Below are 67874 nucleotides of genomic sequence, written 5' to 3'. Positions count from 1 at the left end.
TAAAAGGGTAGTCTTCCCCGCCTTCAAAAAGCAATTTTAACAAATTTATGGATCAACTTTGTATGCATACGAGAATAATGAGAGAAAACAAAAATCATTAAGGAAACCAATGTCAAACCAAACTAAACAAGTACTCACATATAATTCTAATTTTTGAAGATTAGGTGAGCTTCTGAGCAAGCAAAGAAGAACCGAAATTTCCATCAAGTTGTTGAAACGTACATGTAAGTTGAGATAACTTAGATTGATACAAGGTGTAGGAAGCTTTACAGGCACAACACCAGCAGCCAAACACTGAAGCAAAACAGAAGAATAGTGTAAGGACCACGGCAGAAAATTAAAAGAGGCAAAAAAATTAAGTCTGCACTACTGCACTAGGTCTTTTCCTGCATATTTTCTAGATTATTTCATTGCATCAGCCATGTTTAAATAGACAAACATAAAGAAGTTACACACAATCATATTAGAACATGAACCGGAATATATAACAGAAAGGCTAGAGTATTATACCTTAATAAAATATCTACCGATCATCAGGCTCCGTAAGTGAGGTAGATGAATGAAAAAGTTGAGCAAACTGTTGGAGAATCCCTGCAATCTACTTTGATTGCTTTCAGAATTCATATCCTTACTTAAATCAACAATTACCTTCTCCAATTGGAAAGTGTTTTCAAAGCTTATACCCTCAAATTCACCGAAGATGTGAAAAAACTTCAGCTTTGGCGCGTGAATATTAACTTGGGTGAAACCATGTAAACTCATCAATCTCAAAACTTCAAGCACGGGGCATCCGGATATCAAGTTTTCAAACGCATCTTGAGTCATTGTAACCTTATCCAGACCAAGAATTTTCAAGTTCCTGAAGCCTTTAATTGTCGACGGAGGATTAAGCCAACATTTATATAATGCTATATATTGTAAACTTTGACAAGAAAATAAACACCAAGGTAATTTATACGGCTGCGCTACCCCTCGAATTACCAGCTCAAGCTCTTTGATAGAGCTTCTGGTTAAATAAAGTATCCACTTATCAAGAGTGGTCACACTAATGGGACCTATATGGGAGAGATGGAAGTGGTTGATTGGCCCGGAATGAAGTAAAAGTATATGATCAATAATTGTTAAGAGCTTCCTCCTGATAACCAAAGAGTCCTCGAAAGCTTCGGAGACACATTCTCTATTAAATACGAGATTTGGTAATGTGGTCCATTTATATCTCCATTTGTTTGATAAAACACTTGTTCTCACAGCATCCCTAATTGGCAAGTGTGTCAGAATCTGGTCTATTACATCATCTGGTAAAGAGCTAATTATATCTTGCTCCACATCAATCACTGTTCCGTCAGTAGACTTTGATCGTTTTGTTTCCTTTAAATAGATATATTTATATTCAAAAAAGAGAACATACAAGAATCCAAAAACAAACTAAGTTAGTGTATATGCATTAAGAGAACCTAGAAACACAACATTTGGGAACCTAAACTAAAGCATGTAATAAGATACAATAGAACATTTCAAACCATATAATGCATGTTATAAATTACACAGAAGATTGTCAGAAATTACCATATCAAGTTTCCGATAGAGTGTTTTCAGGATTGCTACGGGAGGAAAAAAACGTGAGAGAGAGAGAGAGATATTAACCGACGGTAGAAGTGAAAACTAAAGTTGAGAAATAGGGAAACTTAAAACTTATATACATTGTGAAATAAATTTTATAAATTAGAGGTATTGGGATTGGGAGGACACGGGGTTGGGCTTTGCCTTATCTAAATTGGGCCGTAATCCCTATTTATACTAAGGGGGTGTTTGTTTCATGGATTAAAAATTTATTCCCAGAAATGTGGGCTGTGTCTATATCCGCATGCTTATGTCATCGCGGTCTGTGTCTGCATAAAAAAGTCATCAAATATATATTCCGTAAGAAACGATATCCTTAATCTTAGTCATAGCTCCTATAAAAGTGAGTGTTATAATATACTTATTACAACATGTTTAGTTTATCAAGTATATATTAAATGTGGTAATAAAAATTTAATGAATAAACCATGTATTTATTTTGATTCAAGTGAAATATAAAATTAGAGTGTACATGAGTATGAGAAAATATTGAAAAGAGAAAATCCCATTTCCTCTATATATTCTTTGAATTTCACCGATAACACACCCTTACTTAGAGGATCAACGATTAAGGGTGACAAAACGGGCCGCCCGCCCTATGCCCGCCAAAAAACGAGTGGGGCAGGCATGCCCGCCAAATAAAATGGACATAAAAGTCATGCCCGCCCCGCCAAGGTGGCGGGTTGGCGGGCGGCGGGCTTACCTGCCTATTTTTATTTATGTGTTTTGCCACCCTTATTAGCGATCATTCAATCAATGTTAATATGTTTAATGACTGCTATTTTATCTTTAACTTTTTTTCTAACGACTAAATACTTAATTCATATATATGTTTGCTTCGACTTCTATTCTAAAATTTATTTACCACACTTATTCAAAAAATAACTCCTAGGAGAAACAAGGTAGGTAAGAAGTTCGGGTTTGCGCGTTTCAAAGATGCAGATGATGCAAGGTTATTGGCTATCAAAGTTGCTAACATTCGAATCATGAGAAAGAAAATACACGCTAACTTGTCAAGGTTTGAGTGTAATCAAACAGGATTTTTAAGGCGAACAAGGGGTCGAACATTCAAGCAGGAAAGGTATGGGATGGGGAGAAGCTGGAGAGAAGTGGTTATGGTTTTGGGGACAGTAGCATTGTGAAGAATTGGAATAGGTAGTTTGTTGATGTGGTGAACAACATCTTGTCTTCTAAGAAGGAAGATGTTTCATTGTGTGTTTTGAAACATTCAGCAATAGAGGAGGCTAAAATGAGATTTAGGAAGGCATTTGTGGGAAAAGTTGTGATTCTGAGTTCAACAAGTAGTCTGCAAACAAAATTAGAGATGGAAGGATATTTCAATGTGAAGGTGACGCCTACTGGTGGCTCTGTATGCATTTTGGAAGAAACAGAGGAGGGTGTTATCAAGTTTTTGATTGACGAAGGAGAACTATGGTGGAAAAATTGCTTTGTGGAGGTGAAGAAATGAGAGGAAGGAGTTATAGATGTTGGCAGGACTATTTGGCTTAGAGTGTTTGGAGTTCCACCTCATGCTTGGAACCCTGAATTTTTTGTAGCATTTGCGGGTACTCTAGGAAAGTTTATTTGTTTAGACGATATTACAGCAAGTAGGACAAGATTCGATGTATCTAGAATATTGTTAGAAGTTCCTTTTAAGCTCAAATTGTAGAATTATTATTCGGTGGATTTTGACGAAAAGCTCTACAATCTGATTATCAGGGAAGAATGCAGAGGACATGCTTTGGTACCTGGTAATTATCTTACTGAATCCACTGAAACTGGGTCGAAGTCTGATACAACAGGTTATTTTACTGATTATGAAGATATATTGGAGGAGAATTATGTCATGGGGGAAGCGGTTTCACCTTGCAGTATACATGGAGATTTTGATAAGGAAGATACCATTGAGGAAGTTATAGGGGAGAACGACATATTGAAGGGGGAATCGATAGGGATTGGCGGAGGAAAGTCAGGGGCTGAAGTTGCCCGATTGGTAGCTGTTGACCTTGGCCATTCTGGTTCTATGTAGGGAGATTTTTTAGCTAGGAAGGTTTCAATTTCAGGAGGCAGTTCGATTTCTAATTCAACTTCGATAGTACCGAATAGTTTGCAGCTTCTGTCTGTTTTAGAAAGAGTTGATAATGTGGAATTGAGCAAGGAAAAAGGGAAGGAGGTTGACATCGTTCCTGTCCCAGGTAGGGAGTTCGGTTCCGATAATTTCATTCCAGGATCTTTTGACAATGCAATTCATCATGCCAAAAATAAGAAGAAGCATCGGGTTAGGAAGGTGTCATACCCCAAAATTTGCCCTATTGCTATTACGTTTTACTAACTAGGACGTAGTACAAATTCTATAAAATGTGTATATCAAACTTGTGGGCTTGACATCTTGATTGGCATGCCCATTTCAAAAGAGTAACCATTCTCTAAATCGTCCAATTCAAAAGATAGGGGTATACATTAAGTAAAAGTGTGTATTTAATTGGGCTTATTTTTCATAAAATATGAGGCCCAATTTCTGAATTCAAAATTATTTTTAAACTTGAGTTTTATAAACTTCCTTGATTTATCTACAATATTTTGGATTCTGTAATTATTTATTTTTATCAAAAGTATAATAGTTTACTCTTAAACTATTTATATTTTAATAAATAGAAAATATTTGTCTATGCTTCATATACTTTCAATTGACTTTTTATTACAAATAAATAACATAGCACAATTGGTAAGGAAGCAAGACTTGCAAATAAGAAGTCGCGGGCTCATATCCCATGAGTGAGGGTTCAGATCCTATTTGGGGACCTTTTTTCCTACGGCCGAAAAACCCTTTCCATTTTTTAAACTCAAATCCCTCAACTCAAACTCAAACCTTTTGGTCGATGATAACCTATGAGGCCTCCCTTTCTTAAAACATTTTTAAATTTTTTTGGCCAATGATGATACCTGAGGCCTCCCCTCCATTTTTTAAAAACTTTTTTTTAACTTTTAAAAAACCTATTTTGGCCAATGATATACATTGATGCCCTTTTACCTTCTATTTTTACTATTCACGGTTTTTGGCCTTGGTCATTGTTGTCTCGATCTGACAATGACCCCATCAAAACCTTTGGGTTTTACCCTTTTGGCCAATGATAAACCTTTGATATGAGGCCACCCTTTTATTAAAAAGGGTATTTTTATTTTTAATACCTTTTACAAACTTTTTGGTTTTCTCTTTTTGGCCAATGATTTAACATAAGGCCTCCATTTTATTTTTAATACTTTTTACAAACTTTTTGATTTCCTCTTTTTGGCCAATGATTTAACATGAGGTCTCCATTTTATAAAAATATTGTTTTGGCCAATGATGATACTCTGAGGTCATTTTTTTTTATTCTTGCTATATTTTGTTTAGTCATGGTCATTGTTGTCTCGATCTAACAATGGCCTTATCAAAACCTTTGGGGTTTTACCTTTTTGGCAAAAGGCTTTATTTAATTTATTAATTAACAATTGTCAAACCTTTTTCTATAAAACCTAAACCTAAAGATTAAATGGGTCCCCTTGATTACGACAAAGGGTGCCTAACAGCTTCCCTTTGCCTAATTAACCTACTTACCCATATCTCTTTATATTTTTGTAAGAGTTTCTCACTTGCCCAAACAAAGTGGGTTGCGACTCTCGTTTGAACGTAAATTTTTTAAGCAGGTTGCTACAGAAGGTAACGTTCAAAAAACTTACGGAGATAGGAGGGTCATTGCACAAAAAAGTTATTTTGTCGATAAACAAAAACAAATCTAGAGATTCAAAGGTTGACGAATCAAGGTTAACTAAGAGACGAAGTGTTTTCGATTGTGGGGGTTCGAATGGGGCTGATATTCTTTCCATCAAATCTGCTCCGGTCTTTTCTCTAGGAGGAAGTGAAGATATTTCTTCCACTAATTATAGTGAATTTATGGACATCACAAGGAACAATTGTAGGCTTTGGGGAAATTTAGATTGTGAAGCAGGATATAAAATTTGGAAAGCCATGGAAGCATTGAGGGTGGTGAATAATGGAGACAAAGAAGTGTTAGTCAAGAAGTTAGAAGCTATGGAGAATGATGCCATGTCTACAAAATTTAGTAGGAAGGAGAACAAAAAATAGGCTTTATGTTTATAGGCTCTTTGAATATAAGAGGGGGTGGTAATGCTTTGCAAAGGAAAATGATTAGTACTTTAATAGCTAAGGGCAAGGAGAATATCTTCATGATTCAAGAAAGATATTGGATATTCCTTTTCCAATTCGGTGGGAAGGTCGGGAGGTCTTTTAACTTTTTGGAAATAGGAGAACTTGGAGGTGTTGTCTAGTTTCAAAGGGGAAGAATATCTTGGTATCAAGTTTGTGAAGTCTAATAAAATCTACTACTTGGTGAATAATTATTCATCTTGTAATCTAATTAAAAAGATAATATTATGGAGGAGGATTTTGGAATTGAAGGAAACTCATAAGGATGGGGAATGGATTTTGGGGGGCGACTTCAACGCTATTAAGAATCGCAATAAGAGGAAAGGTAGGGTGGTTTCTAATTCTAATTCTATTGAGATGAATGAATTTGCGGATTTTATTGAAGAAAGTATGTTGGTGGATATTCCTTGCAAAATAAAAGAGTTCACATGGTATAGCGGAGATGGTAACTTGATGAGTAAAATTGATAGGTTTCTTATTTCAAATAACGTCATGAATGATTGGGGAGTGGTGGGCCAATTCGTGGGTGATAGAGATATCTCTGATCATTATCCTATTTGGTTAGAAGTTGACAAAAATAATTGGGGTCCAAAACCGTTCAAATTTAACAATGAATGGTTTGCATTTGATTCTTTTTATCTATTTGTGTTAAAGGAGTGGAATGAATTAAGGGTGGTAGGTATAAGAGATTATGTCTTGAAAGAAAAGCTTTTTTGTCTTAAAGGAAGACTAAAATGGTGGAATAAGGAAGTGTTCTGAAGGATTGATCTGAATGTAGAGGAAGAAGTGAGACATATTAATAATGGGGACGATAGGTTGGAAGTGGAAGCGGAAGATCTTCACCCCAGTATTATAAAAAATAGAAAAGAAGCAACTTGTCGTTTTTGGTCAAGGTTGAGAATTAGAGAGAACATGTTAGTGCATAAATATAGAGTGAAATGGCTTAACGAGGGTGATTCTAATAGTGGCTTTTTTCACAAAGTTATGAAGGAGAAAAGAAGACATAACCACATTGGGCCACTCAATTCTTTAGGAGGAGTGTTAGATTCTGTGGGGGGATTAAAGAGGAAGTTGTTCGTCATTTTTCTAGTAAATTTGGAGGAATTGATGGAGGTTCCACTAGTCTTGACGGGATTCTTTTTGATAGAACTAGTGAGGAGGAGAATGAGTGGCTTGAAAGACCATTTCATGAGGAAGAAATTATGGAAGCGATTAGTAGTTGTGGCGGTTCTAAGAGTCGCGGCCGAATAGTTTTTCTTTCCTTTTTATTAAAATATGTTGGCCTAATTTAAGAATTGATTTCATGAGGTATTTCGATTATGTTTTTTCGGGAGGCGAGTTGTCCAAGGTGATAACGTCTTCCTTTTTGGCTTTGATTCTGAAGAGTTAAAATCCTTTAAGTTTGGATGACTATAGGCCAATTTGTTTGGTGGATTGTAAGTATAAAGTGGCGGCTAAAATGTTGACGGGTAGATTAAAACTAGTGTTGAATTTGATTGTTTCTCATTGTCAAAGTGCGTTCGTTCCGGGTAGACAATTGGTTGACGGGGTTCTAGTGGCTAATGAAGTGGTTGATTATGCTTGAAAGGAAGGTGGATCTTGTCTCCTTTTTAAATTGGATTTCGAAAAGTCTTATGATAAAGTCTTTTGGTACTTTCTCCAGTTTTTGTTGGTGAAAATGGGCTTTAGAGAGAAATGGAGGAGGTGGATGGATTTATTTATTTTTAATAGTAATATGTCGATTGTGGTTAATGGTAGTCCAACAAAGGAATTTGTTGTTAAGAGAGGTTTAAGACAAGGTGATCCTTTATCACGCTTTCTTTTTGTTTTAGTGGTGGAGGCTCTTGCGAGGCTTGTTAGAAAATATATTGAGATTGGTGAATTTTAGAACTTTAATATTAAAAGGAGATGTGGTGTGGATATTCTCCAATTTGCGGATGACACTTTGTTGGTTGGAGATGGATCTTGGAAGCATGTTAAGGCTTTAAAGATTGTTTTGCGATCTTTTGAGCTTGTTTCGGGTCTCGATAAAAATTTTCATAAAAGAAAATTGATTGGTATAAATGTTTCCTCTCTTTTTTTTGGAAGATGCATCGTATTATCTTTCTTGTGAGATTGAAGGTAGCAATTTTCTTTTTCTTCGAATTCCAATAGGTTTCAATCCTAGGAAGGAAGCTACTTGGACTCCTTTAATGGAAAAAATGAAAAGGCGTTTGTCGGGATGGAATAATATATTTCTTAATCTTGGAGGAAGGATTACTCTTTTGAAGTCAACTTTGAATTCTCTTACTATTTTTACTATGTCTTTCTACAAGATGCCGGCTAAAAGAGTTTACAAAGATGCAAAGAAATTTTTTATGGGGAGGAGTGGAGGAAAATAGGAACATTCACTGGGTTAGTTGGTAATGATTTTAATTCTCCTTTTTAGGAATCTCGTTGGTGGAATAATTGTATTTTAATGGAGATTTTTCTGGAACATTTTTTGGCTTCTTCTTTGAAAAAGGTTTTGGCGGCGGTTAAGGGTGAGTGGTGCGATGGGATATGTAAGTGGGGTGATGTTGGCATTTAGGTAGTTGGAAGGGAGGCGAATTTTTTATCTTCTTATGCGGATTTGAAGGTTCTTTTAGAAGGTTTTGGGAATTTGCATGGTGCGAAGGACTATGCGGGTTGGTTGATGGATACAAAGAAAGGTTATACGGTTTCTTCCTGTTATTCTTATTATGCTTCAAGGTGTATTCCTTTCGGTCCTCCGAATAGGTGTGAAGAGGCTTTCAATTGGATTTGGAAAGTGGATTGTCTTTTCAAGATAAAAGCGTTCAGTTGGAGGCTTTTTGTGAATAGGTTACCCACAAAGGATTCATTGGTGTATAGAAGTATTACTTTTACCCCCTATAATTTAAATTGTGTTTTTTGTGATTCTCATGTGGAAGAGAGGGATCATATGTTCTTTAAATGCAAAGTGATAAAGATAGTTTGGAAAGAAATTGCTTCGTGGATGGATTTACTGGGTTGGATTGAGGAAGAGTGTATTCCATTTTTTGTGGAATGGCACTCATTGAGCCGTGTTAAAAAGATTAAAAGCGGCAAATTGAGGGTGTTTTGGTTAGCAACGACTTGGATAATTTGGTTGACAAAGAATGACTTTTGTTTTAGGAATGAAGTGTGGAACACTAATAATATGGTTTGGCGCATTAAGTTTTTGGTTTGGAGGTGGTCTTCATATGGCAATATTACTCATTCCAATTGTAGTTTTTACGATTTTTCACAAAGACCCTTTGTCTTTTATGTCGTAATTATAATTGGTTGTAATATTATTTTTTGCCGGCTTTGAACCGTTTGTTGTGTATCAAGGTTGAAAAACCCTTAGTACTCCCTTTAATATATCTTTTGCTTAAAAAAAACAATAATAAAAAAAATTGTTTGAAAACTATTGTTTAACTTTAAATTTGTATTTTTTTACTAACTTATGGTTTTTTTTCTCAAAAATCATTTAAAGTATCTTTTTAATTAGTTATTTTTTTTCATTTATATCCTCATTATTTTAATAAGAAAATTTCTTTACCCACCTCCCTATGGGGGTCACCCCCAGCGAAATTCCCAACTTACCCCTGCTTCGGAGATTCATCTCCGAAGTTTTTTTTTTAAAATTTTTTTTATATTTCGGAAATGCATTTCCGAAATGCATCAAAATTCATTTTTTTAATCAGGTAAGAAATGTGGACACATGTGCCTACGTAAGCCTTCTAAGACGGTTACCTTCTAAGAAATGTGGTAACACTTTCCTACTTAAAAGCCTACGTAACAAAAATTGGGAAGCTCCATAGCCACGCCCTATTTAAAAGAATAAAAAAACCTTTTGAAATTTCGAAGTTCCCTTTTCCTTCTCCCCACCACTCTCAGACGGTTAACTTCTAAACACTTTCCTATTTAAAAGCTTCTCACCCATTTTTCTTTCAAAATATCGCAAATCATTTTCGATCCTAAGTCTTCTTCTTTGCTTTAACGTTTTCTATCTCTTGTTACTGCTTTCATCACAATGTCTCGCCGCGGTGGAGGAAATCATCCCGAAAATCGCCGGAGTCAACCATCTCCTGCACATTCTCAACAATCATCCGTCAATGCTGCAGGATCAGGCCGTGGTGGTGGTGGTCGTGGCTCTCGCGGTGGACGTACCTCCGGTTCTTCTTCCTCTGGACATCCACCTCCTCCGTCATATGCTCCGGCCCCGGTTACCTCTCCTCCGTCTGTTGTTGCAGCTCCGGTTGTTCGTCCATCTGTTTCAGCGCCGTTTGTTCCATCTGTCGCAGCGCCGGTTGCTTCCTTGAGTTCGGCTCTGATCTCCATTGTGAGCCTGACTGCCGAAGTTAAACAGAAGGCTACTCTAGATTCGGTTCCGTCGTCTCAGAAGGAAAATTGGGAAGGAAAATTCAAGTTCATGCTAATCATTTTCAGTTGCGAGTGGCTGATAAGGAACTACACAACTATGATGTAAGTATAGTTTGCTCATAAGTTTTTTGTTGTTGTTTATTATGTTGGTAAGTTACAATGTGGTATGGATTTCTAGAGGATCAGGACTTTCTAACCTGTTGCAGCGTCTCCTCCATTGTCTTCATCCGATTAAATAAAGCGAATCGTTCTTGTTTGTTATTTTTCTTCTGTCCAGACCTTTTTTCGGAAGTGCATTTCCGAATTCCTCCAAGGGGGGTGAATTCGGAGATGAACTTCCAAAAACACCACATTTTCTGAAAAATAACTTTATTTCGGAGATGCATCTCCGAAATCAATATTTTATATTAAAAAAAACACTTTTTCGGAGATACATTTCCGAAAACACTTTTTTTTTTTCAAAAAAAGTAAGTTTTCGGAAGTTCATTTCCGAAAATAGGGGTATTATGGTAAATTCACCAGAGGCGGCCAAGAAGGTTAGGAGGTGGGTGAAGAAATTCTCTTTTAATAAAAATATATTCTTACCCTTCAATGTGTAACACCTTTTATTTTTATTTTTTTAATTTATAACCACCAGTTTAGTCTGATTCGGGGGTCAGTTCTGACATTAAGTGGTTCCAACTCCCTTTCGATCGTAGTTGCGGGAATCAAACTGTAGTCTTCCTTAGAAAATTCAGTGTCAATCACCATTGAACCAACTAACAATTGATTTAAGTGATATATCACCTTTTTTCTTCTTCTTGGTTATACTATGAATAACGATCAATAAAATAGTAAAATGTCTTACTTGCTAATTTTTCTAGCATCTGATCCATAAATAACAAGGGAAAATGGTATTTTCTGATTGCTTGATTGAGTCTTCGATAGACTACACATATTCTACACCTTGTGATCTCGTTCAATACAACTCTAACCACATTCATCATGGCAAGGCATATATAACCTACAATAACTTTAAAAACTAACATATTTAAGGTAAGCAACTACCTAATCAGTTCTGATATCCAATAAAAATTTCTTGTCGTTCATGTTTCAAATAAGTCCAAATCCATCCCTGTGAAGGATGAACAAGTTCTACCGCACATGGTTACATATTTTGGGAGACCTCAATATTTAGGAGGTTCGATTTTTTTAATTAATATTAATACACATAAAAGTGTTATAATAAAAACTCAATAGGTAATATCCCATCTTATTTTAAGTGCTTCATTTCTTGTTGGTAGAGATAGATTAAACTCATATATACTTTATTTTTGGTCAATGGAGGCTCACTTGAACTTAATTCTTACTCAATTAGCTTGATACTTACTATAATTAATCATAATAGTATAAAAACTCAGCATTACAACCATGACATAATCTATTTCAAGCGCACACAATTACAACATTTCAACCATACCATAATTTTCTTCTACTTCATAAAATTCAGCATCATAACTATATCATAATTATACCATGTTTTGCTTCTAGTTCACGATAATTTAACATCACAACAATACAATATTTTACTTTTAGTTCATGAAAATTCTACATCATAACTATACTACTCTCTCCGTTTTAAAATAAATGTGTTTAAGATTTTTACACACAGATTAAAGAATGTAATTATAGCCTCATAAGACATTGCATTTTTATTATATTAACTTTATAAATGTGTTGGAAGTAGTGTATAGAACAAAAATTAAAGGACATAATAGAAAAAATTACAATCATTATTACATTGAAAAGTGAAAATGACATTCATTTTAAAATAAATTTTATTTACTAAAACGATACTTATTTTAAAACGGAAGAAATATATTCTAGTTCCTATTTAGAAAAATTCACATCACACCACAACTATACCATATCCTACTTCTACCTCATAAAATTTAGCATCACAACTATACCATATCCTAGTCATACCTCATGAAATTCAGCATCAAAACCGCATCATAACCTATTATAAATTCACTAAAAAAATCCCCATCAACTCATATTGTAATCCAATTTTTCTTTCTAAAATCATCACAAAAACCACATCATAAATTATTCTAAATTTACTAAAAGTTCAACATAAACCATATCTTAATCCACGTTATGTTCACTAAAACTCAACATAAAACAACATCAAAACCTATTCTAAATTCACTAAAATTTAAAATCAAAACCTTATTAAAATGAATTTAAGTTCACTTTTTTTTAACAAGACAATCTTATTTAATATAGTCATAACTTTTAAAGTTTCCTTGTCACTACTCATTATAAATATTTAGCTACAAATCTTAAAATTGCCATATTCCAACTTATTATTTTATGGTTACTTCAATGTTTATGAAGTTGCACCTACATAAATTTACTAACAAAAATAAAACATTTTTTTAGCTATGAACCCTAACCCCTAAATTTTTAATAATTTCCGCATATCTATCAAATTAAGTCTAAAATTAAAATTTTCATATTAAAAAAAAACTTATATGCAAACTTAAAGGAGAATTTGATAAGATTTGAAGACTCGATAGAAAATCCGAATTTAACATTTTTCCTTCTTTGATACTTCTACTAAAATGCTACAAAATTTTGAGTGCTCTAAAATTTTGATCATCCTCTCTGCGTGTTTTCAATCACCTATTCAATTCATACAAGGGAGAAAGCATCCACCCACATGCACATACACACAACAATGTATTCACTCACATGCACGAGAAGAATAAAATAAAACATATAAGAATAAAATAAAATAGAAAAGATAAAAATATTCAAAGATAAATTTTGATATACCTTACCCGATGTTATTGTTCCAATCTCAGAAAATAACTCCTTCAACTTTTCTTCATTAAGATTGTCATCAAGATTTTTCAAGTACAAATTAGCACCCTTTCATTTCTCTTACCTTTTTATCTTTTCTTGCTCAAATTTGGCTTTTAACTCTACCTTCCTTTTTGGTTTTATCTGAGCCCTCCCCACAAATAAAAACTTTCAATCATTGGTTGATTATGGATTTTAGAAATTCACAAATCCAAACCATCTGGACTTCCTATTCTCATATTTTATGACCACATGTTTCAGAAAGGTTTTTCAGGTAAACATTAGTGAACTTAGGTGATCCATTTCCTGATCTTTCCTGACGCCCAATGAAATATCCTACATAAACTTTTATATCCCCTTGATTGACCAATGGCATCATTGTCAAATTTAACAAACCCATATCCCCTTGATTGACCAATGGCATCATTGTCAAATTGAACAAACCCATATCCTCTTGATTGACCAATGGCATCATTGTCAAATTGAACAAACCCATATTCTCTTGACTGACCAATATCGTCAATAGCTATCTTACAAGAAAGAACATGTCCAAAAGTAGCAAAGGTATCATGCAATGTATTGTTATCTATTAATGTGTCCAAAATCTTAAATAATGAATTTTAAAGTTGCCTTAATAAACTGAATAATTTTTCTTTTATTATAAGGAATACATTTTTTTTAATGTACTTTGATTTTGAATGTGCTCCTCATAAAAATAGCTTAATACTACCTCAAGCTTATAACTACTACAAAGGTTATATCTTAAGACAATGTCAAACTAAACTCACCTCATTAACCCAACCCGATTAAGGTCTTGTACATGTAATTAAGACAAATGAAGTGGCCCGCTAGAAACACTAAAATCCCATAATACTACCCTATTGCAACCCTAGTGGAATTAATCATTAATAAAAAAATAAATAAAACAATGACCAAATTTTCCTTTTTTTTCTTGATAATTTTCATACGTGACTATTTCTTAACATAAAAATACTATAAGGTATACCTTCAAAATTCTGTTAAACTAAGAAAAAAAAGTACATGGCAGAAATACACAATACAATATAATTAGAGAGAAAGAAATACATTGTGGTATCCAACATTACCAACCACTCATCCCGTAAAAAAAACAACATTCATTAAATATATTATTATCCAAAGTCAATAAGCCCAACACAGTAAAGTTAAATCACCGTTTTTTCATTGATTCTTAATTTAAAAAAATTCTTTCAAGCTTATAAAACCAAACCTACTATCCATAAAGAAAAAGACTCCATTTTATAAAACCAAACCTACTGCCCAAGAAAAAAAAAGACTCCATCAATTTGATGCATCATAACATGAATAACAATTTCAATATTAAGGTAAAAGACGGCTCACGTGTCAATTGCAACCGCGTCGAAAAGTATATAACATTCCCATAGTTACATCGCTACCACAATTATATATTAAACATCACTACCAAAATTTAAATGATAAATGATTTGCCAAATATGATTTAGATGATGAATGGTTTGCTAAAGGTATTTAGAAAAGAACACGCATCATCAATGTTCAAATGACTGGAACACGACCAAAATGACAAACGACATTTTGGAAAGGGTTTTAAAAAGAAAGCCCGCAAAAACAATAGTAACCATGATATCATGGTTAGGGATGACAATGGGTAGGGTATGGGTAGGGTACTATATATATAACCCATCCCCATACCCTCGGATGGTAAAAATCCCCGTACCCGAGTCCATAACCGCTTGGGTAACAACTTTAGCCCCCGTACCCAGGCCCTTTGATATTTAAGTACCTATATCCGTACCAGTTACTCACATTTCTAATAAAAATAATTATATCAACTATAAAATATCATATCATTTTAAGTTTTTAAGAACATTTAAATGTTTTCAAAAGACTTATTGTTGAATTATGAAATAAACAAACACTTAAGTTACATATTTAATGGTTTAACATCGATTTATTTTTGAAAATTGATAGACATTTAATTATATATATATATATATATATATATATATATATATATATATATATATATATATATATATATATATATATATATATATATATATATATATATACACACACACATTGTGCGGGTATGGGGCGGTGTGGGTACTAAGGTGCCCATACCTACTTATTTAAGTGGGTAATTACCCATACCCATTTATGTGGGTTTTTACCCTACCCATTATGGTTTTTTTTGTAGGTATCCACTGGGGATGGGAAAATTTCCATCCCTAATCATGGTTTATAATATCTATACAATTAAGGAAACTTCAACCAAATAGTAGAATAACAAATTAAATACTAAGATAATAGACGGCTCAAGCGCCAATTATTGTCGCGTCGCCAATGATTATGATATTTTCAAATTACATAGTTACAATAATTGCATCCGCGTTGGTCATATTTGACAACAACTTTCTACAAACATCAAGGATCACAGTCATGATTTTAATGATGGATGATATGTAAAACAGGGTTTAAAAAGGGCATATGTCAACAATTGTGATTATGTTTTTTAATGTATAAATGATCATAAAATAGCCGTATGAATAACAACATTTTGAAAAGGATTTTAAAAAATAACACGCGCCAGCAATCATGACTAAGGTTTTTAACATACAAATGATAGTAACACGACCAAAATGAAAAAAATAACACTTAGAAAAAGGTTTTAAACAACGCGCCAATTGCAGTCACGTCGATAAAGTTTATGATAATATTTCCATTATTGCAACTGCATCGATATAAATGACTAATTTTTTAACATGCAACAACAATAATAATTTTGATATTTCAAAAAGGTTTTTATAAAAATCCCTCGAAAACACTTCTAACCATGATGCATGTTTTTATTGTCTATATCAATGGGTCCACTTCAACCATATTTTGTCACTATCATCACAATAAATGTTGATCTATACATATCACACACAAAAAAAATTTATATAGACATATCATCCACAAAAAATGTTATTGATATGTATCATATCACCCACAAAAAATATTGATCTATACATATCACCCGCAAAAAAATTGATCTATACTTATCATATATTCACCCATAAAAAATGTTGATATATACGTATCTTATAACCTACAAAAAATGTTGATCTATACATATCACACACAAAAAAAGTTGATATACACATATCATCAAAAAAAATGTTCATCTATACATATCGTCCACAAAAAAATGTTATTTATATGTATCATATCACCCACAAAAAATGTTGATCTATACATATCACCCGCAAAAAATATTATCTATACTTATCATATATTCACCCATAAAAAATATTGATCACCCACAAAAAATATTGATATATACGTATCATATAACCCACAAAAAATGCTGATCACCCAAAAAAAATGTTGATCACCCAAAGAAATGTATACATTTAATATATTCACCCACAAAATGTGTTGATCATTGAGCTATTGGTATCATATATTCACCCACAAAATGTGTTGATCACCCATAAAAAATGTTGATCTATACTAATCATATATTCACCCACAAAAAAGGTTGACCATCCACAAAAAAATGTTATCTAGACATGGGACATGACACAAACACTTCTACCGGACACATATATACATGTCACCCATAAAAAATGTTATCTAGACATGGGACATGACACAAACATTTTGACCAGAAACAATTTCTTCGACAGCAGTATGACATTGATTTAATTAACACAGTCATTAATCAGGCAAAAAAAGCATTCAACAAAGTATTCTCGTAACCACAATGCATGCCATCAACAAGAGATCATTATTCAAAACCAATAACAAGAGAATGAAAATCGAAACACAAACCATCATGAGCATTAGAGAAGTTGACATAAGCATATTCAAGCGATGATCTCTTGGTCTGATTCCTACAAACCCCTATGAAAACCATCTGAGCAATCTGACTGGATAGTTCATAAAGCTGACCCTCATTCATATTCCCATCAAGATCTCTAACATACAGAGACACATTCTCAAATCTCCCAACACCGAGACCACCGTTTGCCACCGAAACAACATTCTAAGGTGATGATGAAATTATAGCCATTTGTTCAAGAAAAAGAGTATGAAAATTAAAAAAAAATCAATAAGTAAAAAAAAAATAGAGAGAAAAATGATAAGAGAGAGAGAGAGAGAGAATGAGAAGAAAAAACTCATTGTAACAAAAAAGATTAGTGTTGGTTGTGATTGTGATTACGATAAGGTTTTTTTTTCCTTATATACGTGCAAAAAATTGGGAGACTATTTTTTTTTTTGAGAATTTTTTTGTTTCTCCTTTTGATGTCCCTGAAATAGAGACACGAGGTGTTTCTGCGTAGAGAGTGAAAAAAACCGACTGAGAGTGTGACCGTTTTTACAGTATTTTTTTTGTAGTTTGTTTTTGTGTACCCGAATGAGAAGCTGTATCACACATGACAAAGGTATGTCACGTGGATTTTATTTCACTCTATTCAATTACTCCACTAACTATAATTAATAAGAACACTTTAGTAAATATTAATAATTTTATCATTAAAATTAACATATCTAATCATTTTTATTAGAAACGCATAGTAAGACACTTATTATGAGACGAAAGAATTATATGAGATTTACACAAATATTTCGTTCTCTCAATTTCTATCATTATGCAATTCTCTGTTTTGGACAAACACTTGCAACAAAATTTATTCCTCATTGAATTTCCTGTTTGAATTAAGGGATAAACTCAAATGAAATCTAAGGATATTCAAATTCGATTCCAATTGGTATCTCAGAGTTAAGGTTCAATCATGGTAATGGGAGAAAGTGAAAAACCACCATAGACGACCTTGTGAGAAAAATGACTATAAAAAATTTAGGCAATTGTGGCCGTTAGATATGCCTATTTATGGCAACTTCAAGTTTCAACGACCGTAATTAATAAAATGACGGTTCTAATAAACATAAATATTGATGCCATTAGGTATAAAACAATGGTTTATGATAGACCACCACGCAAACCGCCATAACGAATCATGTTAAAAACGACGGTTCTTTAGCTATAAATATTAACGGTTGCAAAGCCACAAATTTCACATTTTACTTAAAAAAAATGAAACACTATGGCAGTTTGAACTGCCACAAGTTCCATTAAAAAATATAATTAGAACCATCATTATACTAATACATGTGATTACTATATATTTTCTCAACCAACACGGTTGAGTTGACAAAGATTATAGTAATGTAAAAAACATCATTATACTAATACACGTGATTCAATCAATAAAGAAGTTACATATTCTTCGCCCTCTTTCCAATTTGTCATTATGTAGCTCCAAAAACATTTCCCATGCTAGTATTACTCCTCTGCTCCTTCTTGATCTTGTTTTGCTCTATCTTGGTCTTGTTTGCTCTGTCAAATCAAAGTAAGATAAAATATGTATTTGCTTTGTAAGAATGGATGTAGCTTTGGAAGATTTAATTGTTGACTTTCATATCAAACCTTAAACTTCACTTTGATTTTATAACTTCTAAAATAAATGAAGCCTCTCCTATGTTCATCATCCATACATTAAAAGGTTATATAGATAAACACTATAGATGAAGATATATAAACTATGTTATCTTTATTTTTTAGATGTTTATAATTTATAAGTTTGCAATTTCACTAATATATAATAGGGGAAGGTTAAGACAAAAAAAAACTAAACATTTCAACCAATTATGAATTTTGGTTACTATCAACAACTCTAGATAAAATAGATAGGTTGAAAAAAGAGAGATACACTTTTAATTATTTTAGATATTTTGAATATAATTCTATTGGAGAATTCTAACAAAAATATCTAACCATATAAAACCTATGAATATCTCATAAAGACCGACCAAAACAATATCTCATAAAGACCGACCAAAACATTTGTGGTCCAAAAAAAATGCTTGGATAACCTAAATCCAAGAAAAAGTTAAATAATTAAAAGAATTTTCATACCAAAATGCTTGGAGAGATGGTGAGCTTCAACAGCTTCTTGGTTGCTATGTTGTTCTCTTCTTTTGTGACAAGTAACATTTAAAGAACCATTTAAATTTTTCTTAATAAATTGTTAGAATAATAATACAAGTGTGACTAAGTGGGAAAATAGTCTCACATTAAATAAGAATGTAGTGAGTTGAACATTTATAACTAGGAGAATTCACTCACCTATCATCTTTAAATTTTGGATAAATAAATGGTGTATCTCTCACAAATATCTCTATCAGGGACATCATATTATTTGAGTAAACTTCACCATGTGAGAAATTAACCCATAAAATAAAAGGGAAACTGGCTCAGTTTTTTTTTTGTTAATGGCACAAATTTTCCGCATGAGAAACATTGAGATGGGAAAATTACCCTTACATTTAAGCCATGTTGTTTTATGTGCTTAACAAAGATAGATAATGGTGGTCAGTATTGTAAATTGTGGCGGTTTAATAAAACTCCACAACAAAACCACCACAATTTATGCGAGTCTTTTAGTGTTACTCCTGATATGAAGGAGATTCACAACTTCATGTTATTGCAACATGATGATGAAGGTGAGAATTCTTCTCACAAGCACAAATCATTCAAGAGAATTTTCCATGATGCTACGTTGGATCAAGGAATGTATTCATCCAAATTCACATCGAATACAGAGAAGAAATAATAATTGGAGTATTAATATAAATAAAAAAATTTAGTTTAAGTTTTCTTCACCCCAACAAATATAGCCTTGTGAGTTGTGAGTGCAGTGGAGTTTTAGTAGTTCTGGGTTATCTAAGAGTTTAAAGATGGTTTGTAATTTTTCCATTAAAACATTATAGTTAAGAGGATTTCCAATTTCTCAGTTAAAAAAATTGTATTCGAGAGAGTTTAGAGATCTGCATCCAAATTCCACATCGGCAGCAGGAAAAAAATTTAGAGTATTAATATAAATAAAAAATTAGTTTGAATTTTCTTTAATTACCGCAATAAACGCAATAAATATAACCTTGTAAGTGTAAGTAATAGGATATAACACTTTGGATTTGTCTACTTTTATTCCTCTAGATAAGATTTTATAACCATCACTACGCCCTTATTTTTTTTCGAAAGTAAATTCTTCGAGGAGTTGTGTAAGGTAAGACGGCCCAATTAAGATAATGCAAAGCCCAATCTCGTGTCCTCTAGATAAGATAATTCAAGTTACCCTATTTTTCAACTCTGGCTTTCTCTAGTCTTCACTTCCAACGTATGTAAGATTTTGAATCCTTTCATACGTCTTTTTCTCTTCTTCTTATTTTTTCTATCTCTAATTTACGTTTTTTATTTTTTTTGTTGTAGCAGTCAAATTCAGAGGAATATACTCAATCCGTAGCTTCATATGGTAATTTTTACTAGTTGTGTAAATATTATAACATGCATTCCATTGCTTCAAACTATGTACCACCGACACCTGCCTTAAAAAATGTATGTGTAACACCGACACTTGTTATGTTTAATTTATTTATTTATTTTTAGTTATTAGCAGTGTCGCTGTGTCAGTGTCTTAGTCATATTTAGAGTGTTGGTGCTTCGTATTAAGAGAGACGTGTGTTTCTAGCTTCTCTATAGGTGGAACTAGCATGAATTCTATCATACATATACATATATTTATATACACTAACTTAGTTTGTTTTCTGATTCTTGTATGTTCCCTTTGTTTGAATATCACACTAGTACAAAAAAGACTTTTTACATCGAGCGAAAAGTACATTTTACATCGGGTTTCGGTCCGATGTAAAGTCAAGTGATGTAATAAATCAAAGACATTTTACATCGGTTAGCAGCCCGATGTGAAAAATACACCTACCACATCGGTTGAATGTTATATCTGATGTGAAATAAGGGTTAATTCTATTTTTTTAAATTAATTACAATATTTAACATCGGTTTCCTTAATGGCCCGATGTGAAATATAGGTTATAACATCGGCTGTCTTCTTGACCCGATGTAAACTATAATTTTTTACATCGGTTTATAGATCATCAGATGTAATATGTTAAATCTTGTAATTTTTTTGGTACCTATTTTAATTATAAGTTACTTTTACTGAACATTTAGTTATTGCTTTCACAAACTATAGTAATAATTTTTGGCATTTTTCTTCTTTTGAGAAATGAATCTTTACGTATAAAACCAAGTATTTCTATGAATATACATAAACAGATAGGGTGAAAACCCGCTACCCAATTTCTATGATTTGGCACGATAGATTTTTTAGACCGGCAGAGAAAGGTGAAAACCCGCTACCCAATTTAGATCTGAAACAATAGAAGCAATTCAACAAACAGATAGCGTGATAAATAGTGTTAGAATGATGCACATAGAGTACCGTAACAGAGATTGAACGAACCCCGTTTTGAGGGCAGAAGAATACGAGGGTGTGTAGAAATTGGTGATTCTGAAACCGAGCATGCAAAACGCGCCTACAAAGGATAAACGAAGTCGGAGTATGGTCGTGGCAGAGAGTATGGTCGCGTTGGATGAAGAGCGGTTTAGCGAGGCAGAAGAAGAAAAAGAAGAAGAAGAAAGAAATGGTTTCAGGATTTAGGTTTTTCGTTTAAATGGAAAAAGACCCGACATAAAGGCCCATATATCAAATTGGTTGGTGGCTGACCCGATGTAAAGGTAAGATATAACAAAATTTTCTCTTATTTACTAAACTGCCACCGTATTTTATTTTTTTTTATCAATTGATTTTTTACATCGGTGCAAATCTAGGCCCGATGTGAAATCTTTTTTAACAAAATTTCATTTTATTTACCAAACTGCCACCGTGTTATATTTTTCCCTAAATCAAATATTTTTTACATCATTGGATATTAATGTTTGATGTAAAATTCTTTGACAAATAGTTTTTACATCATATTTCTTGAAACCTGATGTAAAATCCTTTAATCAAATGTCTTATTTTTAGTAGTGTCAATATATCTATCTAAAGGCAACAAAACCATCAAAGTCTGCTCGGCCAACCGTGATTGATGCGGAGCTGGAGGATAGAATTAGTTGGTTAGCAGGTCATATAATAGACCAGGTTCTGTCACACTTGCCCATTAGGCATGCTGTGACTACAAGTGCTTTATCAAAAATATGGAGGTACAAATGGACCACAATACCAAATCTTGTGTTTGATAGAGAATGTGTCTATGAACCTTCCCGACGCCCTTCACATATTATTGGGAGTGAACTTTTGACAATTATTCATCACGTACTTTCACGTCATTCTGGGCCTATCAACAAGTTTGTGTTCTTTTATCAGGAACCCGTGATTGAGACTTACTTTGATAGGTGGATACTTTGTTTAACCAGAAAGTCTATCAAAGAGCTTGAGCTGGAGATATGGAATTGTCAGCCCTATAAGTTACCTTGCTGCTTATATTCTTGTCGAAGCTTACATCGTATACAATTATATCATTGTTGGATTCATCCTCCATCTGCATTTAAAGGATTTAGGAACTTGAAAATTCTTAAATTGGATGACGTTACAATAACTCAAGTTGCCTTTGAAAATTTGATATCCGGATGCCCTTTGCTTGAAGATTTGAGATTGACATGGCTTGATGGTTTCACCCAAGCTATTATTCACGCACCAAATCTCAAGAATTTTGAGATTTATGACGTCAAAGGTGGTATATTGGAGAGTATTATCTTTGAAAACACTTTCCAACTAACTAAGGTAACTATTGATTTAAATATGTATATGAACTTTGAAATCAATCAAAGTAGATCGCACGGATGCTCTAGCAAATTGCTCAACTTTTTCAGTCATCTACCTCACTTACAGAGCCTGGAGATTTGTAGCTGTTTTTTAAAGGTATAATACTTAAGCGTCTAATAGGATTTGTGTAATTTCGTTATACGTGTGTCTATATAAGCATGACTTATGCAATGGAATAATCAAGAAAATAATTAGTGATGTAGTGCAGACCGACAGTTTTACCTCTTTTAATTTTTCGTTGTGGTCCTTTTTGAGCTCTAACCATTCTTTTTTGATTCAGTATTTGGCTGCTGGTGTTGTGCCTGTAATGCTTCCTACATCTTGACGTTCTCGTTCTCTGCCTCTGAATTCGTCTGATGCTTTCACCAGCTTCGTACTCCCTGTCTAACCGGCGAATCAACGACCTCTACAAATGGTCCATGGAATGAATGTTCCAAAATTTCATTTTAAACGGCGGTTTCATAGTTGAGAAAAAAATATGACCATCTCTCTTAAAAATTGGCAAGGGCGCCATGACAAAAAAAAATGGAGAGAATTTTAAAAATTATGGATACTTGTCTTAGATAATTATGGCAGGTCAACATTTTCCAAATCAAATATAGGGCAGTACAACACACACTTGAAGTTAGCGGCTGCTAATGTAAAAGCTCGTTTACTATTATCAATTATTTGATTAGAAATTTAATTAATTATATCTAAATTCTGCCTTCAATTTAACTTTTTTATAATTAACAAATTGAAGTTGTTTGCAAAACTGTAAAAGAAATCACTTCACAAATTGAAATGAATGAGAAAAGAATTTGAAGTTCGACTAACATCTTATAATTAACAAACAAATATCACTTGGTAAATTAAAAAAAAAGAAAATATTAATGGGCAGTAGTAACTATTTTATTATATATTATATATTAGATGAACAACATCATTTTTAATGTTATTATTCCACTAGATTTACAAGGGAATTTCTCTGATAATGAATTTAGTCATACAATAGAAGCTATTTTATTTGTACGTACAGTAAAACTACAAAATTATATATATATATATATATATATATATATATATATATATATATATATATATATATATATATATATATATATATATATATATAAAAGCAATTTTGAAATAATTTTTAAAATAAATTTGATTTTTAATTATAACATGGTTCAAAACTAATTTATAATTAGAAATTGATTGTAAACCAATTTATAAATACAAACTGGTTCAAAACCAGTTTAAAACTTAATTGAAACTGTTTTAACAGTTAATTGGATTTTTATTAAAGCAGTTTTTAAAAACTGAACAGAATCATTAATTTGGTTCAATTCAGTGCAGTTCTTGAACCATGAACACCCCTAGTCTGAAGATTAGGTGAGCTTCTGAGCAAGCAAAGAGCAGCCAAAATTTGCTCAAGGTCATCAAAGTTTATGAATAAGGTAAGAGATCTTAGATTGATACAAGGTGTAGAAAGCTTTATTGGCACATCATCTGCAATCAAATACTAAAGCTAAAACAAAAAAATGGCTCTATAAATCAGAATATAATGTTTTGACAGAATGACTCTAAATAATATATAATTGTGCACTAGGAACAAAAAAAAAGTATATATATTTCATATTAAATTGGTAAGTGATCTACTCACTCAACCAGTCAAATTCAACATTCTTGAGCATTATACCTTACAAAAAACTATAGGGTGTTGAGAAGCTACAGCAGGGAGACATTGAAAATCAAACACAAGATTTGGTAGTGTGTGCCAATTGTCCCTCCATCTTTTAGATAAAACACTTGTTCTAACTGCTTCCCTAAGTGGCAAGTAAGACAGAATCTCGCCAATTATATGAACTGGTAAGTCGCTAATTATATCCGGGCGAGTAGACTCAGTTTCTTTTCTTTCCTATAGATGTTGGATCAAAGGTACACAGGAATCAGAAAGTAAACAAGGTTAGTGTATATTGAATCTATGCCTGCATACAAGAACCATGAAATTAAAAATAATATATAACTTCATTAAGTAAATTTAAAAAAGCAGAATTCAAATTATAAAAAGGTAGGGTTCAAAATTTAGCATGAACACAATATAATGAAATCAATTGATATATAAGATGAGTTCTAGATATTACCATTTTTACTGATTGAGTTGTTCGAATAAATAAACTTTTGAATCTGTTGAGATCGGAGACCTGGCTAGGAGATCAAAAGGGTTTAGGAATTGTTGAACCCTTACGACGAACCAACCCAGAGTTGAAAACAGTTCTATGGGAAACAAACAGAACACTATTACGTAGTTTGCTTCTTTTTTTTTTTTTGGTGCGTGAAGTTTTCCTTCTTTTTTGACCTATACAGAATTTTTTTCTTCTTTTTTTAAACAATAGAAATCAATTTATATTATTTATTATAGTTTCCATTTTCTTCAGAATTACAATATTATTTGAATTTCTATCCATCCAAATGATATTTTGAGACTTGGATAGCTAGTTGGCGGGCTTGGGCGCATATGTTTGTTTTTTTTTTTAAAACTTATATTCGCTATTTTTCTTAACGAATTACATTTTCACCTCAATTATTATTTTTTATTTATTCTGTTTATTTTCATTGCTATATTACAAGTGTAAAGTATTCATTATTTTTTTGACTTAAAATAATCTCTTTCATAAGTCACATTTTATCTCCTAGTGACTTATTTTTAATACAATGCTGGAACCTAAGTCATCTCCAGGCCAGAGCCAAGAAAGATTTCTGACTCAAATGGCCTGAATTCTAACATGGACTTGGTGGTATCATCGACAAAATCAGACGACCGATCAAATATAAGTGAATTCATACATTAATTATCTTTATCTTTAAAAAAGGCGAGTTGTGGTCTTTGTCGTTTGTACTTATTTTAAGGAACTCTTTAGAGCTCAATCAGATTATAAGTGCCGCTCCTTTTCCCTACGTGGGTGGGAGGCGCCTACTATTTTTTCTCAACTCATAGAAATTTGATAGGAGTGTCGCCGGAGAAACTTAGGTGTTACCGAAGAAATCAAAAGAATACAATCCACATTATGGTTAAAGAAACTAAGATATCTAACCGAGATAGCTTTTGATCAAAGCGCTTCATCATGTTTCCACAAGCCTCACGTTTGAGGGGTTGTATAGGTATCCTAGTTAGGAAGGTTAATGAAAGAGATTATTGGAAGAGCCTAAAGATGCCGAACTCTCAAAAGTCGAAATACATTGTGCTAAGAAAAATCAATATTCTATAAACCAGAGGATGAAGAAGACAAGTCAACTGGTTAGACAAAGTCAACTTAGCTCCCCGGGGGTGGAAGCTGACAAAATCCTTAAAGATTGAACTCTCTTTGTGATTTGTCGGTTTTGCAGGAAAGGAGTAACAATTGCGTTTGGATACCGGGTCTGAATTAAGTTTTAGCCGCAACACTTCTCCTCCGGGAACCGATTACAAAGTCGGCTACGCCATCGCGACCTCTATCCGCACGAAGCTGGTTACGCCATCGCGACCTCTGTTTACACAAAAGCCGGTTACGCCTCTGGACCTCTGTCTGCATAAAATCGATTACACTATTGCAGGTCCTGTCCGCATAAAGCCGATTACACTATCGCGACCTATATCCGCATACCGGTTATATCATCGCAGACTATGTCCGCTTAAACAAGTCATCAAATATATTAAATATATATTCCGTAAGAAACGATGTCCTTTATCTAAGTCATAAATCCTATAAAAGTGAGTGTTATAATCTACTTATTACAACATGTTTAGTTTAGTAAGTATATATTAAATGTGGTAATAAAAATTTAATGAATAACCATGTATTTATTTTGATTCAAGTGAAATATAAAATTAGATTGTACATGAATATGAGAAAATATTATAAAGAGAAAATCTCATTTCCTTCATATAATCTTTGAATTTCAGTGGTAACACACCCTTACTTAGAGGATCAACGATCATTCAATCAATGTTAATATGCTTAATGACTACTATTTTATCTTTAACTCTTTTTTTAACGGCTAAATACTTAATCTCTCTCTATATATATATATATATTTGCTTCGACTTCTACTCTAAAATTTATTTACCACAGTTCTTAAAAAAAACAGTTCCACCGACGATCATGAAAATGTCTTACGGTGTTGAATGACAAGTATCAATGTAAACAACAAAGTTAAAATATAACTAGTAGAAGATCTGTGCGTCCGCACGGTTAAGTCAAATTTTAAGATGAATAATGTATTACAAACACAAAAAAAAAGTTTAAAAGTTCGAATGAAGAATATTAATTTAAGACTCGATTGTTGATGATATACAATTGTTATTATAAAATCACTAATAACTGAAAATATTTTTAAAAAAATATTTATCAAATCACCAATATGATAAATTTAATATGTCTAATAACTATAAATATTTACATATATGACTAATAACTATAAATATTTACAAATATGACTGATAATTATAAATATTTATAATATTTTGTTGTTAAAATAAAAAAGTATTGTGGTGATAGTGTTTCGTGAAAATAGTGAGTTTATGCTAATTATAAATATTTATAATATTTTGTTGATTAAATGGGATATTTATAATATTTATAATATTTATAATATTTATAATATTTTGTTGATTAGAAGACCCGTACATCCGCACGGACAAGTTCATTTGTATTTTAGATCATTTGATAAGGCTTGGTTGTTGTTGATATATAATTGTTATTATAAAATTACTAATAAATGTAAATATTTAAAAATAAATATGTAGTAAATCAGCAACATAATTGATCGTACCTGATCAGATGGATTGTGAAGGCCTGCTCGGAACTGGATCTTTGAGAAGTCAAGGGGGTGTACCTGCAAGGTACTCCGATGCTAAAGTAAGAAAACGAGCAAGGGAGTGCAAGTACGAGCTAAAGGTTAGAAGAGAATGAATACCCGACCCTCTAGTGAAAGAGGTGTTAGAACAAGATTTGTTCTTATCAATTATCTTAGTTTTGATGATAACAATAATATGAATTTTGCTTAAGATAATATGGTACTCTAATCCAATGCAATTTCCCTTTCAGGAAATATATAAAGAGTACGCATAATTCAGCGCTCAGAAGTTGTGTCTCAAATGGTTCAGAATGCAACATCAGAACATGGTCTGGCAAGACATCAGAAGATGGTCGAAGCAGAATCAGAACATGGGTCTATGGAAGCATCAGAAGAACATGAGATCAGAAGCACTGAAGATCAGAAGATGGTATCACGCAACAGAAGCACTTCAAGGTCAGAAGATCAGAAGATGCTATGCACCAAGCTGTTTGACTCTGATGATATTCAAACGTCGTATTCACAAACATCAGATCAGAAGGAAGTACAGGTGGCAGACTACGCTGACTGACAAAAGGAACGTTAAAGCTACTAAAGGCTACGTCAGTAGACACAGCGTGAACAAGGCTCGAGGTAGTTGACAAAAGCGTATAACATTAAATGCAATGCTGTACGGAACACGCAAAGCATTAAATGCACTCAACGGTCATCTTCTCAACGCCTATAAATATGAAGTTCTGATGAGAAGCAAGGTTACCAATTCTTAACAACTCTGAACGAAAATAAACCTGCTCAAACGCTATTCAATCAAAGCTCAGAATCTTCATCAAAACTCACTACATTGCTTTTGTAATATCTTAGTGAGATTAAGCTTAAACGTTAAGAGAAATATCACAGTTGTGATTATCGCTTTTAAGAAGCATTTGTAAACTCTTGAATAGATTACATTAAGTTGTAAGGAACTAGAGTGATCGTGTGATCAGTATACTCTAGGAAGTCTTAGCAGTTGGCTGAGCAGTTTGTAACTAGAGTGATCGTGTTGATCAGAATACTCTAGGGAAGTCTTAGGAGTGAACTAAGCCTAGAGTGATCGTGTTGATCAGTAGACTCTAGAAAAGTCTTAGAGGGTATCTAAGCAGTTGTTCCTGGAGTGATCAAGTTGTGATCAGAATACTCTGGAAGACTTAGTTGCGGACTAAGTGGAAAACCATTGTAATCCGTGCGATTAGTGGATTAAATCCTCAGTTGAGGTAAATCATCTCTGCGGGGGTGGACTGGAGTAGCTTCGTTAACAGCGAACCAGGATAAAAATAACTGTGCAATTTATTTTTATCGTCCAAGATTTAAAGTCACACTTATTCAATCCCCCCCTTTCTAAGTGTTTTTCTATCCTTCAATTGGCATCAGAGCGCCGGTTCTAAGGTGCAAGCACTTAACCGTGTTTAGAAAAGATTCAGGAAGAGAAAAACGCTTCAGTAAAAGATGGTTGATGAAAGTGAAAAGTCTACACCTACACCTGCATCTACATCTGGCTCTGCCGAGCAATACAACGGTAACAATGGTTATACTAGACCGCCGGTATTTGATGGTGAAAACTTTGAATACTGGAAAGATAAACTGGAAAGTTACTTTCTGGGTCTAGATGGTGATCTATGGGATCTTCTGATGGATGGTTACAAACATCCAGTAAATGCTAGTGGCGTAAAGCTGTCTAGGCAAGAAATGAATGATGATCAGAAGAAGCTTTTCAGGAATCATCATAAATGCAGAACTGTTTTGCTGAATGCTATCTCTCATGCTGAGTATGAGAAGATATCTAACAGGGAAACGGCCTATGACATATATGAGTCCTTGAAAATGACTCATGAAGGAAACGCTCAAGTCAAGGAGACCAAAGCTCTAGCCTTAATCCAGAAGTATGAAGCCTTCAAGATGGAGGATGATGAAGACATTGAAAAGATGTTTTCGAGATTTCAAACTCTGACTGCTGGATTGAGAGTTCTTGACAAAGGATACACCAAGGCTGATCATGTAAAGAAGATCATCAGAAGCTTACCCAGAAGATGGGGTCCTATGGTGACTGCATTCAAGATTGCAAAGAATCTGAATGAAGTTTCTCTGGAAGAGCTGATCAGTGCCTTGAGAAGCCATGAAATTGAGCTGGATGCAAATGAGCCTCAAAAGAAAGGTAAGTCTATTGCATTAAAATCAAATATCAAGAAATGCACTAACGCTTTTCAGGCTAAAGAAGAAGATCCTGAAGAATCAGAATCTGAAGAAGAAGATGAACTGTCCATGATCTCCAGAAGAGTAAACCAACTCTGGAAGAGCAAGCAAAGGAAGTTCAGAGGCTTCAGAAGTTCAAAGAAATTTGAACGTGGAGAATCTTCTGATGATAGAAGATTTGACAAGAAGAAAGTCATGTGCTATGAATGCAATGAGCCTGGACACTACAAGAATGAATGTCCAAATCTTCAGAAGGAAAATCCCAAGAAGAAGTCTCATAAGAAGAAAAGTCTTATGGCAACCTGGGATGAGTCAGAAGATGATTCAGAAGATGAGCAGGCTAACTGTGCGCTGATGGCGACAGAAGATGACGGATCAGAATCTACATCAGAATCAGATTCTGAAGAGGTATTTTCTGAACTTACTAGAGATGAGTTAGTTTCCGGTCTAACTGAACTACTGGAACTCAAGTCGCAGATTAGTCTCAAATACAAAAAGCTGAAAAAGCAATTTGAATTTGAAACAAAGAAGCTTGAGTTGGAAAATTCTGAATTAAAAGAAAAACTTTTAAAATTATCCAATAATGTTGGATCTCCTTCTGATTCAGAAAAATCCACTCCTAGTCTAAACCATATTCTGAAAGAATATGATTTAAGTTTCAGGAAGTTCTTATCTAGAAGTATAGGCAGAAGTCAGCTAGCTTCTATGATATATGACGTATCTGGAAACAAAAGAGTTGGCATTGGTTATGAGGGTGAAACCCCATACAAACTTGAACCTGTTGATGAAATGAAACTCACATACAAGCCATTGTATGATCAGTTCAAGTATGGCCACTCTCATGATATTAGGCACACTTCACATGCACAAAGTTTTCACATAACACACACCAAGAAGCATGTGACACAACCTAGGAAATATCATGAAACTCATATTAAAAATTATCATGCTGTTCCTCCTATTGCCTACAATGTTAAACCCAAGTTCAATCAGAACTTGAGAAAAACTAACAAGAAAGGACCCAAGAAGATGTGGGTACCAAAGAAAAAGATTATTTCTTTTGCAGATTCTCTTGGTGACAAAGAAGGCAACATTCAATATGACATGACAACTGGACTCAAGTTGCCCTCAACACTTGAAGGGAAGAAGGACTGTCTTTCAAGTTCTGGTTCTTAAATCTGTTGAAGAAACTATGTTTGTAGGAATTCAGAAAAGAAAGCTTATTAGTCTTGGAACCATCTATGATGTTTGCCTCTAAGGCTTTGGTGTTTCGTTCTTGATTATTCTGAATGCTCTAAGTGCTACAGAATATACAACATTGAAACATTGATTGTGGACAAATCAATAAACATCTGTTTTGATGATAAACTTGTTTCTGATGAAACAAAGAGCTTAAGAATTTCTGCAGATACAGTTTTGTCTTATCAGAAGCTGCAGAACAAAGAAGTGAACCTCCAGAAGATGTGTACATCAGAAGTAATGGATCAGAAGATCATTCAGACTTATATAAGCACACTTCAGAAGGAGTATTTCCAGAAGAGAAATTAGATCAATTCAGAAGCAGTAATCAGCATTTGAAGGCATAAAATCTCTCTGATATTTACAGCTGTCATCTATTATCTGATGATGAACACGTGTCTGTACGGTTTGTACAAAGCGTGCAGTTGAAAAGACACCGACCTAGGTAACTGTATTAAATCATTTCATTTACTGCGTTCTCTCTCCTAATGTCATTTCTCATTAAATGCATAATGATTTCTTTTTAAATCTTTTAAATAACCCGCTTCATCTTCATTCCCACTTTTTCTCTCTTTCTCTCTCTTTTGTGCATTCACCTCGTTGCATCTCTCTTCAAACCCTAGTTCTTGATTTGATCTCAAAGCATTATCATAATGAATCCATCTTCTCGTTCATCAATCTCTAAAGAAAGTATCACTTCCACACAGAACCGTTTAAGCAAAAATGATGCTCCGTTGAAAACATGCTTAATACCCACGAAAGAACTGGAAGTTCTTTGTGAATCGGCTGTGGATATCAACAACCTCAAAGCAAATGGCTTTCAGTGTGATGCAAGAATATTTGAGCAAGGATGGTCAAAATATCTTGATAGATTGGTTGGTCCAATTTATCCTGAACTTGTAAAGGATTTTTGGGTACATGCAACAGTTACTCCAACTGCCATTATTTCTTTCGTGCTAGGGCATGAAGTGATCATCACTGAGAAACTCATCAGAAAGCTGTACAGTCTTAAGGATGAAGAAGGTTGGGCTGAGTTTCAACCACATACAGTTGACTGGGCTCTAGTTGAAAAACAAATCTCTACAGCAGTTGGAGTTGATTCTCACTTCACAGGCAACTTAAGGCCTTTTTATAAAGTATGGGCTGAGATTATTCTGGGTTCTCTTCACCATAGAAAAAAGATGCGCTGCTCCTCCTACATCAGTCCGACTCACAAGTATACTCTTTTCTGCATTGGCAAAAAGATAGAGATCAACATCTCTCACATTCTATTTGAGAATCTGAAAACCTCTATCTTTGAGTCAAGAGAAGATGAAAGGGCGAAGTACCCTCATATTCCAAGAACAACCATTCCTTTCGGAAGAATGATTTCAGACATTCTGATTGAAAGCAAAGTGGTGGACTCCATCAGAAATCGTAATGCCTCGCATTTTCTTGGAGTAACTCAAGGTCCCATCTTCAATGGTGTTGATCTGTTCGGACTAGAAGTCATTAAGAATGTACCTGTTATGTGCACAAGCTTTCCTGACATTCTGTCTAGAAGAATTGCTGTTAAAGGGTTCATCTCTCTGTTTCATAAAGAACTTGATCAAGTTGTCAAGTTTTACTTGGAAGATTGCGTGAGGAAGCAATCAGATGTTGATCCTGCTTGGATCCGTGGCAGAGTACTTCCGTCTAAAGAGGATATTCTGAAGAAGGATAAGAAGGAACGACAGGCGAGGTTAAAAAGAAAGGCTGAAGAAGATGAGGCTGAAAGAGCCAAGAAGTTAAGGGTCACCTATGATCCTGACAAGGTGGGATCTTCTGAATACAGAAATAAGAGGATCAGAGACTCCCTACACAGAACCAGATCTTCAAGGATGGTTTATACTCCATCTCCTTCTGTTCCTAAACCTTCTGTCCCTAAACCCTCTCCCCAATCACCTCCTTCTGAACTAAAAGTAAACTTCACCTTACAAAATCCTTCTCCATCATCCTTCTCCTCTCCCATTCTAAACCCCACACCTTTAAGTATTCTTCCACCAACTCCCTCTGATAATTTCCCCTCACCAATTCCCTTTACAAATACTCCACCCTCTCCTCAATCCATCCCATCTGACACTCCAACCTCATCAATCGTTCTCTCAGATATCCCCTCTTCCTCAACCACCGCACCTCCACCTTCTATATCCCATCCATTACCTACCAGAAAATCCCAACCCTACTGTCTTCTCTATCCTGACTACAAATTCACCTTCAATCCGCCTGAACCTGAACCTTCTACATATCTGGAACTCTTCAGACATGAAGTGATTAGCAGTCTAGACTTTCTGAAGGATGCATTCCTAAATGGTCTGGATGATGTTTCTACAAGAAATCTCTGGAGAAGATTTCGCAAGGATTTTCAAGTAGAAGCAATGGGAGTTCAGAAAAGACTAGTGGCTGCTGCCCCTGGTTACCCTGGTTACCTTCTGGAGGAAGATAATGGTATATACTACCATCCTCTCAGAAATTGTGTTGCTGCTGAGGAGAAGCCCTTTGTGGATGAGATGGAACAGTTAAAACTGGCTGTTGCAATGGAAGCAAACCCATGCAGGGATATGGTTATCTGGATTCCTGAGTATCCTGTTCTGCTAGGAGACTTCAAGACTCTCTTTGACTATCTGAGGGAAAACCCGTCTGAGAAAGATCCAAACTTGGTCATTCCAGAAGTTGTTGACCCACCAGAAGTTGAAGGTCCCTCTGCTCCCAGGAATTTAGCTGCCATTCTTCAGGCACTAGAGAATGGAGACTCTGAAATTCCTGCTGCAGAGTATGGAGATGCTTCTATGCAAGAAGCAGATGCTGAAGATCATGTTGCTGAATCAGACCCTGTTGAGGATATCCCAGCAAATGATACTTCTATGGAAGCTGCAGATCAACATGCCATTCCTGTGGTTGAAAGCGGTGAAGCTTCTTCTGATGAACCTTCTCGTCTTGCAAAGAATCTAGAAGCGATTCAGAGGAGACAGGATGAGCAAAGCTCACTCAATGACAAATATGATGCTTTCATTGAGAGGCAAGAAGGACACAACAACGAGATGAAAGAGATGCTGGCCAAGATCTTGTCAAGACTAGGGCCATCTTAGATTGAGTCTATGTTGTTTCTTTCTTTTCTTTGCATCTGTTTTGTTTCTATGCATCTGATCTTTTCATCTTGTACTTTTGTACCCATTGGTTGAACCTTAAAGAAATCATCTTCTTCCTCCATGTGTTCTGTTTTATTCATCTGAATCTTTTCTATTTTTTTTTTGATGATATGACAAAAAAGGGGGAGAAATACTGTGATAAATGATTTGATTTAATTAGTTGCATTCACTAACAAGAACTGCAAGTTCTATATGGTTTAAGTGTTTTGCAGGTACAGAAAAGTGAAGTGAATCTTCAGAAGCAAACACTAGAAGCAAGACCATAAGAAGCGTTATTCTGTAAAAGGAATAAGCTCTTGGAAACTGAAGCAAGCTGAGTGCTGTCAAGCTTCAGGAATCAGAAGCACGATCAGAAGCACTTATAATAGAATTTGAATATCATTGTCTATCTTGTTCTGACAAAATTCTATTTGCTCTGATACATATAATGTTATGGCTCTGACACATTATTTGCTCTGATACACGTTTTTAGCCAAAATGCTCTGATACATTTGGCTCTGATACATTTTATGTTCTAACTCGTTCATGCTGACTTTTGTCGTTTAGTTTTGTTCTGTAACATTTCAGGATGTAGAGATGCTCTGATGATGCTCTGGTACATTCAACAATGTTCTGATACAAATCTAGCATGAAGTGATGTTGGTAGACATTCAAAGTTCTGAAGCTATCCGAGGGAAGCAGAAATCAGAAGATGTGAATGTTCTAAAAGATCCAGAAAACTCAAGTTCTGAAGCTGTCCTGAATGGAAGCAGAAATCAGAAGCTGTGAATGTTCTAAAAGATCAAAGAAATTCAAGTTCTGAAGCTGTCCTGAATGGAAGCAGAAGTCAGAAGCTGTGAATGTTCTGAAGATCAAAGAAATTCAAGTTCTGAAGCTGTCCACGATGGAAGCAGGAATCAGAAGCTGTGAGTGTTCTAAGGATCCAAAGAAATTCAAGTTCTGAAGCTGTCCAATGGAAGCAGAAGTCAGAAGCTATGAATTCTCTGAAGGCAGAAGCTTATATGATCGTCTCTACCGAAATAATCAGGGAAGTCTTTTATCAAAGTTCTTCGAGTATTTATTTTAGGGGGAGATTATTTATCTCAGGGGGAGATTGTTAATCTCAGGGGGAGACATATTCATATGCTTATGCTATAGCTGTGTAATTTGTCTTTTGCCGTCTACTCTTTCTGATCGCAAATTCATATCATTTATATATGTTTTTGTCATCATCAAAAAGGGGGAGATTGTTAGAACAAGATTTGTTCTTATCAATTATCTTAGTTTTGATGATAACAATAATATGAATTTTGCTTAAGATAATATGGTACTCTAATCCAATGCAATTTCCCTTTCAGGAAATATATAAAGAGTACGCATAATTCAGCGCTCAGAAGTTGTGTCTCAAATGGTTCAGAATGCAACATCAGAACATGGTCTGGCAAGACATCAGAAGATGGTCGAAGCAGAATCAGAACATGGGTCTATGGAAGCATCAGAAGAACATGAGATCAGAAGCACTGAAGATCAGAAGATGGTATCACGCAACAGAAGCACTTCAAGGTCAGAAGATCAGAAGATGCTATGCACCAAGCTGTTTGACTCTGATGATAATCAAACGTCGTATTCACAAACATCAGATCAGAAGGAAGTACAGGTGGCAGACTACGCTGACTGACAAAAGGAACGTTAAAGCTACTAAAGGCTACGTCAGTAGACACAGCGTGAACAAGGCTCGAGGTAGTTGACAAAAGCGTATAACATTAAATGCAATGCTGTACGGAACACGCAAAGCATTAAATGCACTCAACGGTCATCTTCTCAACGCCTATAAATATGAAGTTCTGATGAGAAGCAAGGTTACCAATTCTTAACAACTCTGAACGAAAATAAACCTGCTCAAACGCTATTCAATCAAAGCTCAGAATCTTCATCAAAACTCACTACATTGCTTTTGTAATATCTTAGTGAGATTAAGCTTAAACGTTAAGAGAAATATCACAGTTGTGATTATCGCTTTTAAGAAGCATTTGTAAACTCTTGAATAGATTACATTAAGTTGTAAGGAACTAGAGTGATCGTGTGATCAGTATACTCTAGGAAGTCTTAGCAGTTGGCTGAGCAGTTTGTAACTAGAGTGATCGTGTTGATCAGAATACTCTAGGGAAGTCTTAGGAGTGAACTAAGCCTAGAGTGATCGTGTTGATCAGTAGACTCTAGAAAAGTCTTAGAGGGTATCTAAGCAGTTGTTCCTGGAGTGATCAAGTTGTGATCAGAATACTCTGGAAGACTTAGTTGCGGACTAAGTGGAAAACCATTGTAATCCGTGCGATTAGTGGATTAAATCCTCAGTTGAGGTAAATCATCTCTGCGGGGGTGGACTGGAGTAGCTTCGTTAACAGCGAACCAGGATAAAAATAACTGTGCAATTTATTTTTATCGTCCAAGATTTAAAGTCACACTTATTCAATCCCCCCCTTTCTAAGTGTTTTTCTATCCTTCAAGAGGGTATTTATAGCCCTCTGCGCTGGGTCATGATCTCGCTATTGGCCTGGATTTCCAGACCCAACTAGGAGACTGCCAGATTTCCTAGGCGGAAATATCGAAGATGCGTGAGTGCTCTCCGTCCTGATCAACCACTCTGAAGTTTAAGGGAGACACAGTCTTTTAGGGACCACGTGGACTCCGTATTATTCAGGGGGTTGGATGTGAAGGAACCCTATGAGGAGAAGGTCCTCGGCAGAGAAGGTGCTCGCGGGGAGCGCGCTTGACATGCTCGGGTTCAGGTGAGGAGGCAGGTCCTCGTCGGGTGGGGTGCTCGCGGGGAGCAGTCATGTCGAGCACCAAGTAGGTTACTCTAGTAGTCGGGCACTGTTTGTCCCTTATGGGCTCAGGGATGGTCTGGACCTCCAAGATTAAGTAGGCCGAAAGTAGAATGGGGGCGAATCTTGGCCCAATCCAGAACAATAATAAATTCAATATGTCTAATAACTATAACTATTTATAAATATAACTAATAACTATATAAATTCAATATGTCTAATAGCTATAAATATTTATAAATATAACTGATGAGTATAAATATTTACAAATATTTTCTTGATTAAAACAAAAAATGTATTGTGGTGATAGTGATTCGTGAAAATAATGAGTTTCAGTGAGAAAATTCACATGAGTTGGTAATATCACTCTCAACTTGAAATAATTATTGATTAAAATAAAATAGGTATTACGTGGTAGTGACCCTTAAAATGAAATAGGTATTACGTTGGTAGTGACCCGTAAAATAAAAAAATTTGATTGTTGCTAATATATAATTATTACTATAAAATCACTAAGAAATAAAAATATTTAAAAATAAATATGTAACAAATCACCAACATAATAAATCATATATATCTAATAACAAAAAATATTATTAATAATTATTAATATTTATAAATATTTTATTGATTAAAATAAAAAAGAATTACAGTGAAACTGACTTGTGCATCCGCACTAAATGAATTGATATCTTAAATAAAAGTCAAAGAAAAATGTATTACGGAAGAGTTGAACTTACACGGTTACACCTAAATTTGTTGAATATATTTTGCTATTCAGTTAACTTTAAAAAAATGCAATGTTTTATACATGATAGTTTCATATTGAGAAATGCTAAGTATACACCAAAAAGCTACACCTACACCTTATTTATATACCATTATACATACTCTTGTTTTTTTTAATAATTTTTTTTTGTATTTTGATTTTGTGTAACACTAAAATGATTTGAAATATCTACGGTGTAAGCATGGTGTAAGCATTTTGAGTGTAAGCATAGCAATGCTCTTTCATATTTGCAATGCATGACGTATAGTTACTGTTTAGAGAATTGCACATGTGATTATAATATTTTTTTTTTGATTCCAAACAAACTTCATTAACAAGCAGAAACAACATTACAAGGAAGGTGATTCACACTTGGTATATGACCAGTCCAGGTTCTAGAGCCTAGGGACTTGCCAAGACCAACTAAAAGATGAGCATCACCATTGAAAGTTCTTCTAATAAACATAATTGTTACACTATTAAAGCCAGACATTAAATTCCTACAGTCAGCTATAATGGGATCAAGATCAGCGTTAAACACCACTCCATTGATACAATCCACCACGGCAAGCGCATCCGACTGCATCACCACATCGTTAAGCCCCAAGTCTTTTGCTACCTGTAGGGACCAGCAAATAGCCAGCAGCTCTGCGTTGGAGGCGTCGGTAAAGCTACTTATTCTTTTGGTAGCAGCCAAGAAAATGTTCGATGTAGGGTCCCTAATTATACAGCCAAAGCACACAATACCGTCATCGAAGCACCCTGCATCAGTTTGCACAATCCAGCCATGCTTCTTGTTAGAGTTAATCTCGGCGTTATAGCCCACTTTATCCGAATCTGAACCAGTCTCAGCTTCTTCTTGGATAGAACTCCAAATCTCCGCCGCGGTAACACAGGGGTCCGGCTTAATACCTTGAAACACAACACAATTGCGAACCTGCCATATTTTCCACAAACTAACTGCGACAGATTGGAAAAGGAGAGAATCTTTGTTAGAGCATATGTGACACAGCCAGTCCAGAATTTCACCTTCTTCCGGCACACGAATTCCCAACGGGCTAGAGAAGAACGTTCTTTTAACGAAGTCACATCGAAGGAACAAATGGGTAGAGGTTTCAGCGCCAGAATTGCACAGGGGGCATAAACCATCAGAGGGAGTACCTTTCCGACGCAGGTTCTCTTTCGTGGGCAGGATGTCCTTGGTGAGCCTCCATAAAAAGTTCCTGATCCTAGGATTCACATTCAGCTTCCATAACAGCTTCCATAATTGTTTGCTACCATTGGAGGACGATCCCGGTTTCTCTATGCGTTTCTGTTTTCCCAACCAATTATATGCCGTTTTGACCGAATAGTTACCGTCAGCTTCATGATGCCAAATAAGCTTATCTTCTCTGGGATTAAGGGGCAAAGAGATACTGCAAATGTGGTTGACATCAAGGGTACTGAAGTTCGCCCTTAAAATGTCCATATTCCAAGAAGCATGATCAAAATCAATGAGAGCACTAACCTTGGTGGTCGAATCCAGTACACGGGCCGGTGAGGAGATTTGAAAGCCCGGTAGCGAAGGAATCCATCTATCCCCTCCAATTTTCACTTTTTCACCATTACCAATCCGCCAACGGGAACCATTAACAACTACTTCCTTCGAGCTCAGGATGCTGCGCCACGCAAAGCTTGGTAAAAAACCACACTCAGCCTCAGTTATGGAACACCGGGGATAGTAACGACCTTTAAAGAATCGCTCCATGAGAGAACCGTCAGCTTGCAACAGCCGCCAAAACTGTTTCCCTAAAAGGCTAGTATTAAAATCACGGATACCCCGAAAACCAATTCCTCCATCTGTAACACCCCGAATTTAATTAAATTGGTTAATTAAATTATTGAAGGATTTAAATATTTGATTTAGTCAAAATTGAATTGTCGGTGTTATTTAAGGGCAAATTTGGAATTATTAAATTGAAGTCGGAAAATAATATTAAGAATAATATTATTTATAAGTCGGAATTATTATATTGAAGGAATTATTATTATAAGTGATATTTTGGTTATTGAGTTATATCTCTTATTGGGCCTAAATTGATTTTGGAGGATATTAAATAAATAAGAGTTGTTAACCTCTAAGCCCAAATTGGATTTTAAATTAGGGTTTTAGAGATGAGAAAGAGTAGTTGTCATTTTTTGAAGAACACAAGAATAGAGGGGAAAGAGGCAAGACTATGAAGAAGAAGAATGAGCTTGAAGATTTACATCCATGGTGCCAAATCGGAAGAGCAATCGGAGACCCAACAAGTTACTTCAAATTGAATAAGGTAAGGGTGGGATTCTCTTCCTATAATGGGGCTTATGAGCAATTGTATGTGGGAATTGGGTGTGTATATTTATTGTATTATCTTGTGTTGATTGTTGCTGCTGTGCATTAGAAATATAAATTTAATTTAGAAAGAAACTGACTAAGACTCCCTGCATTCTGAAAATGACTGGAAAATGAGAGAGATGTAACACGCCGGCATGCACACATGCTTGACGGCCGACAATGAAAATAAACAGTGAGATTTACAAACAGCACCTGTGCTAAAACAGTTAACACTTGTGCCTTGGGATCTCATGCTGTGACGTACGGCAACCCCATTAAGTTAATCACGTTTTGGTTTTCATGAGCTTAAGAGACATGAATGTTTATGTGGTGGAATTGTTAATTTTCAAATGGTAGTTTCAATGATTATATATATATTTTTTATGTATAGTTTCAACTAACTTTTAATGGAACAAAGTAAGTAATGAAATGATATTGTTTTACTTTATGTGTGCAGCTTTGTTCTACATGCTCTGCTTGTTTCTTTATGTCCTGTTTTAATATATGTTACTCTGTTTCACGTTTTGATATAGTATTATCTAAGGAGAATGTATAATAGCATATATATATTGGAAAAGAACTACAATATGAAATAAAATGTAACTGAAACAGAAATAGTAGAATAATGAAATTGTGAACACTAGGTAGTATATAACCAATAAATTCCAAACAGTCTCGTTTGATCGAAATAGCCGAATTAAGCGGTATAATTAATTGTTCGGAATTTGATGAAGATTTACGTGGTAGCTAAATTTAATTAGTACATTGACATGGTGGTGTTATTTTGTTGAAATTGTGATATTTTACGAATCGACTGAAATTGTGCTTGGTTTAAATATTCTTTATAAATAAATTATAATAATTTAATAGAATTGTCAATAGAGTTGTTAGAGTTGTCAATAGAGTTGTTAGAGTCGACAATAAGTTGTCAGAGTTGTTTTGAATTATTAAGAGTCATATTTTTTATTTGTTTTGAGTAATTCTGACATGTTTAGAGTTGTCAGTGTATAACGTCGGTGTTTGTTTTTTTTCATTGGAACCTTAACAATTCGTATCTTTTGAACCGTAACTCCGTTTGAGTCTCCGTTCGAGGCGTTAGAAAGCTAGCGTGATATTCTTTTCAATAAAAATGGTCTTTAACAATAGAATGCTAGAAATTGGAAATGGAGTAGAAATAGAAGTTAATTAAATTAATATAGTGTGATTATTAATTGGTTGATTAAATTAATAGTTGAATTAATTTCAATGTGTTTAATTGATTAGAATATAATTTGGAATTAGATTAACTATTTGGTTTGTCGATAAATTACGATATTTTGAGAATTTATCCGTAATTGTGTTTTGATTGAATATGTATGTTGAGAAATATATATTATTATGTCAATGATATTGTTTTGATATTGATTCTCTGTGGGTAGTTGGATAGCATTAATTTTAATGATTAATTGCTTGATTTTAAATGTGTATGTTCATATATAATGGGCAAAATGAGAATTAACATGAGATAGTATGGTTACTAGTGTTAATTGGATTTTGTGAATCGTAATTGATTAATTGACCTTTTATATGTGAATGATATGTATGTGTTGTGAATGTTGTGTACAATTGGTGGATAATTCATCGAGTTGAATTATTGTGATATGCTAAATATTAAGATGGTAGAGATGATCTTAATTGCATATGTTTGATTAACATTGTACATACATTCATATCATGGATGCCTTGAAACAAAGGTGGTTTGCTTTGAAACATAAGCGTGGCTTGGATTCTAGAGTGAATCGGAAAGCGGTAAACTATATGTTTACATTTGGTGGCTTTGGTCTTGTCCGGATCTGAAGCGTGGCTAGATTCTATATGAATCGGAAGCGGTGGAACTTTGGGTCCACATTGGGTACCACATGCATAGAGTCACATGTCTTGCATTGAGTCACATTGAGGTTAAGTGATGTTTGAATATATGCATTTATGTGATTGTCATGTGTACATGAGATGTGATAATTGATATTGGTGATGTTTTGATATATAATTGGTTAAACGTGTGAATATGTGATAATGATGGATTGTGTATATATTTGTGATAATAGTATTGAATCTTTTGAGTATTATACTATTGAATTTTGTGCTTACTTGAATATGTGAAATTTATTAGATGATACTATTTACATAATTATGACTTGTTGTGCGATGAAAAGTATGAGAGATTAATGAGATGTGGAAGTATGATGTGTATGGTAACTGTTGATACTTGCGATGTAATGATTTTATATGCCTGAATCCTAATATATAATTTATCATGCGCTCACTTATATGATTTGATATCTCACCCTTTTCTCTTGTTTCGCCGTTGCCTTTATATTGGTAACGTGCAGGTATTCAAGTACGAAGACTTAGTTGTCGTTACTCGAGTCGGTTGTCGCTCTGATACGTAGCACTCTGGGGGGAACGACTTATGTCATTCATGATGTTGTTGTTTAATTGTTTCATTTTGGTTGGACAAAATGATAAGTTAACTAAAAATATTTTATTGAATACTTGTTTAAGTGATTCCGCTGTGTTTTAATAAAATAAGTTATTCTGTTTCAAAGGTGCTATGTATCCGCTTTATGCGACGAGGTGATTTGTTTTGTTTTGATTATGTGACGCCTCATTTGTTTATTGAGAAATTTTGAAAACTCTGATTTTATACATAATTGCTGGGTAGAAATGGGGTGTTACATTAGTGGTATCAGAGCAGGTCGGTCCGTCCGGCCAAGTTGTCTAGTCTGTTGAGTTGTGCGACAATTGAATGTTGTTAGTGTTTTAGTCTTTAGTACATGACACGTGTGTGAAACACTGTCTATGCTTGTTTGTTTTGTTGCAGGAATTGGTTGTTTCCAAGTGGGGGAGAAGTTTTACTTCTTGATGATGTTTCTGCTGTAAGAGATGGTTCGGTATATTGTCAACAAGCGACGATGCAAGTGTTGTTGAGAGTTTTGGATGTCACCCGGATTCGGAAATGAATTGAAGTTAAGAATTATTTTGGAAGCCATAATTTAGAAAGTGGCGATGTTCAGCACAGTTGAGGACAATGAAGTTGTCGGTGCGTTTAACCTTTGCGTCTGATGCCGGTGTTCGACAAGTGTTAAAGTAATGAGGTTGCGGTAGACTTTATATTTGACTCGCATAAGTGATTAACGGACGTAGTCGATGTGTGAAGTGTTGTGAATCGCGAACCAGAGTTGGAACTCGAGAATGCGCGTAGCTTGAGTTTTGGATATCTGATTTGAACTTCGTTTGAAGCGTCCGAAAGATAACGAGATGAAGTGTATTATAAGAATGATTGCCGCAACCGTAATAGATTTGATTTTGAAGTGATGATGTTGGGATGAGGTGCAGTTTGTCGTCAAAGTTATTTGAGTAGTTTGGGAGATAAACATAAAAATTGTCGATGTTTGAAGTCGATGTTTGCAATTCGGATAACGTCAGAGATTCGTATCTTGAGTTTTGAGTATCAATTGGACGTACCATTTGGACCTACGAAGAGGTGAAGTTGTATTCTACCTTATGGAAATGTGTAAGCCTGTTGGATAAGAATGGTTGTTACCGGAAATGTCTGAAGTGAAGTTAAGCAGAACTTATTGTTGATGATTAAAATAAGAGGACGAGGTGTTGGTATTAAAGATGTTTGACTATTGTGTGATGCTAAGTAATTGTGAATCAGATTTTGTATTATGTTGGGACGTCGGTGTCTCATCGACAAGATCGATTGAGTAAGAAGTTGTAGGAATTGTGAACACCCAAAGTGAATCATTGGATTACGTCGTGTTATTGGATTTAAGTGGAAATTCAGAAGAAAAAAAAGCGCTATTATGATGTAACAACGATTTATACTCCACTATGGTTGTCGGATACTAATTGACAAATTGGGGAACTGATCACCCTCAATCTATTGTTAATGGTAGACGAAACACGTGTTAGATGTTATAAATTTGTCTTGTTGTCCTAATAGTGTGGAAAGATTTTTATAATTTTATCGTGAAGTTAGTCGCCCATCAGTTGTGTAGCTTGGTAAGAGGGATGGTTGAGTTAGAATTAGATAAGATTAACAATCGGTGTGGTACGTTTTATGCAAGCGAGTGTCGCAAAAGTGAAAGATGGGAAATATCAAGTGAACAACTATGTGAGGATGAGTATTGAGGAAAGTTTGTATTGGATCGAGAATTTGTGAACCATATAAGTAGACGGAATTTTATTGAGACTGGTAATTTAAAAGAGACTTATCAGAGTTGAGCAGCGAAAGCTTATGTGACACTGTTATTGTAAGACTTGAGGGAGTATGAAACTATATGCAAGAAGTCGGTAAATATGAGTTATTTGATGTTTAAATTAATGGACTGTTGGAATAAGTGTGATACGCCAGGAATACTGCATTGAGTCGTTGATTATTAAGAAACTGGTAAGAACTGTAATGTGTTTGTGTTCATGAGAATCGTTGTTGTGAGAAAGAGGTAGCGATCGAAGTGTTACCATACGCGATTTGGAGATTTGATATTTGGATACGAGGTTTGTGTTTGGATGGTGTTGAGCCAATTTTCGAGGACGAAAATATTCTAAGTGGGGGAGAGTTGTAACACCCCGAATTTAATTAAATTGGTTAATTAAATTATTGAAGGATTTAAATATTTGATTTAGTCAAAATTGAATTGTCGGTGTTATTTAAGGGCAAATTTGGAATTATTAAATTGAAGTCGGAAAATAATATTAAGAATAATATTATTTATAAGTCGGAATTATTATATTGAAGGAATTATTATTATAAGTGATATTTTGGTTATTGAGTTATATCTCTTATTGGGCCTAAATTGATTTTGGAGGATATTAAATAAATAAGAGTTGTTAACCTCTAAGCCCAAATTGGATTTTAAATTAGGGTTTTAGAGATGAGAAAGAGTAGTTGTCATTTTTTGAAGAACACAAGAATAGAGGGGAAAGAGGCAAGACTATGAAGAAGAAGAATGAGCTTGAAGATTTACATCCATGGTGCCAAATCGGAAGAGCAATCGGAGACCCAACAAGTTACTTCAAATTGAATAAGGTAAGGGTGGGATTCTCTTCCTATAATGGGGCTTATGAGCAATTGTATGTGGGAATTGGGTGTGTATATTTATTGTATTATCTTGTGTTGATTGTTGCTGCTGTGCATTAGAAATATAAATTTAATTTAGAAAGAAACTGACTAAGACTCCCTGCATTCTGAAAATGACTGGAAAATGAGAGAGATGTAACACGCCGGCATGCACACATGCTTGACGGCCGACAATGAAAATAAACAGTGAGATTTACAAACAGCACCTGTGCTAAAACAGTTAACACTTGTGCCTTGGGATCTCATGCTGTGACGTACGGCAACCCCATTAAGTTAATCACGTTTTGGTTTTCATGAGCTTAAGAGACATGAATGTTTATGTGGTGGAATTGTTAATTTTCAAATGGTAGTTTCAATGATTATATATATATTTTTTATGTATAGTTTCAACTAACTTTTAATGGAACAAAGTAAGTAATGAAATGATATTGTTTTACTTTATGTGTGCAGCTTTGTTCTACATGCTCTGCTTGTTTCTTTATGTCCTGTTTTAATATATGTTACTCTGTTTCACGTTTTGATATAGTATTATCTAAGGAGAATGTATAATAGCATATATATATTGGAAAAGAACTACAATATGAAATAAAATGTAACTGAAACAGAAATAGTAGAATAATGAAATTGTGAACACTAGGTAGTATATAACCAATAAATTCCAAACAGTCTCGTTTGATCGAAATAGCCGAATTAAGCGGTATAATTAATTGTTCGGAATTTGATGAAGATTTACGTGGTAGCTAAATTTAATTAGTACATTGACATGGTGATGTTATTTTGTTGAAATTGTGATATTTTACGAATCGACTGAAATTGTGCTTGGTTTAAATATTCTTTATAAATAAATTATAATAATTTAATAGAATTGTCAATAGAGTTGTTAGAGTTGTCAATAGAGTTGTTAGAGTCGACAATAAGTTGTCAGAGTTGTTTTGAATTATTAAGAGTCATATTTTTTATTTGTTTTGAGTAATTCTGACATGTTTAGAGTTGTCAGTGTATAACGTCGGTGTTTGTTTTTTTTCATTGGAACCTTAACAATTCGTATCTTTTGAACCGTAACTCCGTTTGAGTCTCCGTTCGAGGCGTTAGAAAGCTAGCGTGATATTCTTTTCAATAAAAATGGTCTTTAACAATAGAATGCTAGAAATTGGAAATGGAGTAGAAATAGAAGTTAATTAAATTAATATAGTGTGATTATTAATTGGTTGATTAAATTAATAGTTGAATTAATTTCAATGTGTTTAATTGATTAGAATATAATTTGGAATTAGATTAACTATTTGGTTTGTCGATAAATTACGATATTTTGAGAATTTATCCGTAATTGTGTTTTGATTGAATATGTATGTTGAGAAATATATATTATTATGTCAATGATATTGTTTTGATATTGATTCTCTGTGGGTAGTTGGATAGCATTAATTTTAATGATTAATTGCTTGATTTTAAATGTGTATGTTCATATATAATGGGCAAAATGAGAATTAACATGAGATAGTATGGTTACTAGTGTTAATTGGATTTTGTGAATCGTAATTGATTAATTGACCTTTTATATGTGAATGATATGTATGTGTTGTGAATGTTGTGTACAATTGGTGGATAATTCATCGAGTTGAATTATTGTGATATGCTAAATATTAAGATGGTAGAGATGATCTTAATTGCATATGTTTGATTAACATTGTACATACATTCATATCATGGATGCCTTGAAACAAAGGTGGTTTGCTTTGAAACATAAGCGTGGCTTGGATTCTAGAGTGAATCGGAAAGCGGTAAACTATATGTTTACATTTGGTGGCTTTGGTCTTGTCCGGATCTGAAGCGTGGCTAGATTCTATATGAATCGGAAGCGGTGGAACTTTGGGTCCACATTGGGTACCACATGCATAGAGTCACATGTCTTGCATTGAGTCACATTGAGGTTAAGTGATGTTTGAATATATGCATTTATGTGATTGTCATGTGTACATGAGATGTGATAATTGATATTGGTGATGTTTTGATATATAATTGGTTAAACGTGTGAATATGTGATAATGATGGATTGTGTATATATTTGTGATAATAGTATTGAATCTTTTGAGTATTATACTATTGAATTTTGTGCTTACTTGAATATGTGAAATTTATTAGATGATACTATTTACATAATTATGACTTGTTGTGCGATGAAAAGTATGAGAGATTAATGAGATGTGGAAGTATGATGTGTATGGTAACTGTTGATACTTGCGATGTAATGATTTTATATGCCTGAATCCTAATATATAATTTATCATGCGCTCACTTATATGATTTGATATCTCACCCTTTTCTCTTGTTTCGCCGTTGCCTTTATATTGGTAACGTGCAGGTATTCAAGTACGAAGACTTAGTTGTCGTTACTCGAGTCGGTTGTCGCTCTGATACGTAGCACTCTGGGGGGAACGACTTATGTCATTCATGATGTTGTTGTTTAATTGTTTCATTTTGGTTGGACAAAATGATAAGTTAACTAAAAATATTTTATTGAATACTTGTTTAAGTGATTCCGCTGTGTTTTAATAAAATAAGTTATTCTGTTTCAAAGGTGCTATGTATCCGCTTTATGCGACGAGGTGATTTGTTTTGTTTTGATTATGTGACGCCTCATTTGTTTATTGAGAAATTTTGAAAACTCTGATTTTATACATAATTGCTGGGTAGAAATGGGGTGTTACACCATCTCCTTTGGACTGAGACAACCTCTCCCAACTCATCCAGTGTATCTTACGCTCGCCGTCTTTGGATCCCCACCAGAATTTGGCAAGCAAGGCTTCGATCTCATTACAGCAGCTTTCCGGTAAGCGATAGCAAGACATTATATACGTTGGAATAGCTTGCGCCACTGCTTTTATTAAAACTTCCTTACCGGCCCTCGACAAAAAATTCTCCTTCCATCCTTTGACCTTTTTCCAGACTTTTTCCACAACGAGCTTAAATATCTCCTTTTTTGACCTCCCAAAAACCACAGGGAGTCCTAAGTACCGGGAGTGATTACTTACACCACGAAAGCCCAGCTTTGCCTTAATCCTGTCCCGCACTTCTTCTCCAATATTGCCACTGAAAGAGACCTCTGATTTGTCAGCATTAACTACCTGCCCTGAAGCTAGCTCATAAGCATTAAGGATGCATTGGATTCTATCCGCTTCCTCTTCTCTGGCTCTAGCAAAAAGAAGACTGTCATCCGCAAAGAATAAATGTGAGATTGTTGGAGACTTCCGAGCAACTTTGATACCATGGATCTTCCGCTCATTCACCGCACTTCTAATCATTCCTGATAGCACATCTGCACAAATAACAAACAAATAGGGTGAGAGAGGATCTCCTTGACGGAGACCCCGTTCCGGATAGAACCGCTTGCTTGGCTGACCACATGTGATTATAATATTAGTTTTATGAAAAGTAGTCAAAATTTATTAATGCTTATGCTTACTTACGGTTTATCCGATTTAATGTATTTTCTCTCGGTTTTTTCATAGACCGGTTGAATAGAGAAAAGGGACAAGATCTGTGCACCGTTCTCAGTTAAATTTGGTTGAATATGTTGATTTTCGGTTTTAATCACCTTGGGTAATGTGTAATATATTAATTCATATTTTATTTAAACTATTAAATGTGGAGTATAAAATATCACTTTTATCTTATATAATATTTACATGAAGGTGAAATAGCCAAGAAGTACAACTGTTTCAGCTGTAGTTGATATAGCTTATGACATGTTGAACCCTTGGTTAAAAGAATATGACTTATAGGGTATAGCTGAAATAGGCCAGTACAACTATTCCACCTGCATTGATATAGACTGAATCATGAGTCTGTTTGTGTTACTGAATTTTCTGCAATTTTTTTATAGCTATCATCATAATAGTAATTAGTTTAGAAATTGAATAGAAATTGACCATATTAAAGAATACTCGATAACATACAGCATCACAAGATTATATCATTGGACTTACTTCTTATTATCTACGCGGGAATGAAGGTTACCTTTGGCTACTTTCGCCATTAACGTGTTAAATAAAGTTGAGTTGGCTTTAGATGAGTCTTTTTTTCCTTCTTGTCTATTCAGAAATGAAGTCTTACTTTTACTACTAACTTATTAAATGGAGTTGAGTTGGCTTCAATGAGTCTTTTCTTAGAAATGAAGTCTTACTTTTAGCTACTAACTTGTTAAATTGAGTGTTTTAAAGACACCTATTAAAAAACTAATCTAATTGCACAAATTTTATTTTCCAATGGAAGGGAGTAAACAAACTATATTTGGTATCACATTGAATATGATGAACAATCATAGAAACATTGTGATTTTGCTGAAACATCAAAGTGATTCTCCCTAACTCAAAGTGAAACACTTTAACAATGAATTTGTTCTGAATTTCCCTTTCCAACAGAAACTCTCTCCATTTCATATGATTATCTCTTATCTCTTTCCCAGGCTCTTTATCACCTTCTACCTTAACAGCTTTCACAGCCTCCAACAGATCCTCCTTCTTAAAAAACCCATCTTACCTTTTTACCTCTACCCCTACATTCAAATCATTAGCTATAAGCTTAGAATTCAGAAACTGGTCACCCTTAAAAGGTAACAACGCCAACTACCAACCATTAACTATAGCTTCAATCATGTAGATGTTGTTGATTGGCTGTAATTTTTGGTAAAACTCATTGTGATTTTATCATGTCAAAACTGGTGTCATGACATGCATTCTACTATAGTGAAGTTTTATTTGTGCAGGCCTTTTGTAATACGGTGAACTGACTTTTAATCGAAATGTGCGGATAGCAAGAGTCGCCACCGACTTTTATTTTATCCAAATTAATTTAGAAAGGCTAAAAGAACAGAAAAAACCTTTTAAATAAAAACTGAGTTTGGGGGGTAATTATGCAAAGGGAAGGTGTAAGGCACCCTTTGCATCCATGGTTTTCCATGGGCTCTTAATTGCTTTGCTCTTTGTTTTCAGAAATGTAGAAGAAAAAGAATAGGGACTTTAGCTCGTAAATGAGCGTAGCCCTTTTGAAGGTTTATGAGAAAGAATATGAAAAATATTTTAGAGCAAGGCAAAGCAATTAAGGGTAATTACCTTATGGTTTGAAAAAGGAGTTCTTTTAGCCTTTCAGGGTGAAAGGGTCTATCCTTGCCATAAGTGGGCAGGAAGCCTTTCATTTGGAGGTTGAAGGGTCATCGCTTTATCATTCGCCATAAGACTGACCCATGCCATAGAGAGGCAGGTAGTCTAAGGGAAGGATCAGAATAGCTTTCATTTAGGCAACCAGAGGATACCTCAGCCTTTTCGTAGGCAACTTCCGAGGGTCGAGATCATGTGTATCGAAGGCAGTATCATTAGGGACCATGATCTTAAATCGAGGCAACATGACTGAGGTATCCTCGTATTCGAGGGACTGGCTATTCTGCAAAAAAACACAAGGCAACAGGCAACAAGGCAACATGCAACAGAGAGGTTACCCCAAAAGTGTGCGTGTGTGCACCAATCATGTGATTAGTTCAGAATATGTTATCTTGTAATTAATTATTCTAAATTGATTCAAGGCTTGCACTCCCTAAGATTACTAACCACAACAATTAATATTAACAGTTATGGGGAAGGGAAAGTGAAACCAGCGGAGGAGAGGGGAATTGAAACCAGCGGGATAATAACATTATAGATTTAACACAAGTAATAATCAAGATCAAGGTTTTAGGGTTACCGACTATCCGAGCTTTGGAGGTTAGCAAACCCTGAAAATTAGGGAAAAGAAAATAAAACATAGATGAGTGCATTATCAATTCGGAAATCAGGTACGGTTAACCCTAATCAATAAAAATAATAATAAAAGAAAAAGGATAAAGGACACTTAGCTTCGATTGGTGAAGGTTGACGGGCAAAGGTTTGCCTTGAGCATTAAGCATTGACCCTGACCATTAAAGAATTGGCAAAAGAATAAAAGAGAAAAGTAAGTGTAGGAGGAGTTCATTGACGGGGGTAATCAAACCCTAATTAAATAAAAGGCAGAAAAATATTAAAATAGTAAAAATTAGAACTTAGCTTTGAATTTATCGTGGCGCGTAGTCGGAAGGCATCTGAAAAGTTAACCCTAAAAAAGACGCAGAAAAAATAATATTTTTAGTGTAGGGTTGATTCCCGTAAACCCCTGATTAGGGCGCGAGTTAGTCATGGTTAATAGAATAAATAAAATCGAACCAATTAATTATTGGTTTTCCAACCTAATTAATTAAATTAGTGAAAAACAGGGTTCGATGTAGGGTTGATTCCCGTAAACCCCTGATTAGGGCGCGAGTTAGTCATGGTTAATAGAATAAATAAAATCGAACCAATTAATTATTGGTTTTCCAACCTAATTAATTAAATTAGTGAAAAACAGGGTTCGATTAAATATCTAAACCTAAAAATTATCTACCTAATTAAATAAATAACCTAATTAAGTTTAAAACAATTAAAATAAAAATTATTTAATAATAATCAACCAAATAAATATATTATGTTTTTTATGAGAAAAAAGAGAAATTTTAAAGGAATTTTTATTCCTTAAAAGATTTTTAAAAGGATTTACAAAATAAACAAAAAAACAAGTTGTATGATCAAAAATAAAATAATAGAATAATAAAAAAAATAGAAAAAAAAAACTTAGCTGATTCTGTGTGAAGAATCTGTGAAGGTCCACCATGGAGCTTGTTCCTTTGGACCCTCGGATCTGATTTATGGAGGATCAATCGGTCCACACTTGAGGGTGCATACTAGACGCACACTAGCTGGGAGCACCGGATCCACATGTAGGGATGTCCAAAGAAAATAAATTAAAACAAAGCTGCATAGAGTGAGAATCGAACCCGTGCACGCATGCTCGCTAGCTGGACACGCTTCCCCTCTGCTGCGCCATTCTTGCTTTGCTGTTTATGAAACCTTCCCATTGGTATATAATAAAAAAAACAGAGCAAATAAATAATAAAAAAATTAGAACGCAAACTCAGCGTTCTTAGTCTTCTTCTTCGTCGAAGCAAAACCCATGGCCATGGAAATTCCACCAGACCACCACGAAAACCTGCAACAATCAGACAACAAACACAAGATAATAACCCAGATTATTTATTTGATGCGTCATGATTCCGATAGAACCCTTGGCTTCAGCCAATTTTGTGTGTATTACGAGTTCCCAATTTCAAACTCGAAGAACCTAGCCATGGCACACTCTGCAATCCGAAGCTAAACACAAATCAAACAATACCGGTCGCTTCTAAACATCATCGCGATTCCAAACATATATTCATGTGTGATTTATGATGAGTATATGAGCAGAATTAAATGAAAATAAATACGTGCAAACCGTATGTTTTTGGCCGCAAATCCGAACGCGAATTGACCTGAGAGTGTGTTTGGATGAGGTAATTGGAAATTTTAATGGAATTTAAAATTCTAAGCAATTTAAATGATTCAATTGAAATTCATTGATTTTAAATTATTTTGTTTGGATGGAGTATTAAGGTAATTCATTGTTCAATTTTTTGGGTCATTTTTTATAAAATATAATTTTTTTGGACCAAATTAAAAAATTGAAAAGTAGGGACCAAATTGCAATTTTTAAAAATTTGAAGGACCAAATTGTAAAATTTAAAAATTATTAAGGACTAATTTGCAATTTTTTAAATTTTTTGGGGTCAATTTTATAATTTTGAAAAATATGAGGACCAATTTGTAAATTTTGAAGAAATAATAATAACAAATACATTCTATGGAACATGAGAGGAATTTCAAATTCTTTGGTTTTTGGTGTCATTTTAAAATGATTAAATTTAACTTAGATAAAATACTCCATAAATTTCCATCATTTTAACAATTCTTCATTTTTGTATCCAAACAATGGATTTTGGTCAAATCATTTTAAATTCCCTCAAAACATTACTTTCCCTCATTAAAATGCTCCATCCAAACACACTCTGAGGAATACCGGAATAGCTTCAGAAAGCACTCAAGAAATTTCTTCAATCCTTCAAACGCCTCTAATTGATCAGAGTATTGCGCTGCTACTCATGCTTTTTCGCGGGTTTTGGATGAAAACCCCTTGCTCTGGCTGCCGCGAGAAAGCCCAAAAAAAAAAAAAAAAACCCCTGTGGCTTCAATCCCCTTTTGGTTTTATAGTATACTGAATTAGGTTCACAAGAATAGACCGGATCTTTGTCATTATGAAGATTAGAGTGAAAGAGATTCTTGATTGAATTTTGATTGGAAATTTGCAAAATTTTGCACCAACTCAATTCTTTGTACGAGATCCCCACGATTCAGTTCCTGATTTTTTGGATGAGATAATGGACCAAATTTGATTTTTTTTATTTTAATTTTACTCACTTTAAATTGAATTTAAATAATTAAATTCAAAATGAAATGAATAATAAATATCAAAATAAAATGAATGGCCTAGGTGTTTTGGATTATCTTTGGATCAAGTTTGGGATAAAAGACTTGGGCCTTTTTAGTCAAGAATTTAAAACTCTTCTTTTTACACCTCATGTGTGCAAGTTATAATTCCCTTAATTTTTGCGATATGGAAAAATTCTAGGACTTTCTAGAAACCTTGAAGAGTCCTCTAACCTATGCTTATGAGAGGGTGTCTTGGAGCTTTGTGTATTGATGTGAATTTGTATAAGAGAAATAGTACGGGCAAATTTTGGGGTATGACACCTTTACCTGATGTCAAGGCCGATGTCATGACATCCGTAGCTGGTACATCTTATTCTGTTACTAATTCTGTTTGCGTGATCTGTTAAGATCCTGTGCGCCTCACTTGAAAATATTGGATTGCGCCTTACTTGGAAATATTAGATTATGATCTGTTTGATCTTTTCAAGGACGATTTTATTTGCTCTTATTTTGGTTCCTTGATTTGTGGAAATTAGTTTAATTAGGTTAAAGACTAATTTGGATCCAAGGCCCAGTTGCTGCGTTTTGAAGGCTATATATATTTGAAGAAGCTGCAGCCCGTGTATAGGGTTTTTAATCGAGAAGCTTGAAGATTTGTTCGTTATTAGGTTTCTTTCAGTTCTAGCTTTCTTGTGAGCCAAACAATCATCATGATGGTTGTCTTGGTCTAGGTGTTTTTTGTTTGAGTTGTAAGAGGTACTTGAAGCTTTTAAGCAAGAGTATTATTGTACTTGATTGAAGCTTTTAAGCAAGATCAAGTTGTGTCCTTGAAGTGTGTTTTCAATTCGTATTCATTGAGCGTTATTCATCACTGCTGTGATTGAGGGGGAGTGAGTGGAATCTCTGATCTAAGTAGTATTAGGTTGAAGTTGCATTGGGTAGATATTAAGTGAAAGGTGTAATCTTGAATTGTATTACTCTAAATTGATACTACTTATAGTGGACTTCCTCCCTGGCTTGGTAGCCCCCAGATGTAGGTGTGATTGCACCGAACTGGGTTAACAACTCTCTTGTGTTATTTGTTCTTTCTTGTTTTTTAGTTTTAAATTATTCAGATAGTAGTGTCGTGACATCCTATTCGACATCACGTATCTGACTCCATAATTTCAATTGGCATCAGAGCAGGCACCCTGCCTGTTTTTCTTACTGGGTGAGATCTAGGGACAACACTTTCTGGTACTATGGACAAGGAAGGTGGTGGATTTGTGAACAGACCACCCATTCTGGATGGATCCAATTATGATTATTGGAAACCCCGTATGGTGGCTTTTTTGAAATCCTTGGATAGTAAAGCATGGAGAGCTGCAAACAAAGGATGGGAACATCCTGTCATTACTGGAAAGGACGGCAAGTCGTCCCTCAAACCTGAGGAAGATTGGAACAAAGATGAGGAGGAGCTGGCTCTTGGCAACTCTAAAGCCTTAAATGCTCTATTCAATGGAATTGATAGGAATATATTCAGACTAGTACATCATTGTGAACTAGCCAAAGATGTTTGGGATACCCTCAAAACTACTCATGAAGGCACCTCCAAAGTTAAGATGTCAAGACTTCAGTTGCTAACTACAAAGTTTGAGAATCTAAGGATGAAAGATGATGAAAGTATTCATGAGTTTCACATGAATATACTTGAAATTGCTAATACCTCAGGAGCTTTAGGAGAAAAAATGTCTGATGAAAAGCTAGTGAGAAAGATCCTTAGATCCTTGCCGAAGAGATTTGATATGAAAGTCACAGCTATAGAAGAGGCACAGGATATCAGCAATATGAAGGTAGAAGAATTAATTGGATCTCTTCAAACCTTTGAGATGGGGATCAGTGACAATACTGAAAAGAAGAATAAAAGCCTAGCTTTTGTGTCCAACTCTCAAGAAGAAGTAGAGGAAGGTAGAGAAGAGAATTTATCTGAATCTATAGCCATGCTTGGAAAACAATTTAACAAGATTATGAGAAGAATGGATCAGAAGTCAAGACCAAATGTCAAGAACATCTCATCTGACACTAACAGATCCTATGACTCTAGCAGAAAGGTTAAACCTGAAGAAAAGTACAATCAAAGCAAAGGAATTCAGTGTCATGGATGTGAAGGATATGGACATATTAGAGCTGAATGTCCCACCTATCTCAAGAAACAAAAGAAAGGACTGTCAGTCTCCTGGTTTGATGAAGATTCTGAAAGTGATTGTGAAGAAGAATCTGCCAAACATGTCACAGCCCTTACTGGTGTTTGTGTCTCTGATGAAGATTCTAGTGAAGATGAGCTAACCTTTGAAGAATTGGCAGCATCTTACAGGAAGCTATGTATCAGAAGTGCTGAAGTTTGTCAACAAGGTGAAAAGCAGAAGAAATACATAGTTCAGTTAGAGGCTGATAACACAGGGCTTCGTGAAACTATATCTGGTCTAAACAGTGAAGTTACCATGCTAACATCCAAACTTGATCAGATGTCAAAATCTGTCAAAATGTTAAACAGTGGTTCTGATATGTTGGAAGAGATTTTACAGATTGGGAAGAGTTCAGGAGATATGTCGGGTATAGGATTTGTTGGTGCAACGAAACTGTTGAAACATATTTTGTTAATGTTTTGAATATTACAAACTATTTTATCTAAAGAAACTCCAAAGTGATTTCATCAATAAATCATCTAAATAATTTATGGTCCCTATCAAACAAAGAGTTAAAATGATGATTCAAGATCGAGCTGACAAAGAACAAAGCTTTAAGAACATATGGATTCTCAGAAGTTCAATAAGTCACTCTTCAGAATTATGGCCCCAGAGTTACTCTCAAAGAATCACGGTCCCAGAGTTACTAGTCCCAGAGTTACTCGTCCCAGAGTTACTCGTCCCAAAGTTACTCGTTCCAGAGTTACTCGTCCCAGAGTTACTCCTCCATATTTAATGTGCCAAGAATAAGTCTTTGTTGAAATAGTCAAATGTCCGAATTTGCAGCATGTCAGAAGTACTCTGAACCAAGACCAAGTCCTACTCAAGACCAAGTCCTACAAAGACAAATCTTCCAACACTTCTCAAAAGAAACTCTCGGCCTTCCTTCACTCTTGGATTGGCACTATAAATACAAGTCTCATGCTTCATTCTCAAACACCGAAAATATCCACAAGCATTCAAAGAAAAACCAAAGTCTTTATTCACAAAGCAATCATACTCTCTATATATTATCTTTAGCTCTCACTACCATATAGTGATCAAAATATATTAGAGTTATCATACACATTCTATATTTAAATACTCACTGCCATACGGAGAGTATTTAGGAATTTATTGTAAACCTCCTAACATCACAAAGTATATCCTAGATATACAAACCAATCATTTTGTAAGCTATCTGTAAGCTATACCATTCAGAAGTGTAAGCCTGGTGAGGCTAAGAATACATAGAAGAAAAAGGTTATTGTAAGAAGTATTCAATAAAGGATAATCTCACAGGGTGTGGGGACTGGACTAACCAAGTTGGTGAACCAGGATAAGTTTTCTTGTGTTCTTTATTTATTGTCCTTTATTCATATTATTTACAACTATACTTCATCACACACTTTAACACCAATTACTTAAAACCTTTAAAGTTATTACTAATCTTTTTCTTCTGATTAAAGGCAATTTTTAAATACTTAGATAAATTTTAAAAGGGACACAATCCAACCCCCTTGTTGTGTCGTATCTTATTCCATCAATTGGTATCAGAGCTACGGGCTCTGAATATACAGAACACTTAACCGTGTTAGAGTTAATCGATCAAACAGGAAATGACTGATACAAAGTTTATAGCTGAAGGAGGATCATCACACAGGCCTCCTTACTTTAATGGTTCTGACTACTACTACTGGAAAGGTAAGATGAGATTGTTTCTACTATCTCAAGATAACAACATGTGGTCTGTGGTTGAAAATGGCAACTACACTCCAATGACTACTACAACAGACACAGTTGCGTCAGTTCCAAAAACTCAGTCACAATGGACAAAAGAAGAAAACGACAAGGTACTACTAAACTCTAAAGCTCAATTTATACTATCATGTGCTCTTAGCAGGGAAGAATATGACCGGATAGAGGAATGCACAACTGCCAAAGAAATCTGGGATGCTCTCAAAATACATCATGAAGGAACAAATCATGTTAAAGAAGAAAGAATTGATCTAGGAGTCAGGAAATTTGAAACCTTCGAAATGAAGGAAGAAGAAACCATAGATGAAATGTTCTCCAGATTCACTGTAATTGTCAATGAACTTAGATCACTTGGTAAAGCTTATACTGCTCATGAAAGAATCAGAAAAATTCTAAGATGTCTCCCAAAAATTTGGAGACCTATGGTAACAGCTATGTCACAAGCAAAAGATCTAAAGGTTCTACAAGTTGAAGAACTTATAGGATCTCTTCGTGCTCATGAAGGTATCCTCAATGAAGATAAACCACAAAGAAAAGGTAAAATGATAGCTCTTAAAACCTCTCAAAATTCTGCATCAAAAATCACCACTTCACAAGGAACAACTGAAGAAGATACCGGATGTCTATCTGAGGATGAAAATGATCTGGCGTTAATCTCTAGAAGAATTCAACAAATGATTTTAAAAAGAAATCAAAACAGAAAATCATTTCAACCCAGGAGAGAATACCAAAAACCTGAGATTGATAAAAGCAAGATTACATGCTATGGATGCAACAAACTTGGACACTTCAAAACAGAATGTCCACTCAAAACTCATAGGAACTTCTCCTCTAAAAAATCCATGCTTGCACAATGGGATGACTCAGAGAACTCTAACTCTGAAGCCGAAGATGAGGAAGCCAACTTATGCCTGATGACTAACTCCGACTCTGAAGAGGTAAATACACTAAACTATTGTTATACCTGCAAAGAAATAGGAATTCTATTCGATAATTTATTAGAAGATTCAAATATCTTAACTCAGAAATGTTTATTTCAAAAAGAACAGATTCACACTCTTAAAACTGAAAAAGAAGATCTAATAAAATCCAACCTAAAACATTTAGAAACCATATTAAGGAGTTACAAAAGGCATATTCTTGTTTGTCATTACATCAGAAAGTTATTAATGAAAAAATCAAACCTCTTAACAATCAAGATAAAATTGAAAATCTTGAAAGTCAAGTAGAAACTCTTACTAAAGATATAACCTCCTTTGTAAAATCTACTGAAACTTTTCAAAAAATAATGGGATCTCAATCAGGGGTCTTTGATAAAGCTGGCTTAGGATTTAAACAATCTGAAAAATCAAATGATCTATGAAAATTTCTTCCTTCCAAATAAAAATAGAACTAAAATCCAAATAAAAGAAAAAAATATTTTAAAAGAGAAAAATATTACCAAACCAAAATGTTGTTATTGCAAGAAAACAAATCATCTTGAAAAACATTGTTATTTCAAAAAGAAAACCACTATATCAAAAGATCATATCTCTAACAATAAAGGACCCAAATAAATATGGGTACCTAAAAGGCTACTAACGCATAATGCAGGAATGTCTTCTGATTCTCAAGAAAAAGCCTTGGTACTTGGACAGTGGCTGCTCAAGACATATGACTGGAGATAGGGAAAGTTTTGTCTCTTTCAAAAATAAAGAAGGAGGAACTGTAACCTTTGGAAACAATGATAAAGCAAAAATCAAAGGTATTGGTTCCATAGGTAAAAAAGGTAATATCTTTATAAACAATGTGCAATATGTGGAAGGATTAAAACACAACCTTCTTAGCATTAGTCAACTATGTGATGATGGCTATGAAGTTAGTTTTAATCAAAATTCATGCATTGTAAAAATCCCATCTTCTGACAAAATTCTTTTTCTAGGAAAAAGGCACAAAAATCTTTACACATTTTATTTAGATGATCTTTCATCTGAATCTTGCTTTTTATCTAAGGAAAAGGATAAGTGGCTATGGCACAGAAGATGTGGTCATACAAGTATAAAAAATATTTCAACACTTTCAAAATTAGATCTTGTTAGAGGTCTTCCCAAACTTAATTTTGAAAAAGACTCAATTTGTGAAGCTTGCATAAAAGGCAAACAGGTCAAAAGTAGTTTTCATTCAAAAAATATTGTGTCAACACACAAACCTTTGGAACTCCTTCATATTGATTTGTTTGGTCCTGTAAAAACTTCAAGTCTAAGTGGGAAAAGATATGGCTTTGTTATTGTTGATGATTTCTCAAGGTACACATGGGTACTTTTCTTAAAAAATAAAGATGACTCTTTTGAAGCATTCAAAATCTTTTGCAAAAAAGTTCAAAATGAAAGAAACTCAAATATCGTTGCTGTAAGAAGTGATCATGGAGGAGAATTTGAAAATATTTCCTTTAAAACCTTCTTTGATGAAAATGGTATATCTCACAATTTCTCCTGTCCAAGAACACCTCAACAAAATGGTGTTGTAGAAAGGAAAAATAGAACTTTACAAGAAATGGCTAGAACTATGATAAATGAATCAAATGTTGAAAAATATTTCTGGGCTGAAGCTATCAATACTTCTTGCTATGTTTTAAATAGAGTAACCATAAGGAAAATTTTGAAGAAAACTCCTTATGAACTATGGAAAAATAGAACTCCAAATATTTCATATTTTCATATCTTTGGATGCTATTGCTATATTCTTAACAACAAAGATTCTCTAGGAAAATTTGATTCAAAATCTGACAAAGGCATCTTTCTTGGTTATTCCTCAACATCAAAAGGTTACCGAATTTACAATTTGAAAAATCAATGTGTAGAAGAAAGCATGCATGTTATGTTTGATGAACTAAATGTTGCAGCTTTAGAAAATTCTCACGAGGATGAAGTAACCGATTTAGAAGCAATTCCTAACACTCAATCATCAGATACAAGCAACACTATGAACATTATCCAAGAAGCTAAAAACAACTCTGAACAACCTACAGCAAATCCTCCAAAAGGATGGAAAAGTGTAACTGATCATCCTCATGAACAAATAATAGGAGACACCTCTGATCAGGTAAGAACTAGAAATTTCTTTAAAGATAACTCTAATAACATGGCAATGATATCTCAGGTAGAACCAAAGAATATCAATGATGCATTAAAAGATGAATCTTGGATGGAAGCCATGACAGAAGAATTATCTCAGTTTGAGAAAAGCCAAGTTTGGAAACTAGTTCCTTACCCTCAAGATAAAACTATTATTGGTACAAGATGGGTGTTCAGAAATAAACTTGATGAAAATGGAAAAGTAATCAGAAACAAAGCTAGACTCGTAGCTCAAGGTTATAATCAACAAGAAGGTATAGATTATGATGAAACATATGCACCCGTGGCAAGGTTAGAAGCTATTCGAATTCTTTTAGCATATGCTGCTCATAAAAATATTAAACTTTTTCAAATGGATGTAAAAAGTGCATTTTTAAATGGGTTCCTAAACGAAGAAGTATATGTTCATCAACCACCTGGCTTTGAAAAACATTCTCATCCTAATCACGTTTTTAAACTAACAAAAGCATTATATGGTCTTAAACAAGCCCTTAGAGCTTGGTATGAAAGACTTAGTATTTTCCTCATTAAAAATGATTTTCTCAGAGGAAAAATTGATACAATTCTTTTCATAAAATCACACAAAATGACTTACTAATAGTTCAAGTTTATGTTGATGACATCATATTTGGGTCAACAAATGAAAAAATGTGTGATGATTTTTCAAAACTGATGCAAAGTGAATTTGAAATGAGTATGATGGGTGAACTCAACTTCTTTCTGGGTTTACAAATAAAACAACTCAAAAATGGCATTTTCATATGTCAAGAAAAATACATTAAAGATTTGTTAAAAAAATTTGGAATGAATGAAGCAAAAATTATGGTAACACCTATGCATCCATCTTCAAATCTTGATAAAGATGAACAAGGACTATTTGTATCAGAAAAGGAATATCGAGGTATGATTGGTTCATTATTATATTTAACTGCCAGTAGACCTGACATTGTCTTTTCAGTAGGTCTTTGTGCACGTTTTCAAACTGACCCTAAGGAATCACACTTAACTGCTGTCAAACGCATTTTTCGATATCTCGTTGGTACCACTGATATTGGTCTATGGTATGAAAAAGGAAATCACATCAACTTAATAGCTTACTGTGATGCTGACTATGCTGGAGATAAAATAGAAAGAAAAAGTACAAGTGGAGCCTGTCAATTTCTAGGACAAGCTCTTATTACATGGTCTTGCAGAAAGCAAAATACAATTGCTCTATCAACAACTGAAGCAGAATACGTGTCTGCTGCAAATTGCTGCTCACAAATTTTATGGATAAAAAATCAACTGGAAGACTACTCACTTCAATACTCCAAGGTATCAATTTTTTGTGATAATACCAGTGCTATAAACTTGTCAAAAAATCCTATTCAACACTCGAGATCTAAACACATTGAAATAAAACATCATTTTATAAGAGATCACGTTCAAAAAGAAAACATAGAACTCATTTTTGTAGATACAAACAATCAATTAGCAGATATTTTCACCAAACCTCTAGTGGAAGATAGATTTAATTTTCTAAAATCAAAATTATCTATTATCAAAATACCTAAGTAAATATAGCTCCTTTTTATTTTTCCTTTACCTATTATTCTTTTAAAACAAAAAAAACAAAAAAAAAGTATAAAAATATCTTAATATAAATATATACATTGTTTTATTGCTATTAATAATTAGAATTTTAAATTAAATCAAAACTTGCTTTTAATAAGCATTGTCCAAAGAATCACGTGTGTTTCTCCCTTGTCCTTTTCGTTTCTCTATACTTCTTCATCATTACACAGAAAAAACTGCCTCTTCCCTTACCAATCAAATCAACACACCTTCTACCAACCTCCCATCAAATCAGTGGTATTCCCAACGTTCTCAAATGATTCAACTTACTCTCTCTTAAACCCTTCAAATGGTTTTCAAAATCATCACTACTATTGTTCCATTTGCTGATACTGTATTCACTCTTCCTTCCAAAACTCAGAAAAACCTCTCCATGGAAAAACCACCCACCAAGCGCCGCACCACCACCACTCGACAAAAATCCACCATGAAATCCACTGATTCTCGTCCAACGCCCACCACTCCCACCCGTCGCTCAGCACGACATGCAAACACCCCTCACGATTCCACTCCATCCGAGCAACCTACAGAAAAATCTCAAAACCCTAATCTTTCTCTTCCCTCAACCCAGAACGTTTCTGCTCCTCAACCCACCAAACCATCTTCCTCGCACGTTTCCACTCAATCAAGCGAAGGAACTTCTCTTGTCTCTTCGTCTTTCCAAGCCTATGACCATCCATCTGAAATCTCAACAAACGAATTCATCTCTGATGATGATGTTCGTTCTCTCTTTAACGAAAAATGGCGTTCACTCCCTATCGTCGCCGGCAAAACCGTCAACTTGGATAGTTACTCTATCTGGGGTTACGACATAAACGAGCTTGCAATAGCCACAGGTTGGACCAACTTTCTCCAACTCTCTGATGTCTTCTACCCTAGACTAGTTAGAAATTTTTTTGCTGCTATTAAACCCTCTGAAAGTGATACACAGCTAATCTCATCTGTAAAGGGTCGTCAAATAACCCTAACTCCAGAGCTCCTTTGTGATATTTTGCATGTCCCAAACAATGGACTTCATCTCTTTAATGATGACTGGCCCTCATCTTATGACCTAGACATTGAATCCTACAGACTCTCCATCACCAAACATCAAAATGACCGTTTTGTGTCTGCCAACCTTGAACCCCTCAGCCATATCATTCATAACTTCTGCATTCACACTATCCTTCCAAGAAAAGGCAGTATGGAACGAATCACTGATAAAGACCTCCTTGTTATCTACCATTTCTCAAAGAAAACCCCTCTCAATATAGGATATTTGGTGCTCAACTATATCAAACACACTGGTCTTAGAGCAAGAAGCGCCCCCTATGGTATGCTTCTTACCAAAATATTCAAGCACTTTAATGTTCCTCTGGACGATGAGGACTCCTTCGAGATCAACAAAATCCTGGATGCCTCCAAGTTGAAGCGCATGAAAATTCCTTCACTCAAGCGAGCACCATCGCCTAAACCTGAGGCCAAATCCAAGCGCAGGCGTCTTATCAAGCAATATGCTGCAACTGAACCTTTAACAACAGGTACTGAATCTCCTAACTCTCCAAACAGCCTGACCACAAATTCTCCCATTCCATTATCTGTGGCTCTTCCAAACACTGCTGACCTAGAATCCCCACAAAAGCCCTCACCGATCTCTCCTCATACCTCCAAATCCGTATCTCCAAACCCAAAGGAAACACATACACAATCTCCTGAAACCACACAATGCATTGACCTCACATCTACATCACCAATCTCTGTCGAATCCCCACCACAAACGGGTGACATCTCTCAAGCCCCAGTTTCTCTTCAAACTGAAACTATCTCAAATGTTTCAAGTCCTCCAATCCTGGAGACTTCTAACACTGACATGATCAACATTTTCGCCCTTGAAAACCTTCTCTCAAGTCCTCCTAGTGCTTCAGCTCAACAACCATTTTCACCAAAATCTCCAAACACTTCTGCTTCCAATCCAAACCCGGATGCTCAGTTGTCCTCACTCATATCCATGCTTGAGGCTGAATTACTAACTCCACCTGCTTCAAATCCACAAACTTCAATTATTCCTCATGTTGTCACCTACGCATCCCCCTCTATGACAATAGTTCCTATCTCCACCAGCTCTCCATTAAATTCTCCTGAATCCTATAAAGAACCGTCCCCTTTAAAAGTACAACTCAACTCCATTAACCACACAGATTCTGATGATCTTACTGCTCAGATCGAAGCATTCTTTAATAACTCCAGTCAGCCTCCTGAACAGACTGATCCTACAGAATCGCACGCTATGCCTTCTGCTCCGCCACTTGATCCTTATGTCTCCCAATCAAACTCCCCAATATTTTCTTCTCCGAAGGAAGATGATGATAACTCTTTTAATGTTCAAACACTGCTTGCTCCAAGGTATGATTCATCACCTCCAAGAAACACCACCAACAATTCCAATACCCTTCCTCAAAATCCCATTGTATCCCTCACATCCTCATTCTTCAACAATTTCCCCAGCATTGGTAGTCGTCCTCCAGTTTATCCTCGATCTGCATCCTCATCTGAAACGCTTAACCCTCATTAGGGCGTCAACCTTCGATCTTTTACAGCTCTACAAAAGCAATTAATGGCTTACCAGAAATTCTGGATCGATTATGTCACTGAACAAATATGGCCGAGGTTTCCAGGAATGCTTCCTCCGGATCCCTCTCAAATTCAGTTTCCATTTCTGCCATTATCTTCTGAGGCAACTTCTGATGATGAACCATCTGGTTCTTAATCTTCTCGTCCTCTTTCTTTTGGTGCCCCCTTTCTTTTTGTATGGTTGACAAAAGGGGGAGAACAAGCTTTGACCAAAGCTTTGTCTTATTTAAGTTCTTTGTACTCTACTTATCTATAATTCACTAGGACTTTATAATTAATATTAGCAGTAGTCCTCTAGGATCTTTTTGTTTGTGCACCAAAATATTGATGTAAATCATTTGATGTATTGATCCTCAAACATTAATCAAAAACTGCTATCTAATCAACATATGTTTCAAATGCCTTTAAATTCATTTACTATATATGAACTAATATTGAGGGGGAGCATTTGCCCTTTCAAAGTATGCATCTTTCCAGGGGGAGTTTCAAAGTCCTTACTCAAAGAAACTAAAATAAAAAGTTTGTCACCATTCAAAAAGGGGGAGAATGTTGAAACATATTCTGTTAATGTTTTGAATATTACAAACTATTTTATCTAAAGAAACTCCAAAGTGATTTCATCAATAAATCATCTAAATAATTTATGGTCCCTATCAAACAAAGAGTTAAAATGATGATTCAAGATCGAGCTGACAAAGAACAAAGCTTTAAGAACATATGGATTCTCAGAAGTTCAATAAGTCACTCTTCAGAATTATGGCCCCAGAGTTACTCTCAAAGAATCACGGTCCCAGAGTTACTAGTCCCAGAGTTACTCGTCCCAGAGTTACTCGTCCCAGAGTTACTCGTTCCAGAGTTACTCGTCCCAGAGTTACTCCTCCAGATTTACTGTGCCAAGAATAAGTCTTTGTTGAAATAGTCAAATGTCAGAATTTGCAGCATGTCAGAAGTACTCTGAACCAAGACCAAGTCCTACTCAAGACCAAGTCCTACAAAGACAAATCTTCCAGCACTTCTCAAAAGAAACTCTCGGCCTTCCTTCACTCTTGGATTGGCACTATAAATACAAGTCTCATGCTTCATTCTCAAAAACCAAAAATATCCACAAGCATTCAAAGAAAAACAAAAGTCTTTATTCACAAAGCAATCATACTCTCTATATATTATCTTTAGCTCTCACTACCATATAGTGATCAAAGTATATTAGAGTTATCATACACATTCTATATTTAAATACTCACTGCCATACGGAGAGTATTTAGGAATTTATTGTAAACCTCCTAACATCACAAAGTATATCTTAGATATACAAACCAATCATTTTGTAAGCTATCTGTAAGCTATACCATTCAGAAGTGTAAGCGTGGTGAGGCTAAGAATACATAGAAGAAAAAGGTTATTGTAAGAAGTATTCAATAAAGGATAATCTCACAGGGTGTGGGGACTGGACTAACCAAGTTGGTGAACCAGGATAAGTTTTCTTGTGTTCTTTATTTATTGTCTTTTATTCATATTATTTACAACTATACTTCATCACACACTTTAACACCAATTACTTAAAACCTTTAAAGTTATTACTAATATTTTTCTTCTGATTAAAGGCAATTTTTAAATACTTAGATAAATTTTAAAAGGGACACAATCCAAACCCCCTTGTTGTGTCGTATCTTATTCCATCAGAAACATCCTCAAGTTAGTAGTAATGCTAAACCAGAATCTAAGATGTTGAACCCAATGTCAAAACATGTGACTCAACATCATGACATAAGTAAAATGAAGAGGAAATTTCAAAGATGGAGATGTCATTACTGTGGTAGATTTGGACACATTAAGCCCTTCTGTTTCAGATTATATGGATACCCAAATCAAGCTCCATACCACAGACCCAAGCAGATCATGCCCATCAAGAAGCAACAGTGGACACCTAAAAATATGGCTCTAATAGCTCATACATCTCTCAGAGTATCAACCAAAGAAGATTGGTATTTTGACAGTGGATGTTCCAGACACATGACTGGAATCAAGAATCTATTAGTAGATATCAAAAACCATTCTACTAGCTATGTAACTTTTGGTGATGGAGCTAAAGGAGAAATCAAAGAGGTTGGAAAACTAGACTGCTCAGGAGTTCCAAACCTGGAAGGCGTCTTGTTGGTCAAAGGCTTGACTGCTAATCTCATAAGCATTAGTCAACTTTGTGACCAAGGATACCAAGTTAACTTCACTAAGGCTGAGTGTGTGGTTACTAATGAAGGAAAGGAAGTCGTAATGAGGGGAGTCAGATCCAAAGATAATTGTTACTTGTGGGTTTCTCATGAATCTAGCTACTCAACTGTATGCTCTAAAGAAGAAGAAGCAAAGTTGTGGCATCAAAAACTTGGTCACCTTCATCTAAGAGGGATGAAAAGGATTATTTCTATGGAAGCTGTGAGAGGAATTCCCAAGTTACAAATTGATGAAGGAAGAATATGTGGTGAATGTCAGGTAGGAAAACAAACCAGGATGTCACATCTAAAGGTTAGACATCTGACTACTTCCAGGGTTCTAGAACTGCTTCACATGGACTTGATGGGACCCATGCAAATTGAAAGTCTTGGTGGAAAGAAGTATGCTTATGTGGTTGTGGATGACTATTCCAGATACACTTGGATAAACTTCATCAGAGAGAAGTCAGATGTGTTTGATGTATTCAAAGACATGTGTCAAAGAATTCAAAGGGAAAAAGAAAATGATGTTGTGAGAATCAGAAGTGATCATGGAAAGGAATTTGAGAATAAAAAATTTGCTGATTTTTGCTCCTCTGAAGGAATACACCATGAATTTTCATCTCCTATTACTCCACAGCAAAATGGGGTTGTTG

General features: G+C 34.7%; 2 protein-coding genes and 2 long non-coding RNA genes across 4 annotated transcripts in view; 2 read left to right on the top strand and 2 right to left on the bottom strand.

The window, feature by feature from the left end:
- LOC131596318 (F-box/FBD/LRR-repeat protein At1g13570-like) overlaps positions 1-1655 on the bottom strand; it is a 2175-nt gene extending 520 nt beyond the window's left edge. The window contains exons 1-4 of the mRNA XM_058868941.1: positions 1567-1655; positions 511-1368; positions 139-294; positions 1-21 (exon numbers count right to left, since the gene is read on the bottom strand). The exon at positions 1-21 is cut by the window's left edge and continues 520 nt beyond it. Of these exons, the coding sequence (XP_058724924.1) occupies positions 1-21; positions 139-294; positions 511-1368; positions 1567-1569 (1038 nt within the window). The 5' untranslated portion in view covers positions 1570-1655. The remainder of the gene's footprint in view (positions 22-138; positions 295-510; positions 1369-1566) is intronic.
- A 10586-nt stretch (positions 1656-12241) lies between these two features.
- LOC131598489 (polyadenylate-binding protein 8-like) lies at positions 12242-22531 on the bottom strand. The gene is given in 5 exon segments (XM_058871084.1): positions 12242-12271; positions 13034-13228; positions 13453-13646; positions 16898-17111; positions 22463-22531. Coding segments are annotated over 5 exon segments (702 nt in total).
- Positions 22532-40021: 17490 nt separating this feature from the next.
- Positions 40022-42772, top strand: LOC131600502 (uncharacterized). The gene is made up of 2 exons (XR_009283160.1): positions 40022-40144; positions 42558-42772. It is a non-coding gene; the product is annotated as an uncharacterized LOC131600502 (long non-coding RNA).
- Positions 42773-45139: 2367 nt separating this feature from the next.
- LOC131600501 (uncharacterized) lies at positions 45140-47890 on the top strand. The gene is made up of 2 exons (XR_009283159.1): positions 45140-45262; positions 47676-47890. It is a non-coding gene; the product is annotated as an uncharacterized LOC131600501 (long non-coding RNA).
- Positions 47891-67874: the final 19984 nt, after the last annotated feature.

This window comes from Vicia villosa, linkage group LG4 (genome assembly GCF_029867415.1).
Source record: "Vicia villosa cultivar HV-30 ecotype Madison, WI linkage group LG4, Vvil1.0, whole genome shotgun sequence".
Classification (NCBI taxonomy): domain Eukaryota; kingdom Viridiplantae; phylum Streptophyta; class Magnoliopsida; order Fabales; family Fabaceae; genus Vicia; species Vicia villosa.
The sequence above is the reverse complement of the archived record's forward strand: the minus strand, read 5'-3'. Positions and strand labels throughout refer to the sequence as shown.